This window comes from Kogia breviceps, chromosome 11 (assembly GCF_026419965.1).
Source record: "Kogia breviceps isolate mKogBre1 chromosome 11, mKogBre1 haplotype 1, whole genome shotgun sequence".
Classification (NCBI taxonomy): Eukaryota; Metazoa; Chordata; class Mammalia; order Artiodactyla; family Physeteridae; genus Kogia; species Kogia breviceps.
Genome location: NC_081320.1, coordinates 39,562,379 through 39,634,467, shown reverse-complemented (window position 1 = coordinate 39,634,467; position 72,089 = coordinate 39,562,379). Strand labels below are relative to the sequence as shown.

The 72,089-nt window shown below is 44.1% G+C and overlaps 1 pseudogene; it reads right to left on the bottom strand.

The window, feature by feature from the left end:
- Positions 1-39,897: 39,897 nt before the first annotated feature.
- On the bottom strand, positions 39,898-66,144 carry LOC131765169 (polycomb protein SUZ12-like; annotated as a pseudogene).
- Between the last annotated feature and the right edge of the window lie 5,945 nt (positions 66,145-72,089).

The window sequence follows — 72,089 nt, the reverse complement described above, 5'->3', positions numbered from 1 at the left end:
CCTGAATCCAGAGTTCACAAGGTTATTAACCCCCACCATTTCCAGAAACTATCTCTTCCCCCATACCAGCCCCAATGGCCCGGTACCGGGAAACCGGGAGCCCAGAGCACTTGTGGCCACAGAGACACTCGCACGCAGCCCTCGGCGTGGGCGGGGCCTGCTGTAGGCGGATGGGGACGAGGTGTGCTCCCGGGAGGCCTCGGCCTGAAGGTGGCCCCCTGAGAGAAGCACCCCAGCTTGGACAGGAAGTTTAGAGTCGTGGGAGAGCAAACTAGGGCGCCCCCTCGGAGCAGTGGGAGTGGCAAGAGGGCCGGGGGCAGAGGGCACCCGCGATGGGAGGCCAGTGGGCTCTCAGCAGAGGCCAGCTGAGCCCGCGGTACCTGCCTCTGAGCAGGGCCCGGGAGGGCAGTGCTGCCCTGTGGCTTCCGGGCTTCGTGGATCACGGCTCTCCGCACACGGGTCGTAGGGTCCTCTGACCCTGTATCGCCTCCCTCACCCAGGGCCCCTCGCGAGGCCGCGCCGCTGGGTGGCCTGTGTCGACGTGCACAACCCCATCACCCGCCCCTCTCAGACCCGCCGCCTCTGCCCGCCTGCCTGGCCCTGTGCAGCTTGCGACCCGGGGGGCCTCGAGGGTCCCCGTGCACTCAGCCAGCGGCCTCTGCTGGGTCTGCTGCTCCTGCTGGGTCTGCTGCTGCGGCTGGTAACCCGTGTGCACACCACGCCGGCCACCTCCAGTACCCCAAGTCCGCGGGAGCGCACGCGGGCCCTGATGCGGGACTTCCCGCTTGTGGACGGGTGGCTGCAGTGTGTGAGGGCTGCTTGTGGCCGTTGGGGGCCTAGCCTGGCCCTGGGCAGCGGAGGAGGTCCGGAGGTGCCCACACAAGCGTGGTGTGAGGCTCCCTCAGGCTGCCCCAGGCCAGGCAATGTATCCTGCCTGATCCCAAGACCTAAGGGGCCCACCTATTTGCCTTGACCTCCCTCCAGCCACAACGACATGCCCCTGGTCCTGAGGCTGTTGCACCACAATGGGCTCCAGGCTGTTAATCTGCGCAAGTTCAGCCACGGCCACACCAGCTTGGACGGGCTGAAAGACGGTCTCGTGGGTGCGCAGGCACCAAGGGGACACACAAGGTGTCCCCGTGGCGGCTGGGGAATAGTGGGGTAGTTTGGGGGCCTCCGAGACCACAGGTTAGTCACATTGGAACTATGTTACCATAGTGACCTAGAAAGTGCCATGCCATGGATGCTGGGGGCTACAGGGGTCACCGTGAGCCACCCTGATGGGCATCCAAGTACCACAGAAAAAAACAATGCGTTACAGGTGACTTCTGGGCACAGTGAGCGCTGTGCCAGCTGAGGAGGCGATGAGAAGCCCAAGGAGTTCCAAGCCCCAAACCAAGCCCTGGCCTTCCCTCACTTCTGGTCAGCCTACGTCCCACGCCAGACCCACCAACGGGATGCCGTGCGCCTCACCCCGGAGCAAATCGACCTCATCTGCCTCACGTGTGCCTCCTATTCTGCGCTGGAGCTTGTGACCTCAGTTAAAGGTACACGGGGGACTTCCCTGGTAGTCCAGAGGTTAGGACTCCACGCTTCCACTGCAGGGGGCTCGGGTTGGATCCCCGCTCACCGGGGAAGAGGCTCAGGTTCAAGGGCTCCTGCTTTGAACCATCTTCTACTCAACATGTAGAAATCAAAGCCTTCATCTGCCCTCCTAAGCCTTGTCCTCTCTCTCCAATTATGGAGTCAACAGACACTTACTGAGCCCCTAAGATATGTCAAGCACTGGTAGGCACTGGACATAACCTGATGAGACAGGAGGGAAAGGTTCAGTAGAACACAGGGTTATAGAAAAGGCACTTAAAAATATGTGAGAAATTCAAACTGTGTATGGTGCTATGAAGGAGAAGTTATGTAAGGCTGTGGGAGTCTACGTCAGCAGGAAAGAGATGGATGCGGCTTGAGGAGGGCCTCCCTTAAGAAATAAACTCTGGGGACTACCCTGGTGGTGCAGTGGTACAGAATCCGCCTGCCAACACTATTTACGGTGGCCAGGACAGGGAAGCAACCGAAGTGTCCATCGAGAGACGAACAGATAAAGAAGATGTGGCACATATATACAATGGACTCTTACTCCGCCATAAAAGGAAATGAAACTGAGTTATTTGTAGTGAGGTGGATGGACCCAGAGTCTGTCATACAGAGTGAAGTAAGTCACAAAGAGGAAATCAAATACCGTATGCTAATACATATATATGGAATCTAAAAAAAAAGGTTCTAATGAACCTAGGGGCAGGGCAAGAATAAAGACGCAGACATAGAGAATGGACTTGAGGACTTGGGGAAGGGGAAGGGTAAGCTGGGAGGCAGTAAGAGAGTAGCATTGACAAATATACAATACCAAATGTAAAATACCTGGCTAGTGGGAAGCAGCTGCACAGCACAGGAAGATCAGCTCAGTGCCTTGCAACCACCTAGAGGGGTGGGATCAGGAGGGTGGGAGGGAGATGCAGGAGGGAGGGGATGTGGGGATATACGTATGCATGCAGCTGATTCCCTTTGTTATACAGCAGAAACTGACACACCAGCGTAGAGCAATTATACTCCAACAAAGACGTTTAAAAACAAAAACAAAAAAACAATCCGCCTGCCAAGGCAGGGGACACAGGTCGGCTACCTGGTCCAGGAAGCTCCCACATGCCGCGGAGCCAGTAAGCCCGCGAGCCACCACTACCGAGTCCACGTGCCACAATTAGTGAGGACCGCGTGCTCAGAGCCCGTGCTCGGCAACATGAGAAGCCACTCCACTGAGAAGCCCGTGCACCGCAGAGAAGAGTAGCCCCGGCTCGCCGCAACTACAGAAAGCCCGCGCCCGGCAACGAAAACCCAACGCAACGAAAAATAAATAAATAAATAAATTCATTCATTAAACAAATAATCAAAAGTTATATTAAAAAAAAGAAAGAAACGAAAAGCAAAAATCTCTGCTGGGAATTCCCCGGTGCTCCGGTGGTCTAGTGGTTAGGACCCCGGGCCTCCACTTCAGGGGGCCCGGGTTCAATCCCTGGTTGGGGAACTGAGATCCTGCAAGCTGGCATCGCAGCCCAATTAAAAATGCAATAAAATAAAATATAACTAAATAAAACAAGAAAGCATCTCTGATTCAAGGTCTAAAGGGTGAGAAGGTGTTTATCGGGCCAGTATGTCGGCAGAAAACGTTTCCCATTTCAGTAAGTAGCACCTCCATTTACCCAATTACATACCCTTAACCCACATTCCCCCCATCCAATTCATCACTAACTCCTATTCACCTCCAAGCCATCACTAACCTTCCAAATAGGACTCTAACCTGCCTGCTTTACTCCACCTCCAAGGCCACCACTGTGCACAAAGCCAGTCTCCTAATGAGTCTCCCCAATTCCAGTCCTGCCCCCTCCTAGCCATTCTCTTACACTAGCCAGTATGGTGTCTGAAAAAGACATCTCTGCCAACCCCACTTCTCTCTTTATACCCTGCAATGGCTTCCCACCAAGTTTACGATCAATCCCAAACAGATGATGGACTGCAGGCTGAAAGACAACAAGGAGGTAGGGAGGGTGTCAGATTCGAAAGAGGGATGAAGGGTCTGGACAAACAGCGAAAAGGGCTGAAAAGAAAATGATCAGCACTTGCACAACAGTCCTGATGCAGGCAGGAAAAATGCAGCAATAGTGAAGGCATACCAAGAGCCACTTTTGATTTCTGCAATGCCCTTTGCAGTTCCCCATGTGCTTCATTGATAACTGTGATTCTCAAACCTAGCTGTACATTAGAATCATCTGGGGACATTTGAAAAACTACCAATGGCCAGGCCTCACCCTAAACCAATTACATCACAATATACAGTTCACTGGGGCAGGAATTTTGTCTGTGTCGTTCACTGGACATATGAAAAGTAAGTGGCACATACGTGCTGCTCAGAAAATAGTTCCTGAATGAATGAAGGAAGGAAGGAAGGAAGGAATGCACCACTATCACCTGAGATCCAAGGAAGAATTCTTTTCAAACCTTAGGGAGTCACCAGGCAACGACAGTTACCATGGCAGCCGTGGGAAACACAATACCAAGTGACACTAACACTCCCAGGAGCCCACACTGGTTTCCACAGTAAGTAAACCTTTCTCGTTTCTAAAGAACTATACTGGGAAATACGCATCTCAGTAACAGCTAGAGGTTACTCAATGTCTGCTGGGAGCAGGAGGAAAAGACAAGGGCCTTACACACTATCGAAAGCCACGACAGGAAGAAACTAGGGGCCACGGGCAGAGACAGACAGGCTCCGACAGGCTCCAATCCCTGTGACATTCCGAGGTGATCCCATTGGAAGGGCTCGAGCACGAGAAAGCAGCCACTAACCAGCTACCCTGTCTCAGATATTTGGAGAAAGTCAATGCAAATACATACCTATGCATTATTCCTTTCTGATCATTCTTTCAGTGTATCCTTTCGGGCTTTGTGCAAAGCGATTCTTTCTTTGGTACCTGAAAAAGGAGTGGCACGTGTCAACGGATGAAACATGTCAGAGCAGACCTCCAAGGAGCTCTGCAGCTCACGAACGAGGAGCTCCGAGTCCTGGGAAAGAATCGTGAAAGTAGTGTAGAATCACAAGATCTTAGAGCATCCTTTATATCAGCCCCCCCCCCATCATATCACCAATCAGTGGGCATCAGCCTATACAGGAACTCTTGAACTCTGCAGTGACAGACAACCCAGCACTCTCTAGACAGATCCAGGCATTGCTCGTTGCTACAGCAGTCGATATCAAATTCACAATCTGACTCCCTGGCACGCATCACTCCCAGGCTGCCTTCTGGAATGGGACACCCCAGGGCACACCTCATCTCTTTTCCATCTGGCACATTTCCCAAACACATGAGGACAATGTTGTTCTTCCTAAAGTTCTCTTTAGGAAGAGAACGTTAGGGCTCCCACGTCACCCTCCTAAATCACTCCTTCCTGTGTTTAGGACTTTCAGGAGCCCCCAAGGGTTTCGCACCCCAAGGACATGACAAGCATTGGCATCAACGTGCCTGCTACAGATTCTGGGAAAGGGGCAGGGCCACACAACCGTCTGGCAAATGTGACTGACTACCTGACGTGAGAGTACATCGGACAACCTCAGCCTCTCTTCAGTCCTCAGCCTCTATCCAAGGTTTCTCCATAGCACACTATTGACATTTGGGGCCAGCTCATTCTTTTGGGGTGGTGGGGAAAGGCTGTCCTGTGCCTTGTACGATATGTGGTACCATCCTGGCCTCTACCCACTAGATGCCTGCAGCACCGCCCCGACCAGATGTGAACCAAGGAAAATGTCTCCAGCCATTGTCAAACGTGCTGGGGGAAGGGTGAGGGCAAAATCACCCTCACTCAAGAGCCACTGCTCTATCCCATGGCGCTGTTCACCCATGAGTACTCAAAACGCTCTCCTCTGCTGGCTTAACAGCTAACCCTCCAGAAAGTCTATCGTGTATCAAAATGCTATAGGAAATTGAATAGTATTTATCTCTATAACGGTATCTCCTGACACCAAAGGAATACTCTTTCTCCAGAGGTTAAGAACCTCCCAGGTGCTTAATCCGCATTTACCTTATCTCCTACCCCAGGCACTGGAAATGACAGAAATGATCTGACACCCATTTTCGGGATCCGTTCAAGAAGTACCAGTAGTGTAAGGCTTTCTGGCAACCTGAACAACCGAACTCACGTAGAATATCCTGCCTGACCCTGGCTTTGTGAGACAAGCCGCAAACCTGTAGCAGGACCCTCCTCGCTGCTATTTACGGAATCGAGGCAGCTGACTGGAAAGCCGGTGGAGGTGAACAAGCCAAGAAAGCAGTGGGCTCAGCATGAGAAGCTGGAAAGGGTGACAAGGGAGGGGAGAATGAGCCTCAGCTGAAAAGAAAGGGGAAAAGTACCAAGCGATGAGTTCTCTTGACTGAAGAGAAGATATGCTGAAGGCCATCAGCTTGCCCTCGGGGCCGCCCTCAGCTGTCTGGGGAGCTCTAAGGGAAGGGTGAGCCTGGATCTAGGACTCCGGACCCCTGGTGTCGGCCCCCAGGCCTGACCATTCACTCAGACTCTCAATAAATAACTTGTATTCAAAGACCTTGCACGGGGACCCCATCTGGGAAAACATCGCCACACCCTCATAATTTACAGGGCGAGACCCGAACTGGCCAAGCCATGACAGGAGCTGTGAGGGTGACAAAAGAGCATTGCAGGGATCCGACATCGGATCACCACAAGCCCTCCGCCCTCCTGGCTCCTAATGCCAGGGCCCCATCACCGCGTATGCTCGGACCCCCGTCCTGACTCCAACACGCACCTTTCCCCAAGGTTGGCCGGGGCCTGGAGTCACCAGCCCTTGTTCGGACCTACCCACCTCGCCGCTGCTGAGCTCTACACATCCCGCTCCTTCCACACGCTTCGCCAATTCCGTGGCCCTGACTGAGCCACGCCAGCCACCGATCGCCAGAACTTGGCGCGCCCGTGAAGTCACTGTCGTGCGCCTCTCCGGCAGCAAGGGGAATAGGGCTCTGGCACCCCGGCTGCGGCTCTTGTCGCTCGTGGCTCGGTTGCTTCTGGCGCTTCGCCGGGACCTCACGGTCCGCGGTCCCAACGAGCCCCGGCCCGTGGTGCGCATCCCGCGGGCTCTACAGTGGCGGCAGGAAGAGCGGCAGAGCGGGCAGCGGAGCCCCCCACGACCGGTGCTGGTACGACCCGGGCTGCTGCTGATCTCCGCGTGGCGGCCCGAGTTGAACCAGCCAGTACGCCTCACGCTGGGCCCTTGTCAGCCCGCGCCACTGGCTTCGCGCCGCGCCCACGAGGACCAATTCTCAACATGTAGAAAACAAAAATAAAGCCTTGACCTTCCCTCCTAAGCCTTGTCCTCTGTCTCCAATTAGGGATTTAACAGACACTTACTGAGCCCCGAAGATATGCCAAGCACTGGCAGGCACTGGAGATAAAATGATGAGGCAGGAGGGAAAGGATCAGTAGAACAGAGGGTTATAAAAAGGGAACTTACAAATGTCTGTGAAATTAAAACTGTGTATGGTGCTCGAAAGGAGCAGTTACTTAAGGCTGTGGGAGTCTGTGTCAGCAGGGAAGAGACTGGTGGGGCTTGAGGAGGGCCTCCCTTAAGAAATAATCTCTGGGGATTTCCCTGGTGGTGCAGTGGTTCAGAATCCGCCTGCCAGCACAATTTACAGTAGCCAGGACCGGGAAGCAACCTAAGTGTCCATCGACAGACGAATAGATAAAGAAGATGTGACACATACATACCATAGAATATGACTCAGCCATAAAAGAAATGAAACTGAGCTATTTGTAGTGAGGTGGATAGACCTCGAGTCTGTCATACAGAGTGAAATAAGTCAGGAAGAGAAAAACAAATATCGTATGCTACCACATATATATGAAACCTATATATATATATACATATATATATATATATATGTATGTATATAAAGGTTCTCATGAACCTAAGGGCAGGGCAGGAATAAAGACGCAGATAGAAAATGAACTTGAGGACACGGGGATGGGGAAGGGTAAGCTGGGACGAAAGAAGAGTAGCATTGACATATATACAATACCAAATGTAAAATACCTAGCTAGCGGGAAGCAGCTGCACAGCACAGGGAGTTCAGCTCAGTGCCTTTCGACCACCTAGAGGGTTGGGCACAGGAGGGTGAGAGAGAGAGACGCAGGAGGGAGGGGATATGGGGATATAGGCATGCATACAGCTGATTCACTTTGTTACACAGCAGAAACTGACACACCAGTGTAAAGCAATTACACTCCAACAAAGATGTTTAAAAACAAAAACAAAAACAAACAATCCGCCTGCCAAGGCAGGGGACACGGGTTTGCACCCTGGTCCGGGAAGGCCCCACATGCCGCGGAGCCAGTAAGCCTGCGCGCCACCTCTACCGAGCCCACGCGCCAAAACTACTGAGGACCGCGTGCAGCATAAAGCCCATGCTCCGCCACATGAGAAGCCACTGCACTGAGAAGCCCGGGCACCACAACGAAGAGTAGCCCCTGCTCGCCGCAACTACCGAAAGCCCACGCGTGGCAATGAAGAACCAATGCGACCCAAAATTCATTCATTCATTCATTCATTAACCAATTAATCAAAACTTATATTGAAAAAAGAAAGAAACGAAAAGTAAAAATCTCTGCTGGGAATTCCCCGGTGGTCCAGTGGTTAGGACCCCGTGCCTCCACTTCAGGGGGCCCGGGTTCAATCCCTGGTTGGGGAACTGAGATCCTGCAAGCTGGCATCGCAGCCCAATTAAAAATGCAATAAAATAAAATATAACTAAATAAAACAAGAAAGCATCTCTGATTCAAGGTCTAAAGGGTGAGAAGGTGTTTATCGGGCCAGTATGTGGGCAGAAAACGTTTCCCATTTCAGTAAGTAGCACCTCCATTTACCCAATTACACACCCTTAACCCACATTCCCCCCATCCAATTCATCACTAACTCCTATTCACCTCCAAGCCATCACTAACCTTCCAAATAGGACTCTAACCTGCCTGCTTTACTCCACCACCAAGGCCACCACTGTGCACAAAGCCACTCTCCTAATGAGTCTCCCCAAATCTACTCCTGCCCTCTCCTAGCCATTCTCTTACAGTAGCCAGTGCGGTGTCTGAAAAAGGCATCTCTGCCAACACCACTTCTCTCTTTATACCCTGCAATGGCTTCCCACCAAGTTTACGATCAATCCCAAACTGATGATGGACTGCAGGCTGAAAGACAACAAGGAGGTAGGGAGGGTGTCAGGTTCGAAAGAGGGATGAACGGTCGAGGCAAACAGTGAAAAGGGCTGAAAAGAAAATGATCAGCACTTGCACAACAGTCCTGATGCAGGCAGGAAAGAAAATGCAGGAAGAGTGAAGGAATACCAATAGCCACTTTTTATTTCTGCAATGCCTTTGCAATTCCCAAAGTGCTTCATCGATAACTGTGATTCTCAAACCTCGCTGTACATGAGAATCATCTGGAGAGATTTTAAACGCTACCAATGGCCAGGCCTCACCCCAAGCCAATTAAATCAGCATAGACATTTCACTGTATTACATTTTATTCCCTGCCCCCAAACATCCATTTAGACCCAGGAGAAGGAAAAGGGGATGTGACTAGCAATAGAGAGAAATTTTCTGCACAACAATGGCCATGGCAAGCTTAGGCGCTTTGGGTGAAATCTCTCTGGGAAGTACTGGCAGTGGAAGAAAAAGCCAAACTGACACACAAGTATTGCCTGGTGTGCATTTCCAGCCTCTGCCTTCTTTCTCATCTCTTGGTGGCAGGTGGAGGAAGTGGAGAAACGGTTAAACTTCTTTATAAACCGGCAGAAGGTCATAGCATCCTCTCACTATCTCTGCATAGGTTCTAGTCTCTGCAGCACTACAGAAGCTTTGCCCAAAGTAATGAACAGTTGAAAGTCAAATGTAATACTTCATCAGACGACTTAAAAAGGCTTGCGCACTGGAAAGAATTGCAGAGAACACAAATGGACCCAGAGCAACCTTTGCCAAAAGAGAATAGTGTGCTCAATGTACAGCCATAGCTCTTTTCCACATGAGCAAACAGTCAGGAGGATAAAAGAACTTGGTCAAACTCACACAAGTAAGTAGGACAGAATCTGGTCTGTCTGTCCTAAGCGTTGTGTTCTTTAACCACCAGGCTAGCTTTTCTCAGATCTGATTCATGCATACTGTAACCATATACCTCTGTTTGCCTCGAATCTTCCCTGTTTATACGTATGCCTGCTGCCGTTTTAAATACGGCCCACTTGGACTCCCCAAAGCAACCGAGAAGACACAATCATTTGGTCACTCTATACATGGACCACTGTGGTGGGGCTGCCCAGGAAGCTTATTTAAAAAGTGCAGCTTAGGGCTTCCCTGGTGGCGCAGTGGTTCAGAGTCCGCCTGCCGATGCAGGGCACACGGGTTCATGCCCCGGTCCGGGAAGATCCCACATGCCGCGGAGCAGCTGGCTCCGTGGGCCATGGCCGCTGAGCCTGCACTCCGCAACGGGAAAGACCACAACAGTGAGAGGCCCACGCACCACACACACACACACACACACACACACACACACACAAGTTGCAGCTTCCTGAGCCCTACTCCACATCTAGATAAGTTTTCTGAGGGTTGTCTCAAGAATCCAGGTACAAGTCTTTTTAAGTGCTTTTGTGGAACTCCCCAGGTGAATCTCTCACTCTCCTAAGTTAAGAAACCGTTTATTCCGCCTCCCCCAGATGCCCAGCCAGGTCCTGTTAAGGTTGGAGTCCCCGCACCACATCACAGGGATGCTCCCAGCCAAGTCATCTCTGGAGCCTTGGAGAATCTGAATGGTCTCATGCTGGCCCACCTGCCATGACAAACCTCCTCCAGAGCATTCCCCTTCACACTTCACCTTCTACCACTCCCAAAGGCAGTCTGCTCCAATGAGGCCTGACTTCGTCTGTCCTAACGGGTACCCGCTGATTCAAGCACTTTAGGAGAACAAGGTGCTGTGCTTCTCAACCAGGGTGGCCCGACCTCTAAAATGGTAGTCCAAGCAGTCTCTACCTCCTGGGCACATCCCCTCTGCAACAGCCCAAGTACACGAATGTCCCATCTTTGCTTTCTCAAGGTCGGCAACAGGGAGTCCCTTCCTAAAGAAGGTTCTCTCTCATTGCCACACTATCCAAGGCTGCCCCAAATGTGCTTCCTTCCTGTGGGCCTGCTCAGGCTAAGGGCAGAGTCATCTCTTTCCTTCTCTGAGTCGGACCAAATCGTCTTAGTAACACCTCTTCACGGTGTTGACCATGTCTTTCACGGGGGCTGCTGCTGAGCCTTTCTCTCATCCTTTCATGGTGGAGAGAGGGAGAGAGAGGATTCTAATGATTCTTACCTCTAGGGGAGAGGGCGAGTGTCATGATTATGTGATCATTCGGTATGATGTCCTTTCGACAGGAATTTGTTTGGACTTTCACGTTAACGTGGGCCCACCATTCCCACTTTGTGGGGTCATTCAGCACCCTCATTTTGCACCTTTAACATCTCTCTCAGTATCACCTTGGAAATGTTTGAAATGGCATGAGCTCTTCCTCACGTTCCTATCAGCTGTGAATCCGGGGGCCCAACATGAACCTAACCATTGAGTGCAACACCTCTCCACGACCTGTGTTAACACTGGGGAGGCCCCTTCACCTCTAGGGTTTTTGAAGCCCTCGGGTGTTAAAATGGGAGGGTTCTATGAATTTATATTTGGGGCAGGACAAGGTCGAGAAGAGTGTGTCTCTGCTATTCTTCTTCCAAAATGGAATGTCTGCCCTCTCTTCCCCATGGGTTCACATGTCACTTGTCCTTCAGGCCCACTGCCAAGGAGCCTTCCCTGATTCCCCAGTCCACACAAATCTCTGCCTCTTAGGGTCAGGGCCCTACAACCTAGCTGCCTCCTCACGTTCATCTTGCCTCTCAAGCCGATCTCACGATGTGGGTCTCTCTTGCCCTCCTGTGGCCCCTGGGGCTGTGCCAGCCCACCGGCACGCCCCACGTGGGGTGTCTACTAGACTAGGGCATGGGTGGGGAGGCCCCGGTGTGAGGGCCCAGGCAGAGTACCACTGCCTCCACCCTGCTCTCCTCCACAGAACTGCCCCTCCTCCTGAAGCCTGCCCCTCAACTCACACGTTCCTTATAGGACCTCACTGGCTAGTGATGACCTCACAGGCCTTCTCACAGTTTCCATGGCAGGGTAACGATGCAAACGTGCTGCTGCCCTCAGAGATACTTCCCTACCGGTTCTCCACCAGAGACCAATCTCTTTGGTTGTCTGAGAGAGAATCCCTCACCAGACCTTCTGCATTTACTCTAACCTGTCCTACGTTCCCTGAGAGGGCAGTGCACGAGGTACACCGACACCGGGCATCTGTCCACGAGGCATGGTGTACGCACAACTTCCCCTGGCTGCCACATGTTCCCTGGGGCTTGCCCAGCACATACACCTGAGCACTTTCCCAGCTGTAACGAATACCAGTGACCCGCGGCACCTTCAAGGACCCACAGTGCTCACTGCTGAGGACAAGTGAAAGGTCATCCCTGGACAAGTGTGCAAGAAGGTTCTGATCTTTATCAAAGGAGCCTTCCCCTTTGGGCTACAGGATGCTTCCATTCAGACCCTTTCCTGATGGGCCTCTTAGCAAAAGACAAGTGCGTTGTTGTTGGCGAATGGTCAATGGAGCAGTTTGAGGAAGAGGGCCACCCTTGAACCGCACCTTCAAACCCAGGCACCTCTGTGCTGTCGTGTAGACATCTAGATCGGTCCCGTCAGACACATCCCATACTGAGCGGCTGAGTACTAGGGCCCACGGTGGTGCCCTATTGATGGCAGGAGCGGAAGAACCAAGGGGGCGTGATGAAGTGCTAGTGAGACCGGAGGGCTGAGGAGATGGTGTCCCAGGAGGCTGGGTTGATGTGAGCCTAGACATGGTACTCAGAACCCGGTTCTGAGTCTCCCGATCACTCTGCCTCAGTATGTGGCCTGTTATAATCGAGATAAAAGGATCAGAGGACTAGAGTTCCGTGTGGTTGAAACAGGCACTGTAAAAATGGGACCCAAGAGGGGTTGCCAAGGTGGGAGGGGTTCTGAACCAACTTATATTAGATTACCTTTTTGCAAAACTTGAACGATATTTCCATTAAAGCCTCACAAGTGACAGACTGCAAGAAATGTTTTCTCTGTTGTGGAAGGGAGAGATGGAGAGGATCATGCTTGCAATGACTTTTCGGTTCTACTGTTTTCCCTGGAAACGGTGAAGGGACTCCCTCATCTGCTGCAGCCGTAGGCCCTAGGAATCGCTTTTGCAGCCAGGGTCCCTTCTCCAGGGACTCAGAGAGGTGATGGGCCAAGGCTGTGTTTTGGATGTCCAGTAGATGAAAGGTCTCTGGCCAGAAACTGGGAGAGACATGAGAGAGGGAGATTCGGCCAGGAGACTGTGCACAGCAGAAGGGACTGATCACTTTTGATTTTCTTTGCAGCAGCAGCGGCTCCCGTTCCTCCTCGTACAGCTGGTCACTGCCACGTCCTCAACCGAGGGTGTGGGGAAACGCAGTTGGGCTGCCATGGGGACACATACTGCCAGGCTGGTGGCTACCGGGCCTACGGGGATGTTCCTTCGGCCACGCCAGCAAAGGTGGAAGCGGAGCAGGAGCCAATCGCCAGAAGTGCGCCCAAGAGAAAGCGCGCTCCGCAAGAGTCGGACGAAGATCTTTGCTCCCGACCCCAAATCCGGCGATTGTAGCATGGTGCCAGGAGGCAGACTCCACAGAATCTTGCTGGCTGAGCCATTCTCAAGAGAGGGCCATGGCAAAGCTCACAAGGTTACCACCCGACCCCCCCCCACAACCCCCCATTTCCTGCTCCCCGAAGCAAGAACAGGATGGAGAGTCAAGCAGCACGCACCCTGCCCCGAGGTTCACATGCTCCTTTATTCCCAGCCCCTTCTGTCCCCAGTGGCGTCCCCTACTGCTCGGCAAAGTGTTTTTCTGTTACAGATTTCTAAAGGTCGCCACAGCTCAGACTTAGGTCACTACCCCTGTGCTAGGCACTCCTGCCACCCGGGAAAGGTTCCAAAGGTGGAGCAGCTCCAGGGGGTGCCAGGGATCAGAGCAAAAACTTGAGAGGCTGGGGATGAAGGAGTTTGGGCACAGTCCCTAAAGCATCTCAGTGGTTGAGCTTCTGTGAGAAGGCACATCCCCACTGTGTGGGGAGGTGGTGGGGGGAAGGGGTCCCTAGAGGAGGCAGCTAGGGGGAGGGCCTGAGGCTGGAAATGGGGAATGGCGTGCGGCCTCTGAGCGAGCACAGGCACTTAGCCCTTGAGGTTTCTGGGAAAGCTAGAGCCACAAGGGCCACGAGAGAAGGCAAGTGGAGCAGCAGAAGCCAGGTGCCAGATCTCTCCTCAGAACCTATACTTCTCCACGAGGCAGGGCCTTCCACACTGAGGTAGGAGCGATCCTGGCCAGAAGGACAGGCAGCGGCAGCTCTGGTAGGAAGGGTGCTGCACTGGGGGCTCTGCTGCCATGGAAATGACTTCATTTCCTCCACTCAAATACCGTATGGACTGGGTTCCTGCTCTGGTGAGTAAAAGGGTCGCTGACTCTCCCCGGAATGTTGTTCACTTCACATCCCCAAAGTCCCTCTATTCGGGCCCTGGGGGGCGTGTAGCAACTCCTGAGGGCGCTGTTTCCTGAGGCTGGCTGACCGAAGTGGGGGAGGTTCCTGATAGGTCCCAGGTGCTGGTTGAAGTCCCCAGAGAATGGTCATGAAGGCTGGAGAGTCAAGTAGGTGGAGAGAGAAGGCCGGGGGCAGAGGGCCCCTACCTGAATCCAGAGCTCACAAGGTTATTACCCCCCACCATTTCCAGAAACTATCTCTTCCCCCATACCAGCCCCAATGGCCCGGTACCGGGAAACCGGGAGCCCAGAGCACTTGTGGCCACACAGACACTCGCACGCAGCCCTCGGCGTGGGCGGGGCCTGCTGCAGGCGGACGGGGATGAGGTGTGCTCCCGGGAGGCCTCGGGCTGAAGGTGGCCCCCTGAGAGAAGCACCCCAGCTTGGACAGGAAGTTTAGAGGCGGGGGAGAGCAAACTAGGGCGCCCCCTCGGAGCAGTGGGAGTGGGAAAAGGGCCGGGGGCAGAGGGCACCCGCGATGGGAGGCAAGTGGACTCTCAGGAGAGGCCAGCTGAGCCCGCGGAACCTGCCTCTGAGCAGGGTCAGGAGGGCAGTGCTGCCCTGTGGCTTCCGGGCTTCGTGGATCACGGCTCTCCGCACACGGGTCGTTGGGTCCTCTGACCCTGTATCGCCTCCCTCACCCAGGGCCCCTCCCGAGGCTGCGCCGCTGGGTGGCCTGTGTCGACGGGCACAACCCCATCGCCCGCCCCTCTCAGACCCGCCGCCTCTGCCCACCTGCCTGGCCCTGTGCAGCTTGCGACCCGGAGGGCCTCGAGGGTCCCCGTGCACTCCGCCAGCGGCCTCTGCTGGGTCTGCTGCTCCTGCTGGGTCTGCTGCTGCGGCCGGTAGCCCGTGTGCACATCACGCCGGCCACCTCAAGCACCCCAAGTCCGTGGGAGCGCTCGCGGGCCCTGATGCGGGACTTCCCGCTTGTGGATGGGTGGCTGCAGTGTGTGAGGGATGCTTGGGGCCGTTGGGGGCCTAGCCTGGCCCTTGGCAGCGGAGGAGGTCCGGAGATGCCCACACAAGCATGGTGTGAGGGTCCCTCAGGCTGCCCCAGGCCAGGCAATGTATCCTGCCTGATCCCAAGACCTAAGGGGCCCACGCACTTGCCTTGACCTCCCTCCAGCCACAACGACATGCCCCTAGTCCTGAGGCAGTTGCACCACAATGGGCTCCAGGCTGTTAATCTGCGCAAGTTCAGCCACGGCCACACCAGCTTGGACGAGCTGAAAGACGGTCTCGTGGGTGCGCAGGCACCAAGGGGACACACAAGGTGTCACCGTGGCTGCTGGGGAATAGTGGGGTAGTTTGGGGGCCTCCGAGAACACAGGTTAGTCACATTGGAACTATGTTACCATAGTGACCTAGAAAGTGCCATGCCATAGATGCTGGGGGCTACAGGGGTCACCGTGAGCCACCCTGACGGGCATCCAAGTACCACAGAAAAAAAACTACGCGTTACAGGTGACTTCTGGGCACAGTGAGCGCTGTGCCAGCTGAGGAGGCGATGAGAAGCCCAAGGAGTTCCAAGCCCCAAACCAAGCCCTGGCCTTCCCTCACTTCTGGTCAGCCTACGTCCCACGCCACACCCACCAAAGGGATGCCGTGCGCCTCACCCCGGAGCAAATCGACCTCGTCCGCCTCACGTGTGCCTCCTATTCTGCGCTCGAGCTTGTGACCTCAGTTAAAGGTACACGGGGGACTTCCCTGGTAGTCCAGAGGTTAGGACTCCATGCTTCCACTGCAGGGGACTCGGGTTGGATCCCCGCTCACCGGGGAAGAGGCTCAGGTTCAAGGGCTCCTGCTTTGAACCATCTTCTACTCAACATGTAGAAAACAAAGCCTTGATCTGCCCTCCTAAGCCTTGTCCTCTCTCTCCAATTATGGAGTCAACAGACACTTACTGAGCCCCTAAGATATGTCAAGCACTGGTAGGCACTGGACATAACCTGATGAGACAGGAGGGAAAGGTTCAGTAGAACACAGGGTTATAGAAAAGGCACTTAAAAATATGTGAGAAATTCAAACTGTGTATGGTGCTATGAAGGAGCAGTTATGTAAGGCTGTGGGAGTCTACGTCAGCAGGAAAGAGATGGATGCGGCTTGAGGAGGGCCTCCCTTAAGAAATAAACTCTGGGGACTACCCTGGTGGTGCAGTGGTACAGAATCCGCCTGCCAACACTATTTACGGTGGCCAGGACAGGGAAGCAACCGAAGTGTTCATCGAGAGATGAACAGATAAAGAAGATGTGGCACATATATACAATGGACTCTTACTCCGCTATAAAAGGAAATGAAACTGAGTTATTTGTAGTGAGGTGGATGGACCCAGAGTCTGTCATACAGAGTGAAGTAAGTAACAAAGAGGAAATCAAATACCGTATGCTAATACATATATATGGAATCTAAAAAAAAAAAGGTTCTAATGAACCTAGGGGCAGGGCAAGAATAAAGACGCAGACATAGAGAATGGACTTGAGGACTCGGGGAAGGGGAAGGGGAAGCTGGGAGGCAGTAAGAGAGTAGCATTAACAAATATACAATACCAAATGTAAAATACCTGGCTAGTGGGAGGCAGCTGCACAGCACAGGAAGATCAGCTTAGTGCCTTGCAACCACCTAGAGGGGTGGGATCAGGAGGGTGGGAGGGAGATGCAGGTGGGAGGGGATGTGGGGATATACCTATGCATGCAGCTGATTCCCTTTGTTATACAGCAGAAACTGACACACCAGCGTAGAGCAATTATACTCCAACAAAGACGTTTAAAAACAAAAACAAAAAAACAATCCGCCTGCCAAGGCAAGGGACAGGGGTTGGCTCCCTGGTCCAGGAAGCTCCCACATTCCGCGGAACCAGTAAGCCCGCGAGCCACCACTACCGAGTCCACGTGCCACAATTAGTGAGGACCGCGTGCGCAGAGCCCGTGCTCCGCAACATGAGAAGCCACTGAACTGAGAAGCCCGTGCACCACAACGAAGAGTAGCCCCAGCTCGCCGCAACTACAGAAAGCCCGCGCCCGGCAACGAACACCCAACGCAACGAAAAATAAATAAATAAATAAATGCATTCATTAACCAAATAATCAAAAGTTATATTAAAGAAAGAAACAAACGAAAAGCAAAAATCTCTGCTGGGAATTCCCCGGTGCTCCGGTGGTCTAGTGGTTAGGACCCTGTGCCTCCACTTCAGGGGGCCCGGGTTCAATCCCTGGTTGGGGAACTGAGATCCTGCAAGCTGGCATCGCAGCCCAATTAAAAATGCAATAAAATAAAATATAACTAAATAAAACAAGAAAGCATCTCTGATTCAAGGTCTAAAGGGTGAGAAGGTGTTTATCGGGCCAGTATGTGGGCAGAAAACGTTTCCCATTTCAGTAAGTAGCACCTCCATTTACCCAATTACACACCCTTAACCCACATTCTCCCCATCCAATTCATCACTAACTCCTATTCACCTCCAAGCCATCACTAACCTTCCAAATAGGACTCTAACTTCCCTGCTTTACTCCACCTCCAAGGCCACCACTGTGCACAAAGCCAGTCTCCTAATGAGTCTCCCCAAATCCAGTGCTGACCCCTCCTAGCCATTCTCTTACACTAGCCAGTATGGTGTCTGAAAAAGGCATCTCTGCCAACCCCACTTCTCTCTTTATACCCTGCAATGGCTTCCCACCAAGTTTAGGATCAATCACAAACAGATGATGGACTGCCGGCTGAAAGACAACAAGGAGGTAGGGAGGGTGTCAGGTTAGAAAGAGAGATGAAGGGTCTGGACAAACAGCGAAAAGGGCTGAAAAGAAAATGATCAGCACTTGCACAACAGTCCTGATGCAGGCAGGAAAAATGCAGCAATAGTGAAGGCATACCAAGAGCCACTTTTGATTTCTGCAATGCCCTTTGCAGTTCCCCACGTGCTTCATTGATAACTGTGATTCTCAAACCTAGCTGTACATTAGAATCATCTGGGGACATTTGAAAATCTACCAATGGCCAGGCCTCACCCTAAGCCAATTACATCACAATATACAGTTCACTGGGGCAGGAATTTTGTCGGTGTCGTTCACTGGACATATGAAAAGTAAGTGGCACATACATGCTGCTCAGAAAATAGTTCCTGAATGAATGAAGGAAGGAAGGAAGGAAGGAATGCACCACTATCACCTGAGATCCAAGGAAGAATTCTTTTCAAACCTTAGGGAGTCACCAGGCAAGGACAGTTACCATGGCAGCCGTGGGAAACACAATACCAAGTGACACTAACACTCCCAGGAGCCCACACTGGTTTCCACAGTAAGTAACCTTTCTCGTTTCTAAAGGACTATACTGGGAAATACGCATCTCAGTAACAGCTAGAGGTTACTCAATGTCTGCTGGGAGCAGGAGGAAAAGACAAGGGCCTTACACACTATCGAAAGCCACGACAGGAAGAAACTAGGGGCCACGGGCAGAGACAGACAGGCTCCGACAGGCTCCAATCCCTGTGACATTCCGAGGTGATCCCATTGGAAGGGCTCGAGGACGAGAAAGCAGCCACTAACCAGCTACCCTGTCTCAGATATTTGGAGAAAGTCAATGCAAGTACATACCTATGCATTATTCCTTTCTGATCATTCTTTCACTGTATCCTTTCGGGCTTTGTGCAAAGCGATTCTTTCTTTGGTACCTGAAAAAGGAGTGGCACGTGTCAACGGATGAAACATGTCAGAGCAGACCTCCAAGGAGCTCTGCAGCTCAAGAACGAGGAGCTCCGAGTCCTGGGAAAGAATCGTGAAAGTAGTGTAGAATCACAAGGTCTTAGGACATCCTTTATATCAGCCCCCACCCGCTATCATATCACCAATCAGTGGGCATCAGCCTATACAGGAACTCTTGAACTCTGCAGTGACAGACAACCCAGCACTCTCTAGACAGATCAAGGCATTGCTCGTTGCTACAGCAGTCTATATCAAATTCACAATCTGACTCCCTGGCACGCATCACTCCCAGGCTGCCTTCTGGAATGGGACACCCCAGGGCACACCTCATCTCTTTTCCATCTGGCACATTTCCCAAACACATGAGGACAATGTTGTTCTTCCTAAAGTTCTCTGCTCCCACGTCACCCTCCTAAATCACTCCTTCCTGTGTTTAGGACTTTCAGGAGCCCCCAAGGGTTTCGCACCCCAAGGACATGACAAGCATTGGCATCAACGTGCCTGCTACAGATTCTGGGAAAGGGGCAGGGCCACACAACAGTCTGGCAAATGTGACTGACTCCCTGACGTGAGAGTACATCAGACAACCTCAGCCTCTCTTCAGTCCTCAGCCTCTATCCAAGGTTTCTCCATAGCACACTATTGACATTTTGGGCCAGCTCATTCTTTTGGGGTGGTGGGGAAAGGCTGTCCTGTGCCTTGTACGATATGTGGTACCATCCTGGCCTCTAACCACTAGATGCCTGCAGCACCGCCCCGACCAGATGTGAACCAAGGAAAATGTCTCCAGCCATTGTCAAACGTGCTGGGGGAAGGGTGAGGGCAAAATCACCCTCACTCAAGAGCCACTGCTCTATCCCATGGCGCTGTTCACCCATGAGTACTCAAAATGCTCTCCTCTGCTGGCTTAACAGCCAACCCTCCAGAAAGTCTATCGTGTATCAAAATGCTAATGGAAATTGAATAGTATTTATCTCTATAACGGTATCTCCTGACACCAAAGGAATACTCTTTCTCCAGAGGTTAAGAACCTCCCCGGTGCTTAATCCGCATTTACCTTATCTCCTACCCCAGGCACTGGAAATGACAGAAATGATCTGACACCCATTTTCGGGATCCGTTCAAGAAGTACCAGTAGTGTAAGGCTTTCTGGCAACCTGAACAACCGAACTCACGTAGAATATCCTGCCTGACCCTGGCTTTGTGAGACAAGCCGCAAACCTGTAGCAGGACCCTCCTCGCTGCTATTTACGGAATCGAGGCAGCTGACTGGAAAGCCGGTGGAGGTGAACAAGCCAAGAAAGCAGTGGGCTCAGCATGAGAAGCTGGAAAGGGTGACAAGGGAGGGGAGAATGAGCCTCAGCTGAAAAGAAAGGGGAAAAGTACCAAGCGATGATGAGTTCTCTTGACTGAAGAGAAGATACGCTGAAGGCCATCAGCTTGCCCTCGGGGCCGCCCTCAGCTGTCTGGGGAGCTCTAAGGGAAGGGTGAGCCTGGATCTAGGACTCCGGACTCCTGGTGTCGGCCCCCAGGCCTGACCATTCACTCAGACTCTCAATAAATAACTTGTATTCAAAGACCTTGCACGGGGACCCCATCTGGGAAAACATCGCCACACCCTCATAAGTTACAGGGGGAGACCCGAACTGGCCAAGCCATGACAGGAGCTGTGAGGGTGACAAAAGAGCATTGCCGGGATGCGACATCGGATCACCACAAGCCCTCCGCCCTCCTGGCTCCTAATGCCAGGGCCCCATCACCGCGTATCCTCGGACCCCCATCCTCCCTCCATCGCGCACCCTTCCCCAAGTTTGGCCGGGGCCTGGAGTCACCAGCCCCTGTTCGGACCTACCCACCTCGCCGCTGCCGAGTTCTACACATCCCGCTCCTTCCACGCACTTTGCCAATTCCACGGCCCTGACTGAGCCGCGCCAGCCACCGACCGCCAGAACTTGGCGCGCCCGTGAAGTGACTGTCGTGTGCCTCTCCCGCAGCAAGGGGAATAGGGCTCTGGCACCCCGGCTGCAGCTCTTGTCGCTCGTGTCTCGGTTGCTTCTGGCGCTTCGCCCGGACCTCACGGTCCGCGGTGCCAACGAGCCCCGGCCCGTGGTGCGCATCCCGCGGGCTCTACAGTGGCAGCAGGAAGAGCGGCAGAGCGGGCAGCGGAGCCCCCCGCGACCGGTGCTGAAGCGACCCGGGCCGCTGCTGATCTCCGCGTGGCGGCCCGAGTTGAACCAGCCGGTACGCCTCATGCTGGGCCCTTGTCAGCCCGCGCCACTGGCTTTGCGCGGCTGGAGGAATCCCCGCGCCCACGAGGACCAATTCTCAACATGTAGAAAACAAAAATAAAGCCTTGAACTTCCCTCCTAAGACTTGTCCTCTGTCTCCAATTAGGGATTCAACAGACACTTACTGAGCCCCGAAGATATGCCAAGCACTGGCAGGCACTGGAGATAAAATGATGAGGCAGGAGGGAAAGGATTAGTAGAACAGAGGGTTATAAAAAGGGAACTTACAAATGTCTGTGAAATTAAAACTGTGTATGGTGCTCGGAAGGAGCAGTTACGGAAGGCCGTGGGAGTTTGTGTCAGCAGGGAAGAGACTGGTGGGGCTTGAGGAGGGCCTCCCTTAAGAAATAATCTCTGGGGACTTCCCTGGTGGTGCAGTGGTTCAGAATCCACCTGCCAGCACAATTTACAGTAGCCAGGACCGGGAAGCAACCTAAGTGTCCATCGACAGACGAATAGATAAAGAAGATGTGACACATACATACCATAGAATATGACTCAGCCATAAAAGAAATGAAACTGAGCTATTTGTAGTGAGGTGGATAGACCTCGAGTCTGTCATACAGAGTGAAGTAAGTCAGGAAGAGAAAAACAAATATCGTATGCTACCACATATATATATAAATGTATATAAATGTTCTGATGAACCTAAGGGCAGGGCAGGAATAAAGACGCAGACAGAAAATGAACTTGAGGACATGGGAAGGGGGAAGGGTAAGCTGGGACGAAAGAACAGTAGCATTGACATATATACAATACCAAATGTAAAATACCTAGCTAGCGGGAAGCAGCTGCACAGCACAGGTAGTTCAGCTCAGTGCCTTTCGACCACCTAGAGGGTTGGGATCAGGAGGGTGAGAGAGAGAGACGCAGGAGGGAGGGGATATGGGGATATAGGCATGCATACAGCTGATTCACTTTGTTACACAGCAGAAACTGACACACCAGGGTAAAGCAATTACACTCCAACAAAGATTTTTAAAAACAAAAACAAAAACAAACAATCCGCCTGCCAAGGCAGGGGAAATGGGTTTGCACCCTGGTCCGGGAAGGCCCCACATGCCGCGGAGCCAGTAAGCCTGCGCGCCACCTCTACCGAGCCCACGCGCCAGAACTACTGAGGACCGCGTGCATCATAGAGCCCATGCTCCGCAACATGAGAAGCCACTGCACTGAGAAGCCCGGGCACCACAACGAAGAGTAGCCCCTGCTCGCCGCAACTACCGAAAGCCCACGCGCGGCAATGAAGAACCAATGCGACCCAAAATTCATTCATTCATTCATTCATTAACCAATTAATCAGAATTTATATTAAAAAGAGAAAGAAACGAAAAGTAAAAATCTCTGCTGGGAATTCCCCGGTGGTCCAGTGGTTAGGACCCTGTGCCTCCACTTCAGGGGGCCCGGGTTCAATCCCTGGTTGGGGAACTGAGATCCTGCTAGCTGGCATCGCAGCCCAAATAAAAATGCAATAAAATAAAATATAACTAAATAAAACAAGAAAGCATCTCTGATTCAAGGTTTAAAGGGTGAGAAGGTGTTTATCGGGCCAGTATGTGGGCAGAAAACGTTTCCCATTTCAGTAAGTAGCACCTCCATTTACCCAGTTACACACCCTTGACCCACATTCCCCACATCCAATTCATCACTAACTCCTATTCACCTCCAAGCCATCACTAACCTTCCAAATAGGACGCTAACCTGCCTGCTTTACTCCACCTCCAAGGCCACCACTGTGCACAAAGCCACTCTCCTAATGAGTCTCCCCAAATCTACTCCTGCCCTCTCCTGGCCATTCTCTTACAGTAGCCAGTGCGGTGTCTGAAAAAGGCATCTCTGCCAACACCACTTCTCTCTTTATACCCTGCAATGGCTTCCCACCAAGTTTACGATCAATCCCAAACTGATGATGGACTGCAGGCTGAAAGACAACAAGGAGGTAGGGAGGGTGTCAGGTTCGAAAGAGGGATGAACGGTCTAGGCAAACAGTGAAAAGGGCTGAAAAGAAAATGATCAGTACTTGCACAACAGTCCTGATGCAGGCAGGAAAGAAAATGCAGGAAGAGTTAAGGAATACCAATAGCCACTTTTTATTTCTGCAATGCCTTTGCAATTCCCAAAGTGCTTCATCGATAACTGTGATTCTCAAACCTCGCTGTACATGAGAATCATCTGGAGAGATTTTAAACGCTACCAATGGCCAGGCCTCACCCCAAGCCAATTAAATCAGCATAGACATTTCACTGTATTGCATTTTATTCCCTGCCCTCAAACATCCATTTAGACCCAGGAGAAGGAGAAGGGGATGTGACTAGCAATAGAGAGAAATTTTCTGCACAACAATGGCCATGGCAAGCTTAGGTGCTTTGGGTGAAATCTCTCTGGGAAGTACTGGCAGTGGAAGAAAAAGCCAAACTGACACACAAGTATTGCCTGGTGTGCATTTCCAGCCTCTGCCTTCTTTCTCATCTCTTGGTGGCAGGTGGAGGAAATGGAGAAAAGCTTAAACTGCTTTATAAACCGGCAGAAGGTTATAGCATCCTCTCACTATCTCTGCATAGGTTCTAGTCTCTGCAGCACTACAGAAGCTTTGCCCAAAGTAATGAACAGTTGAAAGTCAAATGTAATACTTCATCAGACGACTTAAAAATGCTTGCACACTGGAAAGAATTGCAGAGAACACAAATGGACCCAGAGCAACCTTTGCCAAAAGAGAATAGTGTGCTCAATGTACAGCCATAGCTCTTTTCCACATGAGCAAACAGTCAGGAGGATAAAAGAACTTGGTCAAACTCACACAAGTAAGTAGGACAGAATCTGGTCTGTCTGTCCTAAGCGTTGTGTTCTTTAACCACCAGGCTAGCTTTTCTCAGATCTGATTCATGCATACTGTAACCATATACCTCTGTTTGCCTCGAATCTTCCCTGTTTATACGTATGCCTGCTGCCGTTTTAAATACGGCCCACTTGGACTCCCCAAAGCAACCGAGAAGACACAATCATTTGGTCACTCTATACATGGACCACTGTGGTGGGGCTGCCCAGGAAGCTTATTTAAAAAGTGCAGCTTAGGGCTTCCCTGGTGGCGCAGTGGTTCAGAGTCCGCCTGCCGATGCAGGGCACACGGGTTCATGCCCCGGTCCGGGAAGATCCCACATGCCTCGGAGCAGCTGGCTCCGTGGGCCATGGCCGCTGAGCCTGCACTCCGCAACGGGAAAGACCACAACAGTGAGAGGCCCACGCATCACACACACACACACACACACACACACACACACACACACACACACACACACAAGTTGCAGCTTCCTGAGCCCTACTCCACATCTAGATAAGTTTTCTGAGGGTTGTCTCAAGAATCCAGGTACAAGTCTTTTTAAGTGCTTTTGTGGAACTCCCCAGGTGAGTCTTTCACTCTCCTGAGTTAAGAAACCGTTTATATGGCCTCCCCCAGATGCCCAGCCAGGTCCTGTTAAGGTTGGAATCCCCGCACCACATCACATGGATGCTCCCAGCCAAGTCATCTCTGGAGCCTTGGAGAAGCTGAATGGTCTCATGCTGGCCCACCTGCCACGACAAACCTCCTCCAGAGCATTCCCCTTCACACTTCACCTTCTACCACTCCCAAAGGCAGTCTGCTCCAATGAGGCCTGACTTCGTCTGTCCTAAGGGGCACCCGCTGATTCAAGAACTTTAGGAGAACAAGGTGCTGTGCTTCTCAACCAGGGTGGCCCAACCTCTAAAATGGTAGTCCAAGCACTCTCTACCTCCTGGGCACATCCCCTCTGCAACAGCCCAAGTACACGAATGTCCCATCTTTGCTTTCTCAAGGTCGGCAACAGGGAGTCCCCTCCTAAAGAAGGTCCTCTCTCATTGCCACACTATCCAAGGCTGCCCCAAATGTGCTTCCTCCCTGTGGGCCTGCTCAGGCTAAGGGCAGAGTCGTCTCTTTAGTCTCTGAGTCGGAGCAAATCGTCTTAGTAACACCTCTTCACGGTGTTGACCATGTCTTTCACGGGGGCTGCTGCTGAGCCTTTCTCTCATCCTTTCATGGTGGAGAGAGGGAGAGAGAGGATTCTAATGATATTTACCTCTAGGGGAGAGGGCGAGTGTCATGATTATGTGATCATTCGGTATGATGTCCTTTCGACAGGAATTTGTTTGGACTTTCACGTTAAAGTGGGCCCAACATTCCCACTTTGTGGGGTCATTCAGCACACTCATTTTGCACCTTTAACATCTCTCTCAGTATCACCTTGGAAATGTTTGAAATGGCATGAGCTCTTCCTCACGTTCCTATCAGCTGTGAATCCGGGGGCCCAACATGAACCTAACCATTGAGTGCAACACGTCTCCACGACCTGTGTTAACACTGGGGAGGCCCCTTCACCTCTAGGGTTTTTGAAGCCCTCGGGTGTTAAAATGGGAGGGTTCTATGAATTTATATTTGGGGCAGGACAAGGTCGAGAAGAGTGTGTCTCTGCTATTCTTCTTCCAAAATGGAATGTCTGCCCTCTCTTCCCCATTGGTTCACATGTCACTTGTCCTTCAGGCCCACTGCCAAGGAGCCTTCCCTGATTCCCCAGTCCACACAAATCTCTGCCTCTTAGGGTCAGGGACGTACAACCTAGCTGCCTCCTAACGTTCATCTTGCCTCTCAAGCCGATCTCAGGATGTGGGTCTCTCTTGCCCTCCTGTGGCCCCTGGGGCTGTGCCAGCCCACCGGCATGCCCCACGTGGGGTGTCTACTAGACTAGGGCATGGGTGGGGAGGCCCCGGTGTGAGGGCCCAGGCAGAGTACCTCTGCCTCCACCCTGCTCTCCTCCACAAAACTGCCCCTCCTCCTGAAGCCTGCCCCTCAACTCACAGGTTCCATACGATGACCTCACTAGCTAGTGAGGACCTCACAGGCCTTCTCACAGTTTCCATGGCAGGCTTACGATGCAAACGTGCTGCTGCCCTCAGAGATACTTCCCTACCGGTTCTCCACCAGAGACCAATCTCTTTGGTTGTCTGAGAGAGAATCCCTCACCAGACCTTCTGCATTTACTCTAACCTGTCCTACGTTCCCTGAGAGGGCAGTGCACGAGGTACACTGAGACCAGGCATCTGTCCAAGAGGTATGGTGTACGCACAACTTCCCCTGGCTGCCACATGTTCCCTGGGGCTTGCCCAGCACATACACCTGAGCACTTTCCCAGCTGTAACGAATACCAGTTAGCTGGGACACCTTCAAGGACCCACAGTGCTCACTGCTGAGGACAAGTGAAAGGTCATCCCTGGACAAGTGTGCGGGAAGGTTCTGATCTTTATCAAAGGAGCCTTCCCCTTTGGGCTACAGGATGCTTCCATTCAGACCCTTTCCTGATGGGCCTCTTAGCAAAAGACAAGTGCGTTGTTGCTGGCGAATGGTAAATGGAGCAGTTTGAGGAAGAGGGCCACCCTTGAACCGCACCTTCAAACCAGGCACCTCTGTGCTGTCGTGTAGACATCTAGATCGGTCCCGTCAGACACATCCCATACTGAGCGGCTGAGTACTAGGGGAGAGGGTTGTGCCATAGTCATGGGAAGGACGGAAGAACCAAGGGGCGGGGCGTGATGAAGTGCTAGTGAGACTGGAGGGCTGAGGAGATGGTGTCCCAGGAGGCTGGGTTGATGTGAGCCTAGACATGGTACCCAGAACCCAGTTCTGAGTCTCCCGATCACTCTGCCTCAGTATGTGGCCTTGTTCTTATCGAGATAAAAGGATCAGAGGACTAGAGTTCCCTGTGGTTGAAACAGGCACTGTAAAAATGGGACCCAAGAGGGGTTGCCAAGGTGGGAGGGGTTCTGAACCAATTTATGTTAGATTATCTTTTTCCAAAACTTGAACGATATTTCCATTAAAGCCTCACAAGTGACAGACTGCAAGAAATGTTTTCTCTGTTGTGGAAGGGAGAGATGGAGAGGATCATGCTTGCAATGACTTTCGGGTTCTACTGTTTTCCCTGGAAAAGGTGAAGGGACTCCCTCATCTGCTGCAGCCGTAGGCCCTAGGAATCGCTTTTGCAGCCAGGGTCCCTTCTCCAGGGACTCCGAAAGGTGATGGGCCAAGGCTGTGTTTTGGATGTCCAGGAGATGAAAGGTCTCTGGCCAGAAACTGGGAGAGACATGAGAGAGGGAGATTCGGCCAGGAGACTGTGCACAGCAGAAGGGACTGATCACTTTTGATTTTCTTTGCAGCAGCAGCAGCTCCCGTTTCTCCTCGTACAGCTGGTCACTGCCACGTCCTCAACCGAGGGTGTGGGGAAACGCAGTTGGGCTGCCATGGGGAGACATACTGCCGGGCTGGTGGCTACCGGGCCTACGGGGATGTTCCTTCGGCCACGCCAGCAAAGGTGGAAGCGGAGCAGGAGCCAGTCGCCAGACGTGCGCCCAAGAGAAAGCGCGCTCCGCAAGAGTCGGACAAAGATCTTTGCTCCCGACCCCAAATCCGGCGATTGTAGCATGGTGCCAGGAGGCGGACTCCACAGAATCTTGCTGGCTGAGCCATTCTCAAGAGAGGGCCATGGCAAAGCTCACAAGGTTACCACCAGACCCCCCCCACAACCCCCCATTTCCTGCTCCCCGAAGCAAGAACAGGATGGAGAGTCAAGCAGCACGCACCCTGCCCCGAGGTTCACATGCTCATTTATTCCCAGCCCCTTCTGTCCCCAGTGGCGTTCCCTACTGCTCGGCAAATTATTTTTCTGTAACAGATTTCTAAAGTTCACCACAGCTCAGACTTAGGTCACTACCCCTGTGCTAGGCACTCCTGCCACCCGGGAAAGGTTCCAAAGGTGGAGCAGCTCCAGGGGGTGCCAGGGATCAGAGCAAAAACTTGAGAGGCTGGGGATGAAGGAGTTTGGGCACAGTCCCTAAAGCATCTCAGTGGTTGAGCTTCTGTGAGAAGGCACATCCCCACTGTGTGGGGAGGTGGTGGGGGGAAGGGGTCCCTAGAGGAGGCAGCTAGGGGGAGGGCCTGAGGCTGGAAATGGGGAATGGCGTGCGGCCTCTGAGCGAGCACAGGCACTTAGCCCTTGAGGTTTCTGGGAAAGCTAGAGCCACAAGGGCCACGAGAGAAGGCAAGTGGAGCAGCAGTGGCCAGGTGCCAGATCTCTCCTCAGAACCTATACTTCTCCACGAGGCCGGGCCTTCCACGCTGAGGTAGGAGCGATCCTGGCCAGAAGGACAGCCAGCGGCAGCTCTGGGAGGAAGGGTGCTGCACTGGGGGCTCTGCTGCCATGGAAATGACTTCATTTCCTTCCACTCAAATACCGTATGGACTGGGTTCCTGCTCTGGTGAGTAAAAGGGTCGCTGACTCTCCCCAGAAGGTGGTTCACTTCACATCCCCAAAGTCCCTCTATTCGGGCCCTGGGGGGCGTGTAGCAACTCCTGAGGGCGCTCTTTCCTGAGGCTGGCTGACCGAAGTGGGAGTGGTTCCTGATAGTTCCCAGGTGCTGGTTGAAGTCCCCAGAGAATGGTCATGAAGGCTGGAGAGGCAAGTAGGTGGAGAGAGAAGGGCGGGGGCAGAGGGCCCCTACCTGAATCCAGAGCTCACAAGGTTATTACCCCCCACCATTTCCAGAAACTATCTCTTCCCCCATACCAGCCCCAATGACCCAGTACCGGGAAACCGGGAACCCAGAGCACTTGTGGCCACACAGACACTTGCACGCAGCCCTCGGCGTGGGCGGGGCCTGCTGCAGGCGGATGGGGACAAGGTGTGCTCCCGGGAGGCCTTGGACTGAAAGTGGCCCCCTGAGAGAAGCACCCCAGCTTGGACAGGAAGTTTAGAGGCAGGGGACAGCAACCTAGGGCGCCCCCTCGGAGCAGTGGGAGTGGGAAGAGGGCCGGGGGCAGAGGGCACCCGCGATGGGAGGCCAGTGGGCTCTCAGCAGAGGCCAGCTGAGCCCGCGGGACCTGCCTCTGAGCAGGGGCCGGGAGGGCAGTGCTGCCCTGTGGCTTACGGGCTTCGTGGATCACGGCTCTCCGCACACGGGTCGTAGGGTCCTCTGACCCTGTATCGCCTCCCTCACCCAGGGCCCCTCGCGAGGCTGCGCCGCTGGGTGGCCTGTGTCGACGGGCACAACCCCATCGCCCGCCCCTCTCAGACCCGCCGCCTCTGCCCGCCTGCCTGGCCCTGTGCAGCTTGAGACCCGGGGGACCTTGAGGGTCCCCGCGCACTCCGCCAGCGGCCTCTGCTGGGTCTGCTGCTCCTGCTGGGTCTGCTGCTGCGGCAGGTACCCCGTGTGCACACCACGGCGGCCACCTCCAGCACCCCAAGGCCGCGGGAGCGCACGCGGGCCCTGATGCGGGACTTCCCGCTTGTGGATGGGTGGCTGCAGTGTGTGTGGGCTGCTTGGGGCCGTTGGGGGCCTAGCCTCGCCCTGGGCAGTGGAGGAGGTTCGGAGGTGCCCACACAAGCGTGGTGTGAGGCTCCCTCAGGCTGCCCCAGGCCAGGCAATGTATCCTGCCTGATCCCAAGACCTAAGGGGCCCACCCATTTGCCTTGACCTCCCTCCAGCCACAACAACATGCCCTTGGTCCTGAGGCAGTTGCACCACAATGGGCTGGGCTCCAGGCTGTTAATCTGCGCAAGTTCAGCCACGGCCACACCAGCTTGGACGGGCTGAAAGACGGTCTCGTGGGTGCGCAGGCACCAAGGGGACACACAAGGTGTCACCGTGGCTGCTGGGGAATAGTGGGGTACTTTGGGGGCCTCTGAGACCACAGGTTAGTCACGTTGGAACTATGTTACCATAGTGACCTAGAAAGTGCCATGCCATAGATGCTGGGGGCTACAGGGGTCACCGTGAGCCACCCTGACGGGCATCCAAGTACCACAGAAAAAAACAACGCGTTACAGGTGACTTCTGGGCACAGTGAGCTGAGGAGGCGATGAGAAGCCCAAGGATTTCCAAGCCGCAAACCAAGCCCTGGCCTTCCCTCACTTCTGGTCAGCCTACGTCCCACACCAGACCCACCAATGGGATGCTGAGCACCTCACCCCGGAGCAAATCGACCTCATCCGCCTCACGTGTGCCTCCTATTCTGCTACCAGGGGACTTCCCTGGTAGTCCAGAGGTTAGGACTCCACGCTTCCACTGCAGGGGGCTCAGGTTGGATCCCCGCTCACCGGGGAAGAGGCTCAGGTTCAAGGGCTCCTGCTTTGAACCATCTTCTACTCAACATGTAGAAAACAAAGCCTTGATCTGCCCTCCTAAGCCTTGTCCTCTATCTCTAATTATGGATTCAACAGACACTTACTGAGCCCCTAAGATATGTCAAGCACTGGTAGGCACTGGACATAACCTGATGAGACAGGAGGGAAAGGTTCAGTAGAACACAGGGTTATAAAAAAGGCACTTAAAAATATGTGAGAAATTCAAACTGTGTATGGTGCTATGAAGGAGCAGTTATGTAAGGCTGTGGGAGTCTACGTCAGCAGGAAAGAGACGGATGCAGCTTGAGGAGGGCCTCCCATAAGAAATAAACTCTGGGGACTACCCTGGTGGCGCAGTGGTTCAGAATCCGCCTGCCAACACTATTTACGGTGGCCAGGACAGGGAAGCAACCGAAGTGTCCATCGAGAGACGAACAGATAAAGAAGATGTGGCACATATATACAATGGACTCTTACTCCGCCATAAAAGGAAATGAAACTGAGTTATTTGTAGTGAGGTGGATAGACCCAGAGTCTGTCATGCAGAGTGAAGTAAGTCACAAAGAGTAAAACAAATACCGTATGCTAATACATATATATGGAATCCAAAAAAAAAGGTTCTAATGAACCTAGGTGCAGGGCAAGAATAAAGACGCAGACATAGAAAATAGACTTGAGGACTCGGTGAAGGGGAAGGGGAAGCTGGGAGGCAGTTAAGAGAGTAGCATTGACAAATATACAATACCAAAGGTAAAATACCTGGCTAGTGGGAAGCAGTTGCACAGCACAGGAAGATCAGCTCAGTGCCTTGCAACCACCTAGAGGGGTGGGATTAGGAGGGTGGGAGGGAGACGCAGGAGGGAGGGGATGTGGGGATATATGTATGCATGCAGCTGATTCACTTTGTTATACAGGAGAAACTGACACACCAGCGTAAAGCAATTATACTCCAACAAAGACGTTTAAAAACAAAAACAAAAAAACAATCCGCCTGCCAAGGCAGGGGACAGGGGTTTGCTCCCTGGTCCGGGAAGCTCCCACAGGCCGCAGAGCAAGTAAGCCCGCGAGCCACCACTACCGAGCCCACGTGCCACAATTACTGAGGACCGCGTGCAGAGAGCCCGTGCTCCACAACATGAGAAGCCACTGCACTGAGAAGCCCGTTCACCGCAATGAAGAGTAGCCCCGTCTCGCCGCAACTACAGAAAGCCCATGCCCGGCATCAAAGACCCAACGCAACCAAAAATAAATAAATAAATAAATAAATTCATTCATTAACCAATTAATCAAAACTTACATTTAAACAAATCCCAAACACATGATGGACTGGAGCTTGAAAGACAAGAAAGAGGCAGGGTGTCAGGTTAGAAAGAGGGATGAAGTGTATAGGCAAACAGCGAACAGGGCTGAAAAGGAAATGATCAGCACTTGTGCAGTAGTCCTGATGCAGGCAGGAAAAATGCAGGAATAGTGAAGGAATACCAATAGCCACTTTTTATTTCTGCAATGCCTTTGCAATTCCCAAAGTGCTTCATTTATAGCTGTGATTCTCAAACCTCGGTGTACATTCGAAACATATGGAGAGATTTTAAACGCTACCAATGGCCAGGCCTCACCCCAAACCAATGAAATCAGAATATACAGTTCACTGCGGCAGGAATTCTGTTTCGTTCACTGTCCATATGAAACGTACCTGGCACATACATAGTGCTCAGAAAATATTTCCTGAATGAATAAATGAATGAAGGAATGTACCACTATCACCTGAGATCCAAGGAAGAATTCTTTTCAAACCTTAGGGAGTAACCAGGCAACGTCAGTTACCACGGCAGCCCTAGGAAAAACATTACCAAGTGACACTAACACTCCCAAGAGCCGACATTGGTTTCCACAATAAGTAAACCTTTCTCATTTCTAAAGTACTATACTGTGAAATATGCATCTCAGTAACAACTAGAGGTTACTCAATGTCTGCTGTGAGCAGGAGGAAAAGACAAGGGCCTTACACAGTATCGAAAGCAATGACAAGAAGAAACTAGGGGCTGTGCGCAGAGACAGACAGGCTCTGACTGGCTCTAGTCCCTATGACATTCTGAGGTGATCACATTCTAAGGGCTCGAGCATGAGAAAGCAGCCACTAACCAGCTACCCTGTCTCAAATATTTGCAGAAAGTCAATTCAAATACATACCTATGTATTATTCTTTTCCGATCACTCTTTCAGTGTATCCCTTAGGGCTTTTGCAAAGCGATTCTTTGTTCTGTACCTGAAAAATGAGTGGCACAGGTCAATGGATGAAACATGTCAGAGCAGACATCCAAGGAGCTCTGTAGCTCACAAATGAGGAGCTCTGAGGTCTGGGATAGAATCGTAAAAGTAGTGTAGAATCACAATATCTTAGAGCATCCTTTATATCAGCCTCCCTCTATCATATCACCAATCAGTGGTCATCAGTCTATACAGAAACTTTGCAGTGACAGACCACCCAGCACTCTCTAGACAGATCTAAGCACTGCTAGTTGCTAGAGCAGTCTATATCAAATTCAGAATCTGACTCCCTGGCAGGCATCAGTCCCAGTCTGCCTTCTGGAATGGTACACCCCACGGCACACCTCATCTCTTTTCCATCTCGTCCTCAGACCCCGAATGGCCTTGAACGATGCTCTGCGGGCTTTGTTAGCTCTTCACAAGCTAACAAAGTGAAGGCTTTTAAGAAGAGGAGTGGCATGACTGATCACATTCCCCATGATCACGGTGACTGCTGGATGAAAAACAGACTGTGGGGGCCACGGTAGACACAGGCAGATCAGTTAGGAGAAGGCTCTTCAGTCACCGATGTCAGAGATGATGGTGGCTCAGGATGGAGAGATAGTAGGGGAGGTGGTGAGAAGTGGGCACATTCTAAAGATATTTTGAAGGTAGAGCAACAGGAGTAAAACGAAGAAAATCAAAATCCCATGTTCCAGAGATAACTGTTACTTTATTTATTCTAAGCAAACATGGTCCCCTCTAAAAACCACAAAGCTTGCCAAGGATACTCTTCTCAGAGGTACTAACTCTTTACTCCTCACCCTACTCCAGCCTGGCCTCCCCCTCTGCCACTCTCCCAAAACTGCTCTGATTAAAGTCACCAATTCCCTCGAAGTTGCTCAACCTATGAGACACTGACCTGTCTGTCCTCAATCTTGTTTGGCTGGCAGCACATGGCATGGTTGAGCCTCCCCTCTTCCTTGATCTCTCTCCTCCCTGGGTTCGTCGACCGCACACTCTCCCAGTTTTTCTCCCTACCCCTGCTTTTCACACTCTTGCTGGTTTCACCTCTTCTTCTCACATGTTGAGGGTGCACCTTAGTCGGGGACCCTCTTCCCTTCTAATTTCACACATCCTCCCTCACAAATTTATTCACACCCATGGTTTAAAATATTGGCCATGACCATCTCCAAAGGCATCCCAATCTCACAACAATTGCGCAAAACACATCCCCACTCGGATGTCTTAAGGGCATCTTCTACTAAACATATAGTAAACAAAGCCTTGATCTTCCCTCCAAAGTCCTGTCCTCTGTCTCCATTTCTTTGTTCAACAGACACTTACTGAGACCCAAAGATATGCCAAGCACTGGTAGGCACTAGACATAAAATGATGAGGCAGGAGGGAAAGGTCCTTTAGAACACAGGGTTACAAAAAGGGAACTTACAAATATGTATGAAATTAAAACTGTGTATGGTGCTAAGAAGGAACAGTTATGTAATGCTGTGGGAGACTATGGCAGCAGGGAAGAGACTGATGGGGCTTAAGGAGGGCCTCCCTAAAGAAATAATCTCTGGGGACTTCCCTGGTGGCACAGTGGGTCAGAATCCGTCTGCCAGCACTATTTACAATAGGCAGGACAGGGAAGGACCCTATGTGTCCATCGACAGACGAATAGATAAAGAAGACGTGGCACATGTATACAATGGACGACTACTCAGCCATAAAAAGAAATGAAACTGAGTTATTTGCAGTGAGGTGGCTAGACCTAGAGTCTGTCATACAGAGTGAAGAAAGTCAGAAAGAGAAAAACAAATACCGCATGCTAATAAATATATATGAAATCTTAAAAAAAGGTTCTAATGAACCTAGGGGCAGGGCAGGAATAAAGACGCAGACATAGAGAATGGACTTGGGGACTCAGGGAGGGGGAAGGGTAAGCCGGGAGGTAGTAAGAGAGTAGCATTGACAACTATACAACACCAAATGTACAATAGCTAGCTAGTGGGAAGCAGCTACACAGCTCAGGTAGATCAGCTCAGTGCCTTGCGACCACCTAGAGGGGTGGGATCAGGAGGGTGGGAGGGAGACAGAGGAGGGAGGGGATGTGGGGATATACGTATGCATGTAGCTGATTCACTTTGTTATACAGCAGAAACTAACACACCAGTGTAAAGCAATTATACTGCAACAAAGATGTTTAAAAACAAAAAATACAATCCGCTTGGCAAGGCAGGGGACACGGGTTTTCAACCTGGTCTGGGAAGGTCTCACATGCAACGGAGCAAGTAAGCTCGCGAGACACCACTACCGAGCGCACGCGCCACAACTACTGAGGACCACGTGCATAGAGCCCATGCACCGCAACATGAGAAGCCACTGCACTAAGAAGCCCGTGCACGGCAATGAAGAGAAGCCCCGGCTCGCCGCAACTACAAAAAGTCCATGCCCGGCAACGAAGCCCCATGGCCACCAAAAATTAATTAATGAATTAATTCATTAATCAATTAATGAAAACTTATATTACAAAAAGAAAAAAAATGAAAAGCAATAATATCTGCTGGAATTCCCCGGTGGTCCAGTGGTCATGACCCCGTGCCTCCACTTCAGGGGGCCTGGGTTCAATCCCTGGTTGAGGAACTGAGATCCTGCAAGCTGGCATCACAGCCCAAACAAAAATGCAATAAAATAAAATACAACTAAATAAAACAAGAAAGCATCTCTGATTCAAGGTCTAAAGGGTGAGAAGGTGTTTATCAGGCCAGTATAGGGGCAGAAAACGTTTCCCATTTCAGTAAGTAGCACCTCCATTTACCCAATTCCACATCCTTAACCCACATTCCCCACATCCAATTCATCACTAACTCCTATTCACCTCCAAGCCATCACTAACCTTCCAAATAGGACTCTAACCTGCCTGCTTTACTCCACCTCCAAGGCCACCACTGTGCACAAAGCCAGTCTCCTAATGAGTCTCCCCAATGCCAGTCCTGCCCCCTCCTAGCCATTCTCTTACACTAGCCAGTATGGTGTCTGAAAAAGGCATCTCTGCCAACCCCACTTCTCTCTTTATACCCTGCAATGGCTTCCCACCAAGTTTAGGATAAATCCCAAATAGATGACAGACTACAGGGTGAATGACAAGAAGGAGGTAGGGTGTGAGGTTAGAGAGAGGGATGAAGGGTCTAGGCAAACAGCGAAAAGGGCTGAAAAGAAAATGATCAGCACCTGCACAACAGTCCTGATGCAGGAAGGAAAATGCAGGAATAGTGAAGGAATACCAATAGCCACTTTTTATTTCTGCAATGCCTTTGCAATTCCCAAAGTGCTTCATGTATAACTGTGATTCTCAAACCTCGCTGTACATTAGAATCATCTGGAGAGATTTTAAAAACTACCAATGGCCCGACCTCAACCCAAGCCTATTAAATCAGAATATACACTTCACTGTATTGCATTTTATTCCCTGCCCCCAAACATCCATTAAGCCCCAGGAGAAGGAAAAGGGGATGTGACTAGCAAGAGATAGAAAATTCCTGCACAACAATGGCCATGGCAAGCTTAGGCACTTTTGGTGAAATCTCTCTGGGAAGTACTGGCAGCGGAAGAAAAGGCAAACTGACACAGTATTGCCTGGTGTGCATTTCCAGCCTCTGCCTTCTTTCTCATCTCTTGGTGGCAGGTGGAGGAAGAGGCGAAAAGGTTAAACATTTTTACAAAACCGGCAGAAGAAGCTTATAGCATCCTCTCACTATCTCTGCATAGGTTCTGACCTCTGCAGCACTATAGAAGCTTTGCCCAAAGTAATGAACAGCTGAAAGTCAAATGTAATACTTCATCAAACGACTTAAAAATGCTTGTACACTGACTGGAAAGGGTTAAGTTGCAGAGAACACAAATGGACCCAGAGCAACTTTTGCCAAAATAGAATATTGTGCTCTATGTACAGCCATACCTCTTTTCCATATGAGCAAACAGTCAGAAAGATAAAAGAACTTGGTCCAACTCACACAAGTAAGTAGGATAGATTCTGGTCTGTCTGTCCCAAGCGTTGTGTTCTTTAACCACCAGGCTAGCTTTTCTCAAATCTGATTCATGCATACAATTACTATACACCTCTGTTTGCCTTGAATATTCCCTGCTTCTACATATGCCTGCTGCAGTTTTAAATATTGCCCACTTTGACTCCCCAAAGCAACCGAGAAGACACAATAATTTGGTCACTCTATACATGGACCACTGTTGTGCGACTGCCCAGGAAGCTTATTTAAAAAGTGCAGCTTAGGGCTTCCCTGGTGGCGCGGTGGTTGAGAGTCCGCCTGCCGATCCAGGGGACTCGGGTTCGTGGCCCGGTCCGGGAAGTTCCCATGTGCCGCAGAACGGCTGGGCCCATGAGCCATGGCTGCTGAGCCTGCGAGCCCGGAGCCTGTGCTCCGCTACTGGAGAGGCCACAACAGCGAGAGGCCTGCGTTCTGAGAAAAATAAATAAATAAATAAAATATGTTTTTAGACCTGAATGTATTATCTTTTCTTTCCTTCTAAGGTGCTATTATTTTTGTTCCAAGCATTATCAGTCTACTAGTGACCCTAAACTAAAAATTTCAGAATTACATTTGACCCCTATTCTTGCTTCTGCTTTTCTTACATCATCATCAAGTATATAGATCCTTACTATCTTATTAGTCCAGTATCTTTGCTGCTCTCCCAGGTTCTAATTTTTACTTCCCAATCCATATCCAGGAGACCAAATAATCTTCTCAAAGACTGCTTTCATGCTATTCCCTTTCACAGAAATCCTTCGATGGGCTCCTGTTTATTTTTACTGCCACACAAGTCCAATCTCCCTCTACATCTTTATTACAAATAACCCTCTTAAAACTATAATTTTAGACCAGAATGAAGTGAAAGTGTAATCATATAAACCAATTTTGACACAGTGAATCCATATCTAGGAATTTATCTTATAAAAATACTTGCAATGCAAAAAGATACACGTATGGGTTGGCCATAAAGTTCGTTTGGGTGTTCCATTAAGATCTTATGGAAAAATCTGAACGAACTTTGTGGTCAATCCAATACAAGTATACTCACTACAACATTTGTGAAATGTAAAAAAAGTAAAATAAATTATCCATTGAAGTGACATTGGTTTAGTAAATTATGGGACATTTATTTAAAACAATAACACAGAGCTGTTGAAAAGAAGCAAATCTATATGACCTGACTTACAAGGATACCCATTTTATATTGCCTCAATTTCTTGGGAAAACCCAACAACTCATATAATAATCCTTACTCTCCCATGGATAAACGTAACAAACTTTAACAAACAAATTTAAAACAGAAAGATAATACCTGCAGAAAATTCAAGCACTGTAGATACGTATAAAGAAATAAAAATTATTTAAAGTCCCATCACCTAGGGGCTTCCCTGGTGGCGCAGTGGCTGAGAATCCGCCTGCCAATGCCGGGGACACAGGTTCGTGCCCCGGTCCGGGAAGATCCCACGTGCCGCGGAGCGGCTGGGCCCTCAAGCCATGGCCACTGAGCCTGCGCGTCCGGAGCCTGTGCTTCGCAACGGGAGAGGCCACGACAGGGAAAAGCTTGTGTACCGCAAAAAAAAAAAAAAAAAAAAAAAAAAAATTCAGGCAAGACTTGTTATCTACATCTTTTCAGTTAAACAGTTGCTACCTTGTAACAAAACTGTAGAATGAAAATTAACTGTTACATAAAACTGTTAATAATTATATACAAAATTAAAATTTTTATTTGTATCGCCAGTCTGCCCTCCAATAAGGTTATACCAACTTATTCTTACATTAAAGCATTATTTGAGAGCATGTGCCCTCACGTCTCCAACTAGAAACTCTCAACCCTTTGTAACTGTTGTCAAACTACTAGTCAAAAGTAGTATCTCTGATTTTGTTTGCGTATTTTTGAATACTAGTAACATTGAATATCTTTTAAAAAGCTTACTGGTCATCTATATTTGCTGCTTTAAGAACTGTCAGACTTTTACCCATTTTTTCTAATTAGATTGCTTATGTTTTTATTAACTGCATATTCATATTAGCCTTCTGTATGTTACAAATATTAGCCCCAGTCCATCATTTGCTTTCAATTTTAGCTTTGTGCAGTATATGATTCACTTTAATTAGTCATTTTTATTTTATGCTTTCTAGCTTTTGTAGCATACCTAGAAGGGCTTTCCTCATAGCAAGATTACATTAATATTCAGCTATATTTTTTCCCAAGTTATAGAGTGTTAATTTTCACATTTACATTTATGAGCCTTCTGGAATTTATTAGGTCTAAGTTTATTTCCAGATGGCTAGAGACCAATTCTGTCACATGGATAATGAACAGTTTATCTTTCCCACACAGATCTAACACCAATTTTATCATAGATTAAATTCAAAATATACAGGTCTATTTCAAGACTACGCTTCAGTGATGGGCTTATCTATTGCTAAGATTTTACCATAAATTTAAGTTCTTTTAACTTTATACTATGTTCTGTTATCTGGTAAGTAAAGGTTCTCAAAAAACTTTTCCATAATTTTCCTTAGTATTATTACATATTGTTCTAGGTTAACTTGAGACTAATTTAAGGCTTAAAAAAATCAGGATTTTGCTTGTGCTGGTACACTGATCTAATATATTTAGAAATAAATGACATTAGTATTCTGATGAGTCTGCCTATCCAAGAAATGTATGTATGCCTATTTATTTTTTAAGTCTCTTAGAAGACTTATTTTAAGCCTGCTTCATCTAAGATTTGAAGATTTCTTGATAAATTAGTCATATGTTACCTGCTGTTACTATGAATGGAATTGAAAATATCAGTTAACATTTATTGAGCACTTATTTTATGCCAGGCACGGTGCTAAGCATCTTTAATTATTTCATTTAATTCATCAATTCTATGCCTTGTTTCACAAATGAGAACACCGAGACACACAGGGGATTAAGTAATTTGCCAGATGCCACATAGCTAGGAGTGGAGATTTGAAGCTGGCAACCTGGTTCCAAGGATGATGCCTTCCATTAAATACTCTGAACTAGATAATTTTGACTTGTGTTTTTCAAAGTATAAAAAAAAGGACTTCTTCCTTCCAATCTGAATTCCTTCCAATGTGAATTTGCATTTGGGGAACAAAACATCAATAAAAAATGGGAGTTCATAACTATAACGTGCTCAGTCTTCTAAGTAGTCCATACCTTCCCATCATAAATAGTCTCCCATGTTGCTCTTTTCTTGCTTCTTGGACATTCTTCCATTTCCTGCATGGCTACTTCATATTCCCCATCTAAAAGCTGTAAGCGCCTGTTACACAAACACATACACTTTAAAGTAACCTGACTATTATTGTAAGTACACAAATTCTACATCTTTAGATTTATACTAAAAAGCACTTATTAAATTTATAAACTAGCTTACATGCCCAACAAGACTTAAAGATATACCTACACTCCATTCCTGACAAAAGAAATTTTAATGATTTGTACTGATAATTATTACTAGAGAATTATTTCATTACTGTAGCTACTCAGATATAACTTTAAACATTTAAAGTATAATAGGCCTAAGGTCTTAAAACTTGCTAAGTTTTAAATGTTAAGTATAAAGCATGTGCACAGGCTTTATACTTTTAAAAACAAGGTAACAACGGTGTTATAATACTTGCTTTAGGGAACAGCTAAGAATTAGGTCTCTGTTATCTTTAACTACTGTAAGTACTTGAACTAGAATTCTTGACTTTTATACTTGACCAGTAAACTAATTAACTGTAAGATCCTGGGGGGCACCTGGCACATACAGGTGCTCAATAAACATTTCATAGGTGAATGAATAAATGGAATACTGGTTGAATCGATGAAATTCTACCCATACTCACAGTATACTTTTAATGTGTGTGTACATATCTGTGTGTGTATACATAGTTTATGTTATTTTCTCCATACAATTAAACACTACTAACCTAAATACCATTCTTCAACCATACTCAATAATTAATCGTATATCAAGAATCTGGCATCTCTTCATCAGTCTTAGAGAAATTCTGTTAGGTGGTATTAGCTGACATTTATTGAGTGCTTACTATATGCCAGGCACTATTTTAAAGACTTTACAGAGTTCATTTAATCTTCCCAACACCTCTATGAAGTAGATGTTATTACTCCATTGTTCAGAAGAAACTGAGGCATAGAGAGGGTTAAATAACTTGCCTTAAGATGACACAGTAAGTAGCCAGAGCTAGCAACAGAATCTAGGCAATCTGTCTCCAAAGTCTGGCTCTTAACACCGCATGATTTTGAGCCTTAAGAATTCTTGTCTTGGGCTTCCCTGGTGGCGCAGTGGTTGAGAGTCCGCCTGCCGACGCAGGGGACACGGGTTTGTGCCCTGCTCTGGGAAGATCCCACATGCCGCCAGAGCGGCTGGGCCCGTGAGCCATGGCTGCTGAGCCTGCGCGTCCGGAGCCTGTGCTCCGCAACGGGAGAGGCCACAACAGTGCGAGGCCCGCGTACCGCAAAAAAAAAGAAAAAAGAAAAAAAGATTTCTTGTCTTTATGCTGTGCTACTGAATTTATTCTACTTCAATAATTTATCAACAAGGCTGTTCAACTTAATAATTTAGAAGATAATTTTATTTACTAATTTGAATAGGTAATACATTAGTATACTTCTAAAATGGAAAGGACTTTTTCCTCCTGCATGTTTACATGGCTACATAATATTCTATTTTATGGCTGAACATGTGATAGCTACAATCCAATGTACTCTCCTACCTGTAGTCTATGAAGAGGGCCTTTTCCCCCACAGCCTCATCAACAGTGCTTTATCAAGTTTTTTGATATCTGTCAAACTGCTAAGTGAAAAAATGACATCTCAGTGTACTTTTATATTCAGATGTTTTACCTTTTAGTTGTTTAAAAACCATATATATTCTCTCTTCTTGTAAACATTTTCACGATATCCCTTCCTCATTCTTCTACTGGCCTGTGGTGTTTTTCTTTTTACTTAGTATAATCTTTTTATATTAAAGGAATGAGGCATCTATCTATACATTATGAGTTGAAATTAATCTTCTCCTGACTTGTTATCTTTATTTTGACTTGGCTTATGATGGTGTTTTTGTTTTCAGAAGAAGGTTTTTTTTTTATTTCACTCCATATTTCATACTCTTTCAATATGGCTTTTGAATTTTAGTCATTCTTTAAGGAGACTTTAGCTTCTCAAGAGATTATAAAAAGAATTTTTAAAACATCTAACTCCTCAGATCTTGGTTGGCAAATACTTCTCCTCTACTGAAAAGAACTATGACCCTTTGAAGAAACAGCCAATTCCAGAGCAGAGGTAGGAAAAGGAGAATGTAAAGCCTGGAATATCTAGAAGAATATTGCAGAAAACAAGAAAATAAATAAATAAAAACAAGTCAAAGGGACTTAGGAGCCTGCTTGGAGGGGCTCCTCCTCACCAAATTTGGGACAATTTGAGCATTAATATAGCAACATCAATAGATTAAAACAGACTGAATAAAAGTGGAATTCGTTAATCCATACTGATTTAAAAAAAGGTTGAGAAAAGGAACGTTCTTCTTCACAGAAAAATGCCAACAAACCAAACATGGAAGAACTGATAGAAAGTTACCATGTGGCCACCGCCATAGAATAATTTATTCAAGTAAGAATCATCAATGGATGCTAAACTATTGTGTTAAAAAATAACTGTTGGGAGAAAAAGGATATTTATCCAGTTTCATGTATTATTACAGAGGTTGCATATTAATTAATTAAAGTGAAAAGGGACCATTACAATGGAGAAATATGGTAAACACCACTTTAGCCAAGCGATCAAACCTAATATCAGCTGTGTCTGTGACGTCCACAAAGAACACATCACCAATGAGTGTTCCTGCCCAAAATGTTTAACCTGAATCTAAACATAAAGAAACAATCACAAAAGTCCAAACTGAAAAACATTCTGCAAAACTACACGCCTGTATTTAAAGTGTTGTTACAAAAGGCAAAAAAAAAAAAAAAAGGCTGGAAAATGGTTCCAAATTGAAGGAGACTGAAAAGATATGGCAACTGACAGATCGCAATCCTTAACTGGGGTGAGTAGGGAACAGAAAAGGACATTATCGAGGAAACTGGGGAGAGAGTACTGTATTTTTGGTATCATGTTAAATTTCCTGAATATGATAGGCGTACTGTGGTTATGGAGGGAAATGTCCCTGCTCTTAGGAGATACACGCTGAATGAAGTGTTTATGAATAAGGAATGAAATCCAGCGTCATGATCTAACCCTCAAATGGTTTGTCACAAAAATACACTCACAAATAAAGCAAATGTGGTAAAATGTTAACAACTGATGAATCTAGGTGAAGGGTACATGGGTATTACTACCTGCATTGTTCTTTCAACATGTTTATAGGTTTGGAAATTTTCAAAAGAAGTTTGGGGAAAATTCTCCCATGATTTCCTCTTGGTACTTTTTTAAAAAGCAGTTTCTTTGTTTTAACGTACAAGGAATATGTTAATACAAGGAAGGTAGAAAGAATTCTTAAAAGAATGTACCCTTACCCTCACGCTGCCTAAAATATATAGAACATTTACCAACACTGATGAAGCCCAGTGTGCAACAACAGCCTAATTGCTTCTCCCACAGACACAACCCCTATCTCTTAGCATATATGTTTCTGTTGTTCTCCATTTAAATTTTTGATCTACATTCAAATTTCTGACTTTAAAAAAACACTATATTGGTTTCTGCTGGTAACATTAAGCGACATTAAGTGATATATTCTAAGACAATATGGTAGCAAAATCCATGGCATTATTCCTAATCACCTTTGCTTTCCCATTAAAAGCCCTATAACCTGTCTTTACCCTAGTGGCTAATAAGTGGATTACATTAAAGCAACAAGTTACTTTTTAAAGAGCAGGAGAAACACACTCATTGCTTTTCTTGGCTCTTTCTCCTATACCTGATGGTGGACTGTGTTAACTACCAGTGAGCAGCCTAGGACAAGAAATCATGACATATTATAAGTTTCACCCTTCAACCCTATCAAAAAAGAATACTGTATTTGCTTCCCAGAGGTTCTTTTACTGGCACTAAGATGCTTCATTCCCAACTGAAAACTGCAGAGATGATTATAAATCCAAGTGCTCCTTGCTACCCTGTGCCAAATGCACACAGAGCCAAACGATGATCTCACACACTTTTCTTCCTTAACTCTAGTAAATACATAATCTCAAGATTTGCATGGGGCCCACTTTATTCAGGTCTCTGCTCAAATATGACCTTTCCTCAGAGGCTTTCTCTACAAAACCACCATTTATTCTCTTTATTTTTCTTCACAGCATTCCCACTAAGTGACATTAGTTGATACAATTTTGGGGGGTGGTGTCTATTTCCTCCACTAGAAGTTAAGCTCCATGAGGGCAGGGGTTTTGTTGCCTTCTCACTGCCTAAAACAGTGTCTGACAAAGAGGACACACTCAGAAAATACTGGCTGAATGAACAATCTTAACTGAGCCGTTCAAATAGTTCCTCGTCTGTGTTTATTGCTTTCTAGGTGATAAAGACAAAAGTTCAGTATTTGCAAATTTGTTTTTTCATCCATAAGAATAAAGAGAAACAAAGGCAAAGAAACAGTATCATCACTATATTCTGCTTCAAAATAAAAACATTTCTAAAACATGGGAGCCTTGCTTGTCCATCAACATTACCTGTTTTTATCAAATACTGTCATTTGTGCAACAAATGTTTTTCCCCATCTTCACGATTTCGTTTTCTTCTAGCTGCAAGTTCTTCATTGACATCTGAATTTGACAAACATTTCTCATGAATCAAATATTCAAGCAAAAACAGATTTATGATATATAGTCCCTTCACATAACATACTACATTTATCCCAAATGAGGTACAAATAAACTTAAGTTGCAATATAATAATATCCAAACACTCTTCAACTTTATGTCTCAACCTTATGTGTATGTCCTTACTTTCTGATATTCATTGACACTATTAACTCCACATTTTTGCAAATGTTATTTTCTGTTCAGAATGATCTTTATTGCTAGGCAAGGAGAAAAAACCCTCCTCATTCATGGTTACTTTCCAGGAACTTCAAAGGATACTTCAAGACTCAAAGATTATTTCTTCCAAGCTGCTTCTCCCCTGAACTTCACAAATACCTCTGTTATACCACATATCATTTAGCTGCAATTATATTTTATGTTTATCTCCATACTCTAGGTTATGAGCCTTTGGAAGATGGGACTGGACTTTTTAATCATCTCTGTGTTCCCAACACCTATATGTTGTTTGAATGATTACCTCAAAGGTGGATTCAGAACTGTTGGGAGGATACAAGGATAGATGTATGTTAACTGTAGACTCTAAGTGGTGGGTAGATAGGTGCTCACTACCAAATTCTTTTGCCTGTTCCATATGTATGAAATTTTTCACAATAAAATGTTGAGGGGGGAATGAATTCATTGTTTGCTGAGAGACTAATTTAAACACCAGTCTTTTCCATCCAGTGTTTTATATATACATATATATATATATGTGTGTGTGTATTTTCATTTTGCTGCATGAAATGTTTCATCATACAACAATGAGAATTTTACAGATTAAATACCTAGTACAACATAATAGCCAAAAGTCTAAGAGCAAGGCCAATGTACCATAAAATTAAGTATCTCATTAGACTATAAGAGATTTGCAAATAAATAAAGGCCATGCTATTAGAACACATGCATTTATTTCTAGTTCTGTACCACTTTTCCTTCTAAATAATTATGAAAATAACTAAAAAAAGAAATATTCTGTACACAATTACGAATACTATGAAGATGGATTAGTTCAATCATTTTCACTGATCACCTTAATCTCCAACAACAAACTCTAGTAAAATTATTAAAATAAAAATTACCAATATTTTCATTGGTTTCTCCATTAATCATTCCATTAAACTCTCTTCTTCCTGGACAAGTCACTCTAAATAGCAATGAGTAAGACTTCACCATATGGCTGTTACTAGGTTCAAATTCATTACTGGAAACTGCAAGGGACGGGAAATTTCCAGGTTTTGTTTGATTGAGGTCAGGATTCAAAGGCACCTGCTTTTTACCTGTAGGAACTTGTCTTATTGGACAACGTACATCCTGCAAAGGCAAAGATTATTATATTTATTTATGCATATGCAATTGTAAGAATTACAATAAAACCTCTAATCACAGCTATAGGAAATATGGTATAGGCCGTGATTTCCAAATGGCATGCTAAAATTCTAACCATACATCTGAAAATTGTGATGAAGCAAAAAGAAAATTTGGATCAACTATCTTTCAAATATTAGCCCAATTGAGGATATCCTCAATACAATGAAAACAATGATATAATAGTATATCTAATATTTAGCTGATGGTCATCAGAAAGTTTTAAGTTAGAAATATAGAACTAAAACCATGCTTAAAATATTACAACTCATGTAAATTAATCTTTTCCCCTTAAATATTCTATTTTAACAAAATGACTGATAGGACTATTAGAAATGAAAAAAGATTATTACAATAACCCCACTGTCAAAAACACTGAGAAATAGTAAATCCATATATTTAAATAATTGTTTATAAGAAGTAACATTAATCATCTTATGAGTAATGTTCTGTAATTATATAACTAGTTATGCCGAAAGAACAAAGCTGAAAAATTGCAAGATGCAGAAGACCTTTTTAACAAGAAAATATAGTACATATTTTAGGTAACTTCTTTTTAAAAACAAACAGAATACATGCTTATGGTCTTAAAAGTCTGCTCTACAAGAATATAAAATGAGAAAAATAAAAGTCGCCTCCACCCCCCTCCCCGGGTCTTATACTCCAGAGAAGACTAATATTAGCAATTGGTTGTATTTATCCTCTGAAGAAAATATGTATGCCTATTACTTTTTTTTAAACACAAAAAGGATCATACTATAGTTACAGGCACATTTTTTTGTCTAAATAATAATATTATTTTGAATTTTCACATCACTACTTGTTGTGTATGGGTGTTGGGTGAGAGCGTGGAGTATTACTAGCTAACTTTATAGAGTTTTTAATATGTACTTACACTGCTGTCTCCCATCACCTTGGTCTATTCCATACCAATGCTCTAGCACAGTTTTCACCATATCACCTTACTGTGATTGATTTTGGAAGAGCATGAGCAATCAGAACCTCTATACAGGTCATTCCTCGTTTTTTTGGTTTCACCACATGGCTTGTGGGCTTTTACTTCCCCGATGAGGGATGGAGCCCAGGCCCCCTGCAGTGAGAGCATAAAGTCCTAACCACTGGACCGCCAGGGAATTCCCTCCCATTCTTAAAATACCCAAGGACTTAAGGCTACTAAAAGTATCTCTGTTGGCTTTGGTGGGTTGCCCAGAAATTTAACCACCATAATACTTGTTTCGACGGTGAAATGATTTCATCTTATAAATAAAAACTTGAAGCAATATATTTATAAGTTAATGGCTGATAATTCTAGAAACAGAAATTTCTTTGCCTGAGAGTAGTGTTACAATATAATCCTTTTGGGAAAAACTCTCTCTTAGACCTTATTTAAAACATTAATGTGTACAAATAGCTACAAAAAATAAGCTAAGAGGCTGAAGTGGCAGGAAGCAACTGAATTTATGTCCTAAGATGCTAAAAGATAGCTTCTTCCCTTCACTGTCATACTCCTGTAACAGAAGGTTCTATGCAGATACCTATAGCCAGATTAGAAAAAAACATGAAGATATGGGAGGTTGGCAAAAGAGCTTATCAGTTTTACAATTCAGCCATCAACATATTTAAAAGCTTTTAAGGTTTATATGCATAAACAATATATATGCATAAACATATTCAATGAAAAAAATTATTCCATTTCATCTACCAGTAGCATCCTATACATTACCTTTCCTTTTTTGTGGCAAACTTTCACAAGCAGGACTTCCAGGGTAACAGAATTTTGTTCATTTTCTGAATTTTGTGATGGCTTATCTAAATAGAAAATCAATACTTTAAAATCTATTTTACACTTGATCTTAGCCAAAAGGCCGAGAAATGATTAAAATCTATTTTTAAAAAAATAGTATTCATTTTCCTAAGAAGTCTGAGAATTTACAAAAAAGACTTCCTATAGTGAAGTCTTCTCAGAAGTTTACTCATTCCTGTTTCCCAAAATCAGTTTCAAATTTGACAAATACAGTTAAGGCTTCTTAGTAGAAAGCACAAATGAAATAGTTCAGGCGAGGTAACACACAAAATAAACATTAAAAATTTTTTTCCTTCTTCTAAAATCTATCAGAAAAATTATTTAGTTTAAGATACATTTAAATTGAACTGGTTACTATTTTTACATATTTCATTTCATTTTGAATGCTCAGATATTTAAACTTAAAAGGCTCTTTGATTTGATCGAAACTTATAACCAAAGGGATTAAAAAAAGTTTTCAAAAAATATTAAACATAAAACTTACATGCCTAAATGGGATAGCAAAAATTAAGATATTATTTACTACCTAGGGAAATCTCTTGGTTTATAATGTTTAGGAAATTTAATTTTAAAGTAATAGTCTATATTCTCTATATCAATGAACTCTAACAAAGGTTTCTGCAAATTAAGGTTCCAGAATACTTCCCTACAGCTTGTCTTTAATCCCAAAGGCATTAATAGTCCAAAAAACTTTAATATTTAATCATTCATTCATCATTAAGTTCCTAATATATTGAACTACTATGTACACTTCTATATAGTTCTCTATATATTACAGAAAAATCTATAAACATATACAGAAATAAAATAATTTTTGTTCTGAGATTTTGGACAATACTTCTTTCTACTTGAAAACATTCTTCTTACTCAGGGTATATACATAAAATACATTTCAATCAGTCTCTTGAAAGTTGCAGCCAGGATAAAAATAATTTAATATACCAAAAAATAACTGAATATCTAAAATGCAGTAACAAAAAATACTCTCTGAACAATACTCACCATGAAAATAGTACCCTAATAATCTTTGTGTATTCATTCTAAGCAGTCTCAAGTAGTAATTGCTAAACAAAAGTCTTCATTTAAAAACAAAAGAAAAAATAATCATATTTTAGGGATTGTGATGTTGCTTTTCTAACCTGATTTCTTAAAAATATTATTTCTTTAAAAAAAACTACAAATATACCTTGAATAGACAAAGGAGGCAATATATCTGCTTCTTTCCAACTTCCACTCATTTCAAAGTTACAATGGGAAATTATTTTCTGGAAATAGAAGTATCAACAGAGTTTACTTTCTCATTTACTTCAGTAATATCAAGAAAATAAAGTTTAAGTGAATTTGTGCAATTTTTGAACTTTTTTGCCATGTAGATGGGAAAGAAGTTTATCGTACCATGTTCCAGTTAATTTCAACTAACTAATTCAAGTAAATTCAATTACTATTAATTAAATAATATTAATTAGTAAATATTATTCGATTAATATCCATCAATGATTTCAGTGATGAATAATTTATATGTTTTATAGAAGTCCCTGAGAACAAAGGGCAAACAAACCTATAAAATTCAAATTATAAGCTTCTAAAGTATTAGAGTTCATGTACTTTTTAAGTATCACAGAAGACAAAGTATGATGAGTGATTAGAAATATGATCTCTACAAGATGATTATAAATGATTTAGGAGGAAAAAAACATGAAAATGCTACTGAGGTTACTTAAATAGACCAGATGTAAGGCAAAACTATAAGTAAAGTTACATTAGCTGCTAATACAGATATGACCAGACTTCAAATTTCTTACATTAAAAACCTGACTAGTTATCAAACTGTTCTAATATAACCATTCTGCTTATTATTAAACTTTGTTTCTTACTAAACAATACCAAGGATGACCAACTTGACCTGTTTCTTATAAAGGTTTTATCCCATTACCTGATTATTAAAGGATACACACACAAATTTAAGATGGACAAGCCTAGAGGCATTTTATTCATTCTGAAACCAACGGAAACTTTACCCAGTATGCTTTCACCTCTTTTAATGAAGTAACATTTACGACTATATAATTTTCTTTATATAATATCTAACACATTGATATATCCCATTGGTAGCAGTGGTTGTTTCAGTTGTTTTATTATTGTATTAAAAATACTCAAAATGTTTATGCAGAAAGGGCTCTACTCAGGAGACTCTTCACCTATTCCAGGTTCTAAGGCAATTAATTACAATTCTCATCATTAGTCTTTATAATTTAAAGTTTGAAAAACGTTGGAAATAAAAAAATGACAAAAATCTAAGAAATTGAATTTCATTACAAGTCCTTCCCGTTATTTTCTACTTACAATCTTTGGAAAGATGATGGCTCTCAGTTGGGTAAGATAATGTTACACAGCATTTTTAAAACTGTGATACTTAGAGCCCTAAAAGGTACGGTTGAGCGGTAAGAGCTGGGATTTCATCTATTTAGATATGAGCCAGATGAAGCTAACATTTACCTTCAAGAATGATCCCACACAGCACTGATTATTTTAATAATTTAAAAATCTACTTAAAACTTAAATAGACAGCAAGACAGCAATAAGAAAACAAGGCGATGAACACAACCTTATGTATAAAGTCTACCTACAATTTTTAAAAAACTTTTAAGGCAGAGTTTCTTATTTATTTATTTTTATTGAAGTGTAGTCGATTTACAACGTTGTGCCCACCTCTGCTGCACAGCAAAGTGACTCAGTTACACACATATATATTGACACATTTTTTTTAATGCCAGAGTTTCTTAAAACTTGTTCCTCAGACAACCTACTTCTGAATTACCTTGGTGCTTTATTACAATGCAGACTCCTAAGCTCCACCAAAACCCTGCTAGATCTGAGTCCCTGTAGGGTCCAGGTATATGTATTTCAAACAAACTGTCAAAATGCTTCTACACACACTAAAATTTAAGAACTACTACTTTTAAAGTTTAATGAGTTGCAAGTTACCTCCTCCATATCCCACCATTGACCAAATAAAGCAATAATTGAAACTGTTGGAGAAATCCACTAAAGAGAAATTAAATTATCAACATCAACATCTTTTCCATTAAATATAATTTTCTGAATTTACACGCAATTTTTTTCAGTCACAAAGGTGTTTTGTTGTTAGAATGCCAATATGTTTAAGTACATACCATTTTTGTGGAAGAAACCAGTAAATGTAAGCTGCAGATGAGTTGACAAGCTAAACAGAACAAAAAAATTTTATCACTTTAATATTCTATAATAAAAATAACCTAAACTTTAAAATATAACACTGAAATCAAAGCTACTTCAGCTAATATATAAATATTTGGCTGCCTAATTCTTAACTCTGTTCAAGCCCATGACCCCATGCTCTCCCTGTTAAGTATGACATCCAATACAGTGTGTCTATACACATTAAACACACACACACACACACACACACACACACACACACACACACACACACAAATAAAAACAAAAACACCAAAGAAGCAAGGCAGAAAAAAATAAACCACCAAATAAGAGGCAAGATAATTTACTGTGCTTCAGTGTTCTACCTATAAAATGGGGACAGGTTTCCCTTCCCACCCGTCAAAACGGTAGCTGAATCCAGGCAAAAGTTTTTGAGTATTTTCAAGCTACGAAATTTCAACCTCCTAACAAATGATGCAGAACCATCACTTTCTACTTCAATTAGGGATGAAATATTACAATCACAAATCTGCTATAGATTTGTAATTTACTGTTTCAACTTGTCATTTTCACTTTTAGTTTTAGAAGCAATGAAAAGGAAGCATAAACTATAATGATCCTTTTGTTTTGAAAAATATTTACTACCAGTGGAAAAACTAGTAAGTTGGGATAGAATAAACAAAAACATCAACAGGCTTTTATAGTACCTTTCAACTGGAAAAAGAGCAATCTATCTCGTGATCAGGAACCATTCATAACTTTCCAGAACAGATGTTGGGAAAAGGGAAGCAGTACTTTTACTCAAGAAACTTACTAAAGAATCAAAGTAAATAGCAGTAAAAGGGCAATAAGGATCAATAAAGGGTATGTTTTTGTGTTTTTTTTTAAATGATGGTGACAATCTACGCATCCTTATAATCAGAGGGGAAGAGTTATGTAAAGACTTTGAGGCAAGTGAGTGTTAAGGAACAGGTAATGACTGGAAATGAGGACATGTTATAAAGAGGTTAGCTCTGTAACTTTGCCCAGGACTCTTCTTCTTAGAGAAACAGGAGGTAAGTGAGATATTTCAACAGAAGATGTGAGGATACCTCTATTTTCTTAGTGAGGTAATCCATGAAAGCGTATGCTTAAAAAAACTACAAGGTGGGGGTCCTGAAGGGCATTTCTAGAACAGTACTAAGAAAAGTATGCTAGGATATCAGTAGAGAACAAAATGACTATGGTAGAGTAGAAGTGTAAGGGTCCAAGCAGAGTTAGAAAGCATAAACATAGAAAAGAAAAACTAAGAACAGCAACTATAACTTAAGTATCAAGAAACTAAAATGGGATTCTTGAAAACAGTTAATTCATGTATCTTACTTTCTAACACGTATCAGATACATTTCAAAAACACAGAGGAAGTGGAGAGTTGACTATAAACGGGGCATGAGGGAATCTGTAGGGTTTATCTTAATTGTAGTGGTTGTTACCTGGCTGAATGCATCAGAACTATACACCAAAGAGTGAACTGGACTGCATATCATTTATACCTCAAAAAAAAAGTACATTAAGGGGATCAACTGTAAAGGAGCTCAAAGGACTTTTTCAAGGTAATGAAAATGTTCTATATCTTCACTGTGGTTATGCTTGTGCGAATGCATACATTTGGCAAAACTCAAACTATATACTTAGGGTGAGTGTATTTTATTGAATATTAATTATACCCAAAGTTGATTTTTAAAAAGTATATCTACCATCTATGAAATCTACGTGCCATTTTACTAAAAGATAATTAGCATTTTCCTATCAAAACTGTTCCATAAATGTAACCTAACAATGCAGAATTGGTGAAACTCCAAAACAAAACTGAAAGAGAGAAATATTCTACAGTTTCCTTGCTAGAAGATAATCCATTAGTCCCAACCAGTTTATCCTATTCTTAGTTGCTTCAGTTAAACCTACCTACTAAGGCCAGGTAAATTTTCTTAAAATGATTTTGTATGAATCATTCCTTTCTCCAATTTTCTAATGGGTCCCCAACTGTGAAATCTTTTGTCTAACCGCTGTCTGTAATATGGTTCCCATTCCTTTTTACCTCTAAAGCCATATATAGGAAAGTAGAATAGGATGACAAAATCCAAGTTTGAATTCTGGCTCCAGTTATTAGCTGTGACCTGATATCTATAAAATGAGGAGATAACCTCTCTCAAGATTGTGAGGCTTGGATAAAATACTAAACAATCCATCAAAATACCCTCTCCCTCTTCTACAAAGACCCATCCCCAAACATCCCAGAGCTTAATTTCCTTTACAAGCACCTGTATTTACCACTTTTTTTGTCACAATTTTTCACACACATTCTCTCTTGACATATCAGTGTCCTTAGCACCTAGCAGTGTCTTACAGAAAGGCACTCAACAAATGATTTTCAAAAGGATAATGATGTCCTCCCTAGAGTAATAAGATTTCTAAGGTCAGGGATCAGGACCCATTATACTGTAGTACTTATAGTATTATTTACATTGTTTTTATAGGGAATGCGATTCTAAGTTCCAACTGTGAAATGACAGAAATACCTTGCATTGATCTACCCCAGAAAATATTTTAAATTAGTGTTATTCAAAACGTGGTCTGCAGACTGAGGTCATCCGGGATACTGTTACCATTCCACAACACGGCAAGAAGTTGAGAATAAGACTTTAACCACTTTCATAAAAATTTAACATTGACATAACATCCAAGTATGTGATCAGTACATTTACAAAAGTATCCATCCAAAAAAGACTGGAAATTAAAAACAAACAAAAAGGTCACCAAAGGATGGTCTGAGACACAGTTTTAATTGCTACATTATAAGTTAAATAAGATGGCAAGCACACACACAAAAAAAGACGGCAAGGACATTCAGCCACCATTACAACATTTCTTTGAGAAAAGGAATTCCAAATTTCAAGTAACCAACTTAAAAAACAAACTTGGGAATGTGATTTGCTATGCACAATTTCCCCTCCTCCTTCCCCTCCTAAAAGTAAACACTCTTGATATGGACCTAGAATAAAATGTAACAATGAGGCCTAGTTGATGGCTGAGTCCAAGGAAAAAGGGCAGTTTTCTTTCCCTTTCTGATTTACCCTCTTCCCTCTCTTGTTGCTACTGTGTCCACATCTTAATAGGTTAAACTGGATCAGAAGAGGGGAATGAGAAGGGAAGAAACAAACAAGGTCAGGCCTCTTTAGTTTTAGGCAGCAAAGGATCTAGCTTAGGTGATCAAGATAAGATATCAGATAAGGATTTGGTTCCTCTTCCTGATGTGTTCCCTATCTGTATCTTAGGAAGCAAGCAATATGGCAACAGGAAACTAGAGGGGGAATGTGAAATTTGGGGATAAGAGTCTAAACACAAGTACCTGACAATTCTAAAGAAGTCTGCAGAATAAGGTTGAGTACATTTAAATTCATAAGGGACTAACATTTTGCGATGAGATTCATGTAGGAAACTCAAATTTTAAGAACAGCCAGATGCCACAGGAGGACCAACATTTTTATGCAGGAAAGAAACCAAGATTAGGGCCTTGAATTTGTACACATTAATCTGATAGTGGCAGGTGTAAGGCTTCATTTCTAGGGTCACGGCTGTATCACCTCAAAATAGCCCAAGTGTGATGATAAGCTATTTGGCATCTACACTGTTACATGTCATGCTGTGATGTATTATAAAGCTGAGGAATTGGTGACTGCATCAAGCCCATTATTCTGGAATGACGTCTTTTTCTCCTAAATGCCAATAAGTTCCATACAGGCAAGGTCTTCATCTGTTTTGCTCATTATTATATCCCCTAGGACTTAGGATAGGGTCTGGGACATGGTACACTGAGGAAATGGGAATCCCAGAAAAAAATCCCAGACTTTGTTACAGTACAAAAAGATGATAAAAGGAAGATTACTAATTCAGAACTTTAGGTTGTAATAACAACAACAAAAAGTGATGAAAGGTACTTTACCTTATCAACCTACTAAAAACATAGGTTTGAAAATATATCTAGTAGATGTTCTAGTTCAGTTACCTTTGGAGGGGATTTCTCCAGCTACTAACAGTAGACCAGGAACAGAAAATGATTAAGTGGAAATGCTTCTAATCTGACCACAGGAAATACTTCTGGAAGCAATTCCAACTTGGAAATCTTTTCATGATACCTTTCAGTCAGTGGAGATGCACTTAGAAGACAAGAGATATGACTAGAGAATTCCAAAACTGGTAGGATTAATAGCCCAAGAGACCCCCTGGGATCCTGCTAGAACAGAAAACTACAGAAAGATCAGAGATTTATACCAATAAACCATGGCGCTTGGTCAAAACTCAAAATAAACTCAAAACCCACAATATACTGGCATGCCAGAAACAAGAGACGGAGAAGACAGAATATAAGGCATTACATCAGAAATTCTAAAAAGAAAATAAAGATATTTTAAATATACATAACCACACCAAAAGAGCAAGGAGAAAGATTAGGAAAAACCTGGAGACTAGAGGTCTGGTCACTAGACTATGTGAAAAACCTGGTCAAGTAGTTTGACCACTATGAATTTCTAAAATTTGCTAATTGCTGTGGAGTTTTTAGAAGCCACTGTTCGAGAAAAGAAAAAATCTTCATAGTTGGTGGGTGTTATGGTTGAGTTTTAAGGTTACAAATGCAATTCTGGTCTATTGTCACAAATGGTTACCTTAAAGAAGTGAAAACCATGAAATGTCCCATGTTTCTTTTTTCTATCAGCTCCTTCCCCTAATAAATTTCTGCCATTATCTGAGACAAGTAAGACAAATATAGATCTAGAGTATAAAACACAAAAGAGATCCTGGGACACCAACTTTATTTTGTACAGACAATGCCAGGAATTTGGGTTTGTTTGTAAGTCACTACAACTGTCATAAACAGGTCAGGCATTTGACTGTTCTAAGCTTTGGGCTGTAGTACTACAGTAATTTGGGGTATCTTGATATTCTCCTGGAACTCTGAGAATGAAATACATTGGGTTTGAGAGTGGAGACATTAAAACTGTGGAAGTACTAAAACAACATGAGTTCCAGTGGGAGACATCCAGACAGTAGCTACTGAACAGACCCAGGATCCAATTAAACTGAACAAGATCTCTATGTTTGAGATGGTAAAGAATAAACATACACATGGAAATACCTTTGTGTATGTGATTTAAGATTTTAACATCTACGAATTAACAACAAAGGCTTATTTTGTTCTCTCAGGGAATTTGCCCATAGATTTTACAAGTAAAGTTTTACAATGCTGGCATTATATACTGGTATCTAGAGAACTTCTTACAATCCTATGTGATAAGTTTAGTAGACCTATTGGTCTACTAAACCAATTATGCCTAATTTGAGATGAGAAATACACTGAAGAAATTTAATAATACAGGGCCTTAGGGGTAAACTTAAAATGAAGCAACTTCTCAATTAATTTTAGTGACTCGGGGAGCAACAATGAGACATTCATAAAGATGGCGGCCAGGGGGGCGGTTGAAGCACCTAGTACAGTAACTCAGTACCTCCTGGGCCTAAAGTGCCTCACTGGGTATTAAATAAGCATGGTCAGCTCTAACAGTTAGGTCTGTTTGAAATAAAAAAGATCTTGGGTGTTGAAATGACCAACTCACTGGTCCCAGCTAGATCCTAAAGAGTGAAAAAGTTGCTTTTCAAAATTACAAGCAGGAATTCTATGCAACTCTCTGATGTTTCTGTGAGTTGGTTAACAATACCCCTGTTATAGTACTGGCCTAGCTATTGAACCCATTGGGTCGAAAGAAATATAATCATTGGGTGAGTGATTATTCAGAGAGAACTGACCAGTATAATCTATCTTCCTCACAACACACACTATCAAGGAAGTTCTGTAATATTTATCAAAGCCAGAGTCACAATGAGATAGTAGTAAGGTTTAGCAGTGATGAAGGTAGAACCCTGATGGGGAAGATGAAGAAAAGGGTCAAGTTTTCTTCCTCTTGGTTCATTCTTCCTTCTCACATGAGCCCTGAAAGACCTGGAGGGCAAACTATTAAGGTGTTTAGAAGAAAAGAAGTGAGGATGTCACATTAGGTTCTGACTACAGCTTTATACTTTATAAGTTAAAAAGGCCCTGAGGATCCCAAAAGCTCTGTCCAGGGTAGGTAAACAGCCAACGATCTGGAATAGAAATTCAAGCAAAGAATAGAGAGTGCATGCGCTGGGAATATTCTCAGTCTTTATAAACCTGTATTGTAAGGTATTCCTTGGGCAATAACAGATTAGGTAAAGATTTGGGAATGGACTATCAAAGTCTATTTACAAATCAAGATTGCCTAGATATGGAAATATAAATTACACTTCAGTCCTACAAGACTGCAAGATACTGATACAAAAATTTTAAAATGCAATAAAAAATTCCAGTAAAATAACCTAATTGAAAAGGCAAACTTAAAATAAAAGCAATTGAAAAATGACATCTTATACTAGTCACAAAAATGAGAAAGTATAAATGAAGCATCATTAAGTCAGTGTACATCCTATCTAAACTGGCAAGATATGATTTAAAACTTCAAGAGAAAAAGAAAAATCCATGTGGCAATTTTCCCAATTCCATTTTTTTTAATCCAGTATTTTTAGTTCTACATTCTTCCTAAAAGTAGTCAATGAATAAACAAATACCACCCAAGTCCCTGTTTCTCTTTAGAATAATATTCAACTTTCTTTAGTTTTCATATGAAAGAACAAATAGAAGCATACTGTCGAGGAATGGAAGCATACTGTGTAGCCTAGGCAGATATTAGGCTAGTCAGAACATTTAGGGATTAGTTCTGGGTAACACATGTGAAAACAGACAATAAGAAGGTTCCATCCAAAGGGCCAGGTTTCTGAAACTATCATGTGATAAACATATTTCAAATATAAACTAAAGTTAAGAATATTTTGCCTGAAAGTTATAAATAAGAGCAAGGACAAGATGGGGAAAAAAAAGAGAGAGAGCCTCTCTCAGAATTGTAGATGATTACTTAGAAGACATGTGATGTTGTGAAGCAGCTGGCACAGTACCTAGCATATACCATAAAAAATGAGTCTCCATCATTCTTTAGAGGAGATAGTAGGATTAACACTAAATACAGAAGTTACAGAAACTCTGATTCAGAATGCAAGAAATTGGTAGTAGAGAAAAACAATAATGAACAGAACTGCCTTAGAAAACAGTGAGTTCCCAGCATTAGAGATATTCAAGATGAGGCTTAAGAACTGATTCTCTGCCAGGGATGCTACAGAAGTAATCCCTGATCTGTGTATGAGTTTGGACCAAGTGAGGTCTAAGGTTCATTCTAACTCCTTACAATATTGAGGTGATCACTAGGAAAATGATCACTGTACTTTTTCCTCTTTCCTCAAGTATGTCACTTCATGTAAACTTTTAGGTTATCTTACCTATGAGATTTTTGCTCTCCTTTCATTTTCTCTACTTTTGATAACATATCATCAACTTTAAATGTTTTCCTGGAAGAGACAGATAAACAAAATAATCACTTCTCAACTGGGAAAAACAAACAGATTATACTTTACTGTCACTATAATAGGCAAGTTGGAGATCTGATTTTATTTATAATAAGATAAATTATGGGATGGTTAGCCATAACAATGAATACTATCGAGACAGTGTTATGTTGTAATACAGCAAACAAGCCCTCAAGCCCCATCTCAAATGCTAACTTTTCTACGAAACCTTTTGTAATTATTCCCAAACCAGAGTGATTTTTTCCCCACCTATGGCACTTGGCTTACATTTATTTTGACATTTAGTCTCCTAAACGTGAAACTTGCATAAATATTTTATTTCTACTAGATTATCAGCTCCTGAAGGGCAGAGATTTGTTTTCTTCAAGGAAAGCCACATAGTGCTTGGCATATTGCCTTATACTTGGTAGGTGTTCAAGCATTTGTTGGACTGAGCCAAACAAATGCAAATTATGTATATTTTGAAACACTTGTATTTCCATTAAGTAACCTGACAAATATGGATATTCCATAAAACAAATATGAAGTTAGTAAAACATCCTCCAAGATTAGCAGCAATGGCTAAAGTTAAGTATGTCATTTTAAAGAGATGGTTGTCACCATCACGAAAAAAATTTGAAGTTTAAAGGACATACCCATCAAATCATAACAAAATTATCAGCTTTTAACTTAACAACTTTAAGAGAAAAAAGTAATTTCCAATAAAATAGAAGCTTATATTAAGAATAACCACACCCTTAGCAAGCAATTTAAGAATGAATGGATTCTAGGGCTTCCCTGGTGGCGCAGTGGTTGAGAGTCCGCCTGCCGATGCAGGAGACACGGGTTCGTGTCCTGGTCTGGGAAGATCCCACATGCCGCGGAGCGGCTGGGCCCGTGAGCCATGGCCACTGAGCCTGTGCTTCCGGAGCCTGCGCTCTGCAACAGGAGAGGCCACAACAGTGTGAGGCCCGCATACTGGAAAAAAAAAAAAAGAATGAATGGATTCTAAAACAAGCCTCATCTTAGTTCTTAAGGTGCTCTACTATATACATTTTCTAGAGGCTGAACAATTAGACCCAAATATGTTAATTGGAAACAAATATTTCTATTTATACTCATATATTTTCTTCAAATATAGAACTTGGAAAGATTCATGTATTCTTATAAAATTTGAATTCAGATATTAGAAATTACTAATATGCTCATTCCTCAAAAACAGCTATTGTACTCAACTACTATAATAAAAATTATCAGTAGAGAAATGTTAATGTAAATATACTGTAGTAAAACACTGATAGGAAGAGCAGAATTGATACGATCTATATTTCAGGTGAATAAATAGCCTCCATTAACAAAAGATCTTTTTTATAAAAAAAGCTTCTCTCTTTACCTTTAGAGTTACTGAAAACCTCAATATTAAAGTTTCCCCCAATAAAGCACAGTAAGGAGTTCTTTATGAAGGATGGCAGGCAATACATTTTCAATCTCCATAGATAAGAGAGAAGAAAGAAGAAAAATGTAGGATTCTTTTAGGCTAGTTACAAAGAACTTTTCAGTATAAATACTGAAATGTACTACTGAGGAGGGTTGTAAAGTTACTGAAAACTTTTTAGAATAATATGTTTATCTTTGTGTAATGATTAAGAAGAAACCCTGTCTGTAGGAAGAAAAGTTAAGACTGTAGGTCACAAGGTTCACCTCTTCCAACTTTATGCAGCTGTACATAGGAAAACTGAATATTAACAACCATTTGAATAGATCATACAGGTAACCCAGCATTCCTTAGGAAAAACAAAACGAACTGTATAGGCAACTATACAAAAGCAGCCCCACCTCCCAACACCAAGTATTTCTGTTTCTTTAGAAAGGTACTGCTACTGTAGCTCAGATTTAACAAGGGAAATAGTTATCAAAAGGTCATCATAAAGGAGAATATTCTTAAAATTCAAGACATTTTCGGGGGAGGATTCAGAAACAGCTTACATAAAACCTACTAAAATGGATTCAATAAAAGACGCCGTTGTCCTCACCAGTATTTCCACTGTGCCAGTGTAGTGTCAGGCTACAGAATCTGAATACCTCTATGAAGTGCAACTAAAGTAAAAGGCAAGTTTAACAAATATATCAGATTAATGTTACACCTGCTTGTACAACTTCAAAAGGAGTGATAAGTGTACTCCAACAGTGAATATGATGTTGTTGTGTAACAGTACAAAAGGAGTTCCAAAAACATTCTGAGCAAAGGGATTGTACTAAAAGCAATTCTGTAAAAGCAGTTCCAAAAACATTTGGAACAAAGACCACAATCGCTGGGCTGAATTCATCACCTTCCAAATTCACCAACTTACTTTGAAAAGGACAGCGTTCATTTGAAGATATTAAGTTGTAGTATAATTTGTTAAAAATCAGTCTTATTGTCTTATATATGCCAGGCATACAACAAAAGAATTAAGTGATTCCTAATGCATTTTTACATGGAAGTAAATTAAATGGAATGTATGTTTCTTGGCTGGCAAACTGCTTCAAAACTGTCCCAAAGGAAATTTTTTTACCTAAGGGGTACTAAATTAAGAAAGTTCATTTCTACTGCCATGCTTTTGAAATTGCCTCCACTCATTAGCAGACAACAGAAATGTATCCCACAATGAGGCAGTCAAATAGTCTAATAAACAAACATGATGTATATTTTTAATACACTTATGGATTAAACTCAAATTTATTCTGAAAACACTTTATCATTTTAAAATTAAAATCAGGAAGCATTCTAGATGATAACTGCAGTACTTAAAAAACAATTTTTTTTGGCCACACCTCAGCATGTAGGATCTGAGTTCCCTGACCAGGGATCGAACCTGTGCCCCCTGCAGTGGAAGCACAGAGTCTTAACCACTGGACCACCAGGGAAGCCCTCTAGATGGTAACTGATCTTCCATATTAAAAATACTTAAAGAAAAAGTTTACTACTAAATCAAATTCACCTAGATTTATAGAGTAAATCAAGGGTCTGCAAATTATGGACCATTGGTCAAATCCAGCCTGTTGTCTGTTTCTGCACAGCCCATGAGCTAAGAATGGTTTTTACAGATAAAACATTTGCAAGTGATTTGATAACAGAGAATAGTAACTCTAAATCCCAATTAGCTAAATGTTATCCCTCCCACCCTACCCCACAAAAATAAAAGAATCCCACATTTCTCACTAGTAGGCACATATTATAAAACACTGTACTCCCTGGCTCCAGTGGTTAGGACTTGGCGCTCTCACTGCCAGGGCCGAGGTTCAATCCCTGGTCAGGGAACTAAGATCCCGAAAGCCGTGCAGCAACCCCCACCCCCCAAGAAAGAAAAGGAAAAAAAAAGAAAACACTGCACTCAATTATTATGTTTTGAATTTCATCAATTAAAAAAAATGTTGATATTCGTTTTCTCTTTCTGTGTAAGTACCTACATACTACCTAATATCCTCAATTCCGTTTCCTAGACCACAAAGGCTAAAATATTTACTATCTAGTCCTTTAGAGAAAAATTTTCCTGATTCCTGGCATAGAGTAGACAGGTAAAGAGCTGACATAATTCTGCTGCTTAATTCATCACCTTCTTCCTAGTTATTTAGGCACCTGGCAGGTTTCACCCCTTAAATGCAATGCGCGCTCGCTCGCTCTCGCTCTCTCTCTCTCTCTCTCTCTCTCTCTCGCTCTCTCTCTCTCTCTCTCTCTCTCGATTCAGAAAGATTACCAGAAGACAAATAGTTTTAACGTTTCAATCCTTCAAAATACATCTAGATATATCTACAAAGCTAAACTATGTCTTGCTGTAAAAAAAGCGGTGCTTATTTAATAACCAGTAGGAGTCTCCAAAGGAGTTTAGTTTCAAAGTTTATTGAAAAGCTTAATGGTTTTACTAAGTCAAAACTATGACAATACCAAATGCTTAGTAGAGGTTCCCTCCTTTAAATGTAAAGTTGTTCACTTGATATGCTCAGTAAATAGTCATGGGTGCAGAACAAGAAACTACCATTCTATAATTATATACGGTTAAATGTTACATAGCAAAAACAAGCTCTCTGACACCTTCAGATTCCACTTTAAGACTAGGTGATTAAGATTAAGAAGTTTTTAAAGACATTCCTCCTACTGACTTCAAAAGTATTTCCCTTTTAATAAGACAACCACCAAAGACATAAAATGAGACTTTCTGAACCTATCCTCATAGAAGTGAATTCTTTATTGTTAGAACATATAAGAAATATTCAGACATTAACTGTTAAATTTATGTATCAAAGATAGTTCCCATGAGCCCTTTAGTAAATACTTAAATCCTCAACTTCTACCAAACTTGAAAATAACTATTAGCACAGAGTAAAAAACATTAGTCAGTAAAATCACTTCATTTACTCCATTACCAAATCACTTGTTAGGAAAAAACTGGCAATCAACTGGGATTTACAGAAATGATACTATTAAAAATCACTTTGCAACCAATTCACTCTTTCACCTCAGTTTTCATATTTAATCTTTCATTAGAAATCATACTTTAAAACAAAATTTTAACATGGTTTGAACAACTTGAAATAAGATTCATAAAATGTACCTTTTGATGTTTGTTCTGGAGTTTCGATGAGACATGTAAGTAAGAGTTCTATGCAAAAATACTGGCTATAAAAAAAGTTAAAATATTAAAATTAAATAGGTGAAATTCTAGGAAAAAAATAATATCAGTAAATTTTGTTGATTACTTACCGCGCTATAAGATTTCGCGTTCGAAGAAACCTATAGATCTGTGTTGGTTCTAGGTAACAGAAACAAAATCCAAAGTTATCTAAATTTACTTATTACTTAAATTGTTAAGAAAATACCAACCCAGACCATGTTATATAAACCAATATATAAACCCATAACCTATTATGGAAACTATGTAGTGAACATTTACATCAAGAAAATAAGTAAGCACGATCAGATCAAAAGACATTCAATCTACAGCATACATTCACAAAATGCATCTACATTTACTTTAAGTTTCTCTACAATCTAGTTCTTAAACCTTGCATTTCTAAGGTAGCTATTTTTAAACTAGCTGTATGAAGAACTGAAAAGAAGTAGTTATATTCATTTAATTTATTTAATTAAAACTATTTATAACCCATCTCCTTCTAAAATGTAGCTAAAGTGAAGGAGTTGGATTCAGTAAAGGAACTCTTTATTGAAGCCAAATAAGAAAATAAAATGTTCACTTTTTAACTGGTCTTTTCAAAAGTCTGTACAGTAGTAAGCCGAAATGGAAAAAAACCGTTACCTGGATAGATGTCCTAATACAGATATAATCAAAGTGAAATCCAAGACATAAATTAGCTAAAATTTTCGATGAATACTGCTAGTTATAGTTCAGGTTTCTACTTTGCTCAGTGTAAATATTACCTCAGTATGTAAATACTGCCTCAACACATATTTTTAAAGTACCAGATTCCCACAGTGTTTTTAATGCTGTTTAGTTAAAATCTGTTATAAAGGACTTAGGTTACAGATAGAAAATATTTTATATACAAGTACCATAATAGCAGTTACATTAATGACCTGTTAGTATTATGTTTCTTTAAATAAAGCGGTATAAAAATGACCTAATATGACTAACTATATTAGTAAATACATCAAAGCATATAAACTTCTCAGAAACTAAGATCAATATTAGAGAACAATCAAGTTGTTTTGTGACCATATCTAACTCTTAATGACAGTTCATCTCTCTGAAGTAGACTCATCAAAAAAGCAAAACAGCTAAAACTTTCTTGCAGGATTTGTCTTCTCACTACATATGGAAAGAATTTTTTAAATTTCCACTTAATCTTCAGTTAGTTTAGTTTTAGTTTCAAATAAACTAAAAGGAGATGAGATGCTTTAGAAAGGCTGCAAACATGTATGTTTACTGTCATCACTGTGCTGTAGTTCTCCACCATATTTCCAACTGAAAGCCTCTCCAGATTTCTGAAAGTATATTGAACAAACGCTAGAATAATGTGAATCTTTCTCAAGCAGGTTCCATACGAATTTCAATAAAAACCGAAATTCCTTGTATTAAAATCCAATTAGAATTTCATGAAGCACTAATGAGAGAGAATGAAAGAAGGGTATTAAACAACGTAATACATCTTTCCAAGAACAGCTGATACCAAGCCCTTAACATATGCCACAAAAAAAATTGTAAATAAAGACACTGAGTGGTAGAGCTGAGTTTTTTCAAGTCTCTGTAAGATATCTAGCTATTAAAGGTCATCCAAATTACAACATCCATACAAAAGCAAAGAGGAAAACCATCAGGATGTAATATTCATTCAAGAACAGTTCAGCTTACTCACAGTCATGACATTTCTTATATATTTTATTGCTCCTTTCCAGACACCTTGCCCCCTTCCCAAATTAAGTCGTAGCTTTGCCCTCGAAACAGACCTTAAAAACAGAAACTGACATCAGAAAATGTCCCGAAATGAAGACAACTACAAACGGACAGAAATCCGAGATCGTCTAGAGAGAAATAAGATGCTTAAACACTGCCTGTCTCAGTTTACGTACCCATGAAACAGGTGGAAAGATGTGAAAGGTGTAGAGCATCAAACGGTGCCATGTTAATGCACCAAGTTAGTGCGAAGGCATTTCAGACTAATGACAATTTGGTCGATTTTACTGCACTCCTCTCTTCACAGGCTTAATTTGGCTCCTCTAACCCTACAACCGACAGCCTTGTACTTCTAGAGTATGGAAGGCATGAAAGAAAGCAAGAACTAGTCCTGGGATCTGACGGTAGATCCAACTGTACAGTCCAACTGTGACCTCCCCACCTAAAAAGCAGCCTGCTCTCAACGCGGGGCACCATGCCTCAGCTCGCGTGTAAATCTTCGGCGAGGCACGAACCTCACCTGGACCCCCAATCCACCTCCCTCAAAGGCCCTAGACTTCGGGCCCCCTCGAGCCATAACCCCGGAAGGCGGAATGGCCCCCTCAATTTCGCCCTCCACTCCCGAATCAAACCGACTCCCGGTGAGGAAGGGGGTCCCAGCACGAGTGTCCCGGCCCCCTAACGCTGCAAGAGTGGGGATTCCTGCCCTCAAAGCCTTCATCACACTCACTCTCAAAGGCCTGGAGAAAAAGCTCGTGGTCAGCCTGGACGTGCTCCATTTTCGGCTTCTTCACCGGTAACACCGCGGCCCCCGCCGCTGCCGCCACGGAGGAAGAGGAGGAGGCCAGGTAACCACCGCCGCCTCCACAGCCCCCACCACTGGATTTGCCGCCTGACGCCGCCGCCACTGAACCCCCGAAGCCGCCTCCCCCGGACGCCGCGCAGGGCCCCGAGCCGCCCCCTTCCCCACCGCCGTGCTCCTGAGGCGCCCTCGCGGTTCCTGCCTCCTCCCCCACGCCAGCTACCCGCCGGGCGGCCCCAGAGAGTAAGCGCCGGCAATACCAACCGCTCGCCCCAGAAGGCTCCGGCGGACCGAGGGGGGAAGGACGAGAGAGGCGAGGGGAGGGGAGGGGAAGGAGGGAGGGGAAAAAAAGTGTCTCCTCCTGAGAGCCCCGCTCCGCTCGGGAGACCGCTCACTTCCCCCGCCCGGCGCTCTGATGCCCAGCCTGTTGGCCCGCGCATTCCCCCGTCAGTCACGCGGAGGCGCTTCTCGCGCAGGCGCACCTTGGTTGGCCCGTGCGCGCTGCTGACCGCGGGCCATGCGGCCTCTTTGAACTGAATTCGCGGGAAAATTAGGGGTTGGAGCGGCCTTCCTGCTGGCCCCGGTGCATTGTGGGGTGAGAGGGACCCAGCGAGCGGCTTAGGGAGCCGTTTCTCGCCTTCTGAGCGTCGTCAGTCGCCACCCCCGGGGGATACAGGACCCCTGAGGAGAGGCAGGCCTCTGAGGAACGGCGGGGCGGGTGCTGGGGGGTCGAGGGGCTCATTAAATGAACTGAGATCCATGCCGGATCATCGAGTCTCTAACTTCACAGGAAGGGGCCTGCCTGGGGTTGGTCGGGTCGCTTCTGGTCTGAGGGGCTCGCGGGGCGAGGATCTCTTCCCCTGTCCCCTCGCCACCACGTGACTCAAGCCACCCTTGGCCGAATCCCACCCAGCGAGCCCTGGAGAGGACTGGGGGCAGCCAAGGGGTTGCGGCTGCTGCTCTCGGACACCGCTGGGCTCCACCAAAGGGAGCGATTTCTAGGGAGCAGGAATGTCCTGTCAAATGAGGAAAAGGATTTTCTGTAGATGCGGTGAGGCATCCGGATCGTTACTGAGAGCGGTCGTGGCTTCTCAACGTGTTGGAAGCAACACTTAGATTTTTGATTCCCGGACACCACAGGAGTGGCCAGAGGGACAAACTGGATGATTTCTTAGAAGTACCTACACCCATCTTTGAGAACCTGCTCATTTTGCGCTCCAAAACTGGAGAGGGGATCCGGTGTTCAGCCGGTCTCGCTTAAAAAGAGAGATGCATAGGCCCGGACGGGTTTGGAGTTGAGCTAATACTCGTCAAGATTTGAATTTCAAGTCGGACAAGATGATCTCTAAGGATGTTCTTCCAAGTCAAATCCTGTAATCTTGTGTTACATTAAAATGAAACATTATGTTCAAAAATTCTAATCTGTAAACAGAGCCGTTTCATACTTTCAATAATATTTTTAAATGCCTGCTTTGAGCCCTTTAGAATTCACTTCAAAACGCTGTTTACAAAGCAAGTACCTTTGGAATGGTTATTTAAATAACCAAAGTGCTGATTTTACAATGCATTTGCTACATAAGAAAGTGAGCTCTACAAATGATGCCTGTAGTATAAAATTTGGCATTTCAGGAACACATCTGAAATTATGTATACCTGTTGCTGATTTTTAAGTACAGTCTATATTTTTAGTCGGACAAAAAGTTCAGAATGCTCTCTTTGTTATGCTGTTCTGTACTCAGTATTTTAAAAAAATATTCGCCCCTACCAAGAAAAAAAAAAAGGTTTTGTTTTGTTCTTTAGATTTCTCAAATAAGCCTTCTCTGACTAGTGCCACCCCTAGAGGCTTGTGGGGTTTTAGATCTTGCTAAACTGCTCATCTTTAGCTTTACAGGGTTAGAAAATGAAGTTTCATCAATTCAGTCAGGGTCTGGAGAACTAAAGCACACTAAGCAAATCGCAAGATATCAAATTATAAACCAGAATGCTCATTTATGAATTAACAGTAAATGTAACTGGCAGAATTACCAGTCTTTGTCATTTATACAGGGTTCTTTGGGATGACGGGAGGGTGGAGATACAGGTACAGTCAAAGAAAAAGACCGAGTCACAGGTTATAAATCTTTGATGAACAGAAAAATGCGGCCAAAGGAGTTGGGATGTTCTTAAAGGGTATTTCCTTTAGGAATGCCATGGTAGCGTTCTAGGCTTCAGCATGGACATGGTTTTAACGTACAGTCGCTTACCAGTACTGGTCATGAGAATCAAAGCCATCCATTCCATGGGAGGGGCATAGTAACAAATTCTCCCTTTTTGTAGTCTGCTTTGTAGAACACTAAAAAAAATCCTTATACCCTCGGACAGATTAGAATTAATTGAGGGGTTTTCTTGGTTACATTACAGTACTCTTAATCAGACTCTGTCCTATAGGTAAAATGTCTGTATATCACCTCAGTATTGGTCACTTCTGTGGCCAGCTTATTTATTTTGTGTTGTTATTTTTAAGGTTGGTGTGGCAACAGTTTTTGAGACTTTCGATGCCAATTCACTGTCAAAGACAGGTGTATGTTTAGTCCCCTAACTCACACTGAATTTGAATTGCTTTCCAGGGTTTCCTTTGTTTCTGCCTTCATGCATATTTGGAATTGGTAAACTCCTAAAAGGCAAAGGCCCCTGTTCATTTTTTTTATATTTCCTAGCACAGGACTAGATATACATGCAAGGAAAGAAGAAGAGCAATCATTTTGACCTTTATAGTTGTGAGTATGCTTTTATGTATATTACCTCACTTTGTCATAATGATCCTATGAAATTGGCACTAGTTTCATTTTACAGAAGAGAAAATAGTCTCAGAGACGTTAAGTGATTTGCTCATTTAGTGGCAGAGCTGTGAGTTGGACCCAGGTTTTTTTTTGTTTTTTGTTTTTTGTGTTTTTTTTTTTTTTTGGCTGCACCCAGCAGCAAAGGGGATCTTAGTTCCCTGCCCCCTGCATTGGGAGCACGGAGTCTTAACCACTTCCATGGACCACCAGGGAAGTCCCTGGACCCAGGTTTTTAAAATTCAATTTCTATGCACTTTTGCAATCAGCATAAAGTTACCCTTAGTATCTCAAGTTGATGGTTTTTAAGTATGTTTTAAAAACTGAAGACCACTTAGCTTCTCTTACCCAAAAAAATCATTTTATACTCCTTCCTATTGTGCCCTTTTTCATCAGTGTCCCCACTTGGCCTTACAGAGACTTCTGTGCTGGGATTTTTAACCTTTCTTGTTCCATGGACCCCTTTGGCAGTCTGATGGAGCCTATGAAAACTTCTTTTGTAAATGCACAAATATAAAATGTATTGGATTATAAGGGAAACCAACAAAGTTGTGATGTGTTAATATAGGTGCTTCTTTTTAAATTTACTAAATAAGATCTAGCAGCAGGTCAGTCTTATGACTATCATAATTTCAAAGCAGTGATGAGGGCAAATAATATTTTGAGATACCTGCAAGAAGTGTAATGTGATATGAAAATATCTGTAACTTCTCTTGGAAACAAAGCCACAGGCATTGCTAACACTACTGTGATTTGTCACCTATATTAGTAGTTGAAGGAAATGCTAAATTTCAGTTAGAGGTTAATGTACATAAAGAGGTAATTTATTTTCTCCTCTAAATTCGGGGACTCCCTGAATTTGATACAGATTTACAACTTGGCGTCACAGCATCAAGTCTTTTTCTTTCTACTTGGCTGTAAGCTCTTGGGGGCAGAGATGATGGGTGATTTGTTTTAGCAACTGAGGTGTCTGTCACTGTGCCTGGCATAGAAGAGGGGCTCATCCAATGAGTTTTGATAAATAGGAATGGACACCAGTGCATAAATATAAATACTGATAATAATAATTAAGTACTTACTATGTGCCAGGCAGTATTTTAAGCTTTTAACAATTCCAACTCATTCAGACCTCCCACCAACCCTCTGATGTTGGTAACTATTATTTTTCCCATTTTATAGTTGAAGAAACAAAGGCAAGTCTTGTTAAGTAACTTGCACAAGACAATTAATGGAGCTGGTATTCTAACCCAAACAATCTGCTTCCAGAGCTCTCACTCTTGACCATCATGCCATGAAACTGGAGAGCTTTAGAGATATAAAATATTGCACGTGTCATTTCTAGGTCAAGAAAAATTAGTAAATATTGCCTCTGATGCACTGGAATGAATGATCCTCAGTATTGAATGCATTTGCTGAAAAATAACCTAGGTATCAGTTTTCCTTTTTACTTGTATAGTGTCTTTCTATCCTCCATCCACTCCCATCACCTTAAGATTAAGCACTGAATCTAAGCCAACAAAAGCTATATCAGAAAAAATATATATATGTTTAAGTCTTGCTTTGAGTGAACTGAAGTTATATTTGCTGATAAATTCTTGGAGAGATATAATCAAATTTGATTTTTAAAAAGGAATGGCCTCCAAAGTAAAAATACTAATAACCTCCTAATACAAGTTAGTGTGAAAGAACAATTTTAACAGTTCTATTTGAAGTTTAAAATCAAAAGCTTGCACATTTTTGTTTCCTTTGTCTAGAAAAGAAAACTATAAGAACCATGGAACATTCACTGTGTATTATGGGGTTTTCATAATAAACCCCTGATTTGTGTGTGTGTGTGTGTGTGTGTGTGTGTGTGTGCTTATCTAGTTTTAACTAGATATAATAAGGGTGCTAGTAAGGCATAGTTAGAACCCCTGAGACAAAAAGAAACTTGACACTAATAACTTGAGGGAGGAAAAACCACCTGAGACAAATTGGAAATATCTAAACCTGAATTTTGGGAGGCCTACATCTGGAGATAGCTACTATGCCCATTTTTAAAACTATAGGACAGGTGGTTTTATCTTTAATTTTAAACAAAAGCAGGAGTGAATTGATATTTATTGAGCATTCTATCCATACAACAATCATAAACAGTTATGTTATTTACTATTGTTAGCCTCTTACACATGAGTAACTGAATCTCAGTAACTCTCTCCCCATCTCACAGCTTTTAAGTGGGTGAGCTGAGATTTGAACCCAGTTACAGGGAACTCAAAACCCCATGTGTTTTCCAGTATAACAAAGGTATCTAGGAAGCATTTTGGAAGCCCCAGAGTTTCAAAAATCTACCTCAAGGGAAACAGTGTGGACTCTGCTTCCCCTTTTGTTCATCTTCAATCAGATCTGTTCTGCTTTTATGTGTTTATAATTTGTTTGAAGATAATGGATCTACTTGCTGAAAAAATATTTTTTGAAAACCACCGCATTACACTCAGCTACCTTCCCAAGCCTGATAATGAGAAACAATGAGCTAAAATGACACTAATAATGCATTCTGGGCTATACTCACCTCAAAATTTGACACCATTAAAAACAAGAGTATGCTAAGAGTAATGAAGATTACTTTAATAGTAATGAAATATAGATGAAAAAAATCTGTGTATATCTCACGCATGCCCTGCCCAGAAAAAAAAAATTCAGTCTTGCTGTTGTTACCCCTTATCTTTGTGTGAACTGATTGTTTCCAAACTAAATGTTTCCTTCATTTTCTGAGGAAAAAAAGAGCATTACTATGTCACCATTCTTCATAAATAATATCAACAAAACTAGGTATTATACCACTTCCATAATAATGGTATAGTCTGGATTTCCATTTAAAGTTTATAAGTTCACCTTCATTTTACAATTGCTGATTACTACTTTTAATCAGAACAAATTAAGAGATACAGGTCTTTAGTTTTAGCTAGTTGTCATTTTACAAATATTGTTCTTCTTTCCATGATATGGTTTTTGTTTGTAGGATACATTTAGCAATTACTGTTTATAACTTAATTTATTAGATGAAAACAAATTTTATAGCTAGAGGAAACTTAGATAGTATCTAGCTTAAGCCTCTTTTTATACACCTGAGGAAACTGAGTTCCACAGTTTAATTTGCCAAGATCACACAGGAGGTTTAAGTATATGCCGAGAGAGAATCTATAGGGCTAAATATTTGTGGAAAAGCTGCCTCTTAGCTTATACATTCAGTATTCTTTAGGATGTTTGGTATGTACTTCATTAAAAAAAAGTCCTCATCCACCTTACTCGACTCAGAATTTTATTTCTGCTTGCACACTATTCAGTGGAACTAGACCCTGGGAAAACATTGCTGTTATTCCTGGTTGAACTACTTTTTTTCTTCATACTCAAGGCTTCCTACAATAACTTATTCACGTGACTAATTTGCGAAAGTTGCCACCCTCATGGTTGAGCTGAATAAGAGAGGTGTCCTGAAGAGACCGCAGAGTGCTTTAGCAGCTGTTTTTGATAGAACAGCACAGACCTTACCTGTTGCCACTGGGATAGTTAGTACTCTACGTGCCTGGAAAAAATTCATTGAGGTCATAAAAGCATTTGACAATAGATTTCAGAATTCTGTAACCATTTTCTATCACAGAGGCATTG